Consider the following 72,089-nt stretch of genomic DNA (forward strand, 5'->3'; position numbering starts at 1 on the left):
TCTCCAGATGTAAAAGTTTGCCAATAGGTTGCGTAGCCTATTTCTGAAATGTTATTAAAACCAACTAGGGATGTCCCGATCCGATATTTGGATCGGATCGGCCGCCGATATTAGCAAAAAATGTGGGATCGGCCTGCACGGGAAAATCCCGATCCGGACTCCCGATCCAGTTTGTTTTCAAAACTCCGGTCCGTGTTTTCCAGCGCACCGATGTAGGTAATCCATTCCAGTTTTTTCAGCTTTTCCCCCAAATCCGGTCCGCGTTTTTCAGCACAGTTGTCTGTGCATGTCCCACTAAGAATTTAAAGTTATCAAGCAAACATTTCATGTCACAGTTGAATTAATATAGCCTAATGTTAACCGCGACCGCAAGTGTCCGCGAGACCCTCTTACTATTAGGCTCTTATGCATGTTGCTGCTGACAGCTTTGCCTGTCTAACGAATGTTATCTCCGCGATTTAAGATTGTTTGTGTAATGTATAGGCACAGCACGCACTTTAATTTCCCTATTTTTACAATCGGCTAGCCTAACAAACGCATTTCATTTCAAAAAGCAACCTGGTCAATCGCTAACAACTAAGTGCACCTAGGCCTACAACTCTACACATCCAAAAGGGTAGAAGCCTCCAGTAGGCTATCATAACTTTTTTTACCGTTTAGTCTGTGCATCGGCGCAGCCTACACGATGTGAATTAGTGACAGCTGTTATCGCGGTAAACTTAAGCTCCTGTCTCTAAATAGTGTAGATAGGCCTACGTGCTATGTTGCTTGATTTTCTGTAATAAATGCAGCCTGTAGCCTAGGTTACTTCAGCAAACCCAGACCAGTTGTGGCATCAGTTTCGCTTTTAAAACGCAACAGTGAGAGGCTTTTTAGCGCAGTCTCACTTATCATTGATGAGCACAGGAGCAGGCTGACACCTGAGCATGTTGAAATGATCACCTTTGTGAATAGAAGAAGAATCTCCCCATCATGCTCAGACTGCAGCCAGGGCAAACAGTAGAAATTGAAGGGAGTATGGAGATGGAGCAGTAAAGTGTGGAGGAGATAGTAATACTGTAAAAGGCGTGACAGTTATTTGGGTTGTTATAGCCAATTCAGTGTGTGTGTGGTAATTTGACTATTTTCTACTCAGGTTTTGTGTGTGTTGCTTTTATATATAATTTTATATTGTTTACAATATTGTTTACACTGATGGTTTTTTTAAGCCTTGGTTTACACTCTTGAGCAGAGCACTGATGCCAATTCAGTTTGTGTGGTTAATTGACTATTTATTTTCTACTCAGCTTTTCTGTGTGTTTTGCTTTTTTTATACAGTTTACAATATTGTTTGCACTGATGGCTTTTTAAGCCTTGGTTTACACTCTTGTTGTTCAAGAGCAGAGCACTGATGCCAATTCAGTTTGTGTGGTTAATTGACTATTTATTATTTTGTGTTTATTTAACCCTGTTAAGAATAAACAGGTCAGCTTCTCGTTACCAACCACTGTGGATTATTCAAACTAACCTAATTAAGTTGGCTAGTTGTTCTTAAGAGTAAAACCCTTTTCAACATGAGTATAACAACAAAATAAGTAAATACAGGGATTAAAGTGAAAAAAAATCGTTTGACTGAACTTTTTTCAGGCCATAAGTCATACGTTGTTCTTATCTACCTATAGAGAAAACCTATTGTTTTTTAATGTACAAAAAGATGCAAACAGCAAAGTAAAGGGAGTATTCGCCTTATTCACACGGCGGCCATTTTTTAAACCAAAACGGGGCTACAGGGTACACTTACTATATAATTAATGCCACCTACAGGTGAATGCATAGAACAGTGTTTCCCAAAGACTGGGTCGCAACCCACAGGTGGGTCGCAGGAGATTTTATTTGGGTCGCCAGCACAATTTATGTTGTCTAATAAATTAAATATTGGTGGTTGCATGCAGGTTGCATGTTAGATCTGAAGTGAAATGGGTCGCGATGGTCTGTCATTTTTAAAAAGTGGGTCCCCAGAAAAAAAGTTTGGGAAACACTGGCATAGAACATAACAATCCTATGGTTTGTGTACCCTGTAGCCTTGTTTTAGCCGCCAATGGCCGCCATGTTAATAAGGCGAATTGAAAGTGTTCTTTATTGAGATTGAGTTTTCCTGATGAACAAAAATATATTTTAGTACCATCCCTGACCATTGCTGATTAGCCATTGCTGTTCTTTTCTACTGCAGCAATATTGTAGAAAGGCTTTAACACACTCTTATTTAATTACTTCAGGCCAAAAGTGTTTAAAGGGGAGATTTTTTTCTGGTTAATATGCAATTCAACACCAAGTAAAATCTATAAAATCAAGTTTGCAAGACTTCCCATTTCCTCATCAAAGTAACGAATCAGAACATTCTAGATATTGTTCATTTTTCCATTTGTTGCCTCATCCGCATTTAATGAAAACATGGTAATTTTGAGTTTTACAGACAACTCAGTTTTTCAATGAGCAGCAATACTGTGTGTGCTCATGCAGGAGGTCTGCGCATTTGATAACGACAATCTGGAGACGGTGCTTTGTCTTCAGCAACAGATTGTATAAGGTTGACAAGAGGTTGCGATATGGTGAGGGACAGGTCGTGTTGCGCTATGAAAGAACATGCGTAGCCTACTTTCTAAACGTAAAAACGGTCAGCCATAGATAAACGTAGCCTACCTCTGTCGTGGTGGCTAGTTGCACCAGGTAGGGAAGATGTCCTGAAGTGCACGAACGTTAACCTTATAGCGGTCTTCTGATTGGTGGCGTGCTAAAACGTTTTCCTATTGCATCCATAAACAATTTTCTTGCAGCGAACCGCGCAAAAGCAAACCCCTGGCACTTTAATTTCTTTACACCATGGCTTGTTAGTTCTCCCCCGTTTCCAACAGCTGCCCATCTCCATTTATTTTTTAACTTTTGACACCTGCCTTCCTTTAGCAACAATGCATCCATGACAGCTAGTGGCCTTGCCAAATAGACGCACACAAATCATGACGCTAATATGCAAGGTTCTGGTAGGCCTACTGGTTATGGTTTTGTGCTATAAATTAATAATATTTTATAGCAAAGTTTTAAGTTGACTATTTTAATTGTATGGTTATTTTTTTTCAACATACACTCACAATCTACTGTCGTTAAAAGTGAGGCCTAAGCAAAATAGGCTACAAGGCTGTCTGTGCGTCACAAACAGACTGACCCCCTTACTCAACAGTTCGCGATGATGACAGTGATATTATTATTATTTTTTATGCTAACACGCTCAGTCAAAACCTTCCGTCGCAAATTGTGAAAAACATTGTTGTACATGACAACAGACGGGATAATAAATTGCATAGGCTACGGTTTATATTGCGTCGCTTTACACATAATGTTATAATGTTGCATTGATTAAAAACTAACAATAATAGTAGCCTACATCGGGTGGCATAGAAGGCTATCTGTTCAAGTCATAGGTGACACCCAAAATGAATGACCTCCTCTGACAAGAGTTCGCGATAGTAAGAAATTGTCTACATTGATGCACGGAAAGAACACAGCCTACGCTTCTTCTCCGAATTCGCACATAGAGCTCACAATATCATATCCAAAAAAGTTAAACGGATTGGCCAACCTCGTCAGCTGTATCTAATGTGTCACTATAATCCAACTTTTAGACCGTTATAGTCCTCCATAGCCTACGTGTTCTTTGGAAAAGCAAAGGTGATAGTCCCCCCCCCCCTCCTATTTTTTTTTCTCATCGGATCTGCATCAATCTCAGATATGACATTTCTAAAATCAAATTGACGGAAATCCGTCCTATGACGGAGAACTTTAATCCTTGTAAATATCTTTAATCTTTAATACATGCTTGGATCGGCCGGTATCGGTATCAGCCGATGCTAAAAGCTACAATATCGGTATCGGATCGGAAGTGCAAAAAGCTGGATCGGGACATCCCTAAAACCAACAGTAGACCTAAATGAACTGAATTCCATAGCCTAGATAGGTTAGCAACACACACTTGCAAGGTGTAAGTCAGCAAATCATCTTAACCTATTATTTGTTGCTGTACAGCCACAGCATCACTTTAATTAGCAGCCATGTCTCACTGAACTCATCACATGACCTCTGCCGTTGACAACTGCATGTGTGTGTACGTGAGGAGAAAAGACCCATGGGCTACAGGAAGCACTAGAGGCTTTGTGCGCACTCACATGGGCTACAGGAAGCACTAGAGGCTTTGCGCACACTCACATGGGCTACAGGAAGCACTAGAGGCTTTGCGCACACTCACATGGGCTACAGGAAGCACTACATGGGCTACGGGAAGCACTAGAGGCTTTGCGCACACTCACATGGGCTACAGGAAGCAGTAGAGGCATGCTTTGCGCACACTCACATGACATACGTAGGCCTATCTTACTGCAAAACAACACGGTCATTCTTAAAAGTATCGATACTAGTACGGTAATAATTTTTTATTTTTTTTATTTCAGGGTATTGCAATACTTTTATAGTATCGGTGCACCATGCAACACTAGCAGGCTGCAAATGAAAGTTTGAATTTGAATATCCTGGCTGTACCATTGTTGTCAGTGAAGTCGGTATTTGAAAATAACATGTTTTTTCAATCTCTGATGGCATATAAAGGTAATTTTATGATTTATTACAACAAATGTCCTACATATAGCACTTTTTATTTACTCAAGATGAGTATGGACATTTCATCTGTTGTAAACGAGGGTGCTTCTGGGCTGTGGATGCAGAGGTGACCTTGAGGTGCTTATTTTTAATCTATTTTATTTTATTAATTTATCTGGCTGACACTTTTATCCAAAGCGACTTATATCTACTTTTACAAGGGCCAGTCTCCCCGGAGCGACTCAGGGTAAAGGGCCTTGCTCAACGACACAACCACAACCGCAGCCACGATTTGAACCCACAGCCCAGCTCCTTAACCAATAGGCTACCACTGCCCCCAATAGCCAGTCTTTCATAACCTACAGTATCTTACCTGATAGACCTGGTCCGTGGTGCTGTTCTTACGTACTCGGACCGTGGCTGTCGTTTTGTCCGGCATTGCTATTCTCAGCTCCACATCTGACACACCATTAAAGTTCTGGAGGCAAGAAGAATTGAGACATAACACTTAAGAGACATTCGTATTTGAGGGGTTAAAGTGCGTATGTCAGGTTAAAAAAAAAAATTGACAAATGAAGGGACATGAAGCAAGATAGTAGTGAGTAGTGATTTTTCTTGAAAAAAACAACTTTAAATGCAATAGAACAATATTTACAGTTATTTTTATAACTGAATTTATGAACATTCCAGACACAGTGATGACCTCATAAGAGGGAGTCCAGCAAAGTTTGGCATAGGAGAGAATGGGTTTTAACTGCATTTTCTTTTACACTGATAAGGCCAAAAATGTTCTCTATGACATACCAGTGGTTCATAAGCATGAGCCTGACTGGCAGGGACAAAGTAAAGACGAATAGGCTACAAAAATTAGGTAAATCATGGCCATCAAATCATCAGTGAGAAATTGATTAGGGGTGTGAGTAGGATCGGATCACTATTAGTATGTATCATGGCTTCAAAATGGCAGTTGTGTCATTTGCCATAACATAGGCTTTCATATACAACAAGTTAAGTAGAATCAGTAAGCAAATTATTAGTCTGTCTATAGCTAACATTAGTTGATAAGCAGATGTATATATATAAAGAGCAAATGTGTGGTAGCACATATACACTGATGGTTTTATAGTCAGGTCTCTAAAGAAAAGCATATATGCCCATTGTTGGCTGAACACAGACTAATGAGTTGCTTACTGATTCTACTTAGTTTAGGCTATATAATGGCCTATATGTGATGGCAAGTGACACAACTGGCATTTTCAAACATTGCTACTTACCTGTATCCTCGTCATCACATTTTAAGATCAATAATGGTTGCCAGTAAAGAAAAAAGGTATCAGGATATTTTTGTCAGGCAGGTAGTAGCATGACATACTGGAATGAAGTCATGTTTTTGGCCTCATCAGTGTAAAAAAACCTACTTTATGATCCCTTATCCCATGTGTTTTAATTGACCAACTTTGCTGGACTCCCTCTTATGAGGTCATCATTGTGTCTGGAATGTTTCCTGGAATGTTCATAAATTCAGTTATAAAAATAACTGTAAATATTGTTCTTTTGTATTTAAAGTTTATTTTTTAAGAAAAATCACTACTCACTACTATCTTGCTTCATGTCCCTTCATTTGTCAAAAATGTTTTTTAACCTGACATACGCACTTTAAGGTGGGGAGTTCCCAGCCTGTTCGCATCAGTTTTTCATATCCTTTCATGTTGTTCGAGGAACCATCCGGAGGCAATGAGTGAGTGATGTTTAGACAACCACATATACACAAATGAAATTAGCTCCTTCTGGGGGCATCATGTGAATGAAGAGACATTTCTCCCATTCGGGGAGACTCAGTGTCAAACCAAAACAACCCAGCCACCTTATTTTATTTGCCTCCATCTCATCATCCGAGCGAGCGAGACACCAGCTGCTCTCTGCTCAAAGCAATTGTGCAGCAGGAGAGAGATCACACTGACGTCTGAAGTCTGACCACAGGCATATGAATGTCATATGACATAGACATGTATGCCTTACATGATGTCAATGTGCTTGACCATCCATCACACTGTAATAAGATACTCTTATGAGTAATACTGTCTCTAAACACATACATAATGATAATAGCCATTGTCTTTTCATGCTTTTGGAGGCGTTTTAATATAAACATGAGGTAATTTAATCAGAAAACAGAAAGGGAAATACAGAAAAAGACAGAGGGGAAGGGTGAGGACCCATTAATATGAAGAACCAGCACAAACACCAATACACTTACCTCATCTGATTCAGACAGGAACTCTTGCATTATGTCACTTTCTCCAATCACCCTCACAGAACAGGCTGCAGATAGGACACGGGCAGAAAAAGAGCATGTTTAGAAAGATCCAGGGGCCCGTCATGAAGACACATTTGTGTGATCTCACTTTTCACAGAATGCTTAAGTGCTATAAATAATGACTACAACAACTTGCATTTGCATAGCGCTCCCATAGCTTTCCCATAGCGCTCCCATAGCGCTCCCATAGCTTTCCCATAGCGCTCCCATAGCTTTCCCATAGCGCTCCCATAGCTTTCCCATAGCGCTCCCATAGCGCTCCCATAGCGCTCCCATAGCTTTCCCATAGCGCTCCCATAGCTTTCCCATAGCGCTCCCATAGCGCTCCCATAGCGCTCCCATAGCTTTCCCATAGCTTTCCCATAGCGCTCCCATAGCGCTCCCATAGCGCTCCCATAGCGCTCCCATAGCTTTCCCTTTATGTCCTCTCCCATAGCTTTCCCATAGCGCTCCCATAGCTTTCCCTTTATGTCCTCTCCCATAGCTTTCCCATAGCGCTCCCATAGCTTTCCCTTTATGTCCTCTCCCATAGCTTTCCCATAGCGCTCCCATAGCTTTCCCTCTATGTCCTCTCCTTCCACCCTTCAGCTGACCCACCGTTTGCTGTCTGTCTGTGTGTGTGTTCCGGGTCGTGCCATTCATCTAGGAACTGGCCCTGGTTGGACCCGCGTCCAACTCACCTGACACCTGCGTCACCAAACTGAGTCGGACAACCCAGGATAACCCTTTCAAAACAAACAGCAACCCAAGCTTAACGCTGGGCAAGCTGAACCCTGGCTTGAAAGGGGTACGATTCTAAAGGCCTCCGTAAAGAGGTGGCAACATTAATCTGGTGCACTTCGCTTTCAATGTTTGATAACATTACATTCCATTGTTTCCAATACACCGCACACCACCATCAAACCTCTCCGCCACCAGATTACAATTCAGTTCTATTTTTGTCAGCACTGCTCAATCCATTGTTTATTGAATGCTATCTATGCTATCTTGCCAGCGGTAAGAAAGGTCTCTGCGCCAAGCGCATTGTTCAAAAGGGTTGTTCTTAAGGTTAACGCTTCTTAATTAGTCATGGATGTGTTTTGAGCATAACATCCATTAAACCAATGAGCGTGATATCTGCCATCTAGTTTTGCGCTCCAGTACAAGGAGCGCAAAATCAAACAGCGTGTTGCTATTTTGACGGCGAGTACCGGTAGGCACATTTCAGCAGGGGTCTGCTTGCATGCAAAACCGTATATGGAACAGCAGGATTCCACTAAAGCTTGCTTTGCTAAAACTGTGTCTGTGACAAGCAGAGTATACACGAGTCTGCACTCCCCTAGTATTTCAAGGCAATGACAAAACCAAGGCTTATACTTATAGTTATTTACTTTCACTACCGGATGACAAGGGATTACAATTGAGAAAAAAAGCAAGTGCTAGACAAAACAACACAAAGTGTGATGTCCCCATTTTGGACATAGAGATGTGTTAAAAAACAATACAAGTTGTGTTATTTTCAACACATTTTTTGTAAGAGTGTACACAGTAAACAACACACATTGTGTTGTCCCGATCTGGACATGGAGATGTGTTAAAAACAGCAAGTTGTGTTATTTTCAACACATTCGTTTTTAAGAGTGTATTTGAATGACTGAACAAAAATTAATGGCATTCATCCAAGCACACCAGTCGTGCTGCCTGGGACTTTTTGCTAAGGTCTTGCCTTATGTTACATTTAGTGAAAGTGCCCTTTCAAAATACCTGTAGAACACACACGTCACTTCAGACCAGGTTTGCCTTGGTCAGTGGGGCTATCATTTTCATTGCCGTTAAAATAGTAACTTGCGATCATGCGCCGAACCACAACTATTTTTTTCTTTGATATGCCCGTGGGTGCGCAAGGTTCATTTGACAACTCATGAACTTGTGTGCTTGGCCGAATAATGATCACTGCATTGGGTATAAGCTAGGAACAAGATTTGTGTGCCAGGTATAAGATAAGTCTCGGCGCACTTGTATTGCTAAGTGCGGAAGCCTTAAGTCTGTTCTAGTCTGTATATGAGCTTATCTATCCTCCCCACACCTTTCTCCAGGTACTCCTCTAGGCCTCTGCGCCGTGTGTCCAGCTGCTGCTCGGACAGGGAGAAAGGCCACTTTCCCGGCAGTTTGGAGAAGTTGTAGGTGCTGAACTCCCTCTTTAAGTTCTGGTGCAGGATGGCAAACTCCCGATATCGCTTGGAGCATAGCTGTCGGCCTGCCATGTACACATTGTATACCTGCAGAAAAACAGGCAGTTTATAAATACTACTACAACTGTGAATAATTATAATTACAATAATAATACATTGTTCATTTCTTATAATTATTACCATATACAGCTTTGGAAAAAACTAAGAGACCACTGCACATTTTTCTGATGTCATCTTACGGTTGCTAACATTCGAATGAGTTGACCGTCATATTCAAAATGAATACTGCCTTCATGCCTGCCGCAAACTCGAAGGACTTTAAAAAATCCCAACCTCCAAAAAAGTGTGTTCATGAGATCAGCTCGGAAAAAGAATACAGGAAACACATAAATAAGTTATCAAAACTGCTTACTATAGTTGAGTAAGAAGGATAATGCATTGGGCGCGTGTCTATCTGTACTATTAATTTAGTCATAAATTTAGTCATTTAGCCATACCTTGCCTATTTGTAATGAGAGTGAGATTCGCCTCTTGTGTTGTTGCAAGGGAGGCCGCTGTAGTTGGAGAGCATGACGTACAAGAGTTCCGCACGAGTCTCCCGACTTTGCGTTTAAGTCATTTTTCCTCTATCGGAGGTCCGAATTTCCAAATATCCGATGTGGCATGAATGTGGCAAGAGACCACTGCAAATTTGAATATGACCATCAACTCATTCAAATGTCACTCAGCAACTGTAGGATGACATCAGAAAAATGTGCAGTGGTCTCTTCATTTTTTTCCAGAGCTGTTTGTAACTAATCTGACTCCCTTAAAGTTCCTGTTCTTGCTTATAATCCTAATTATAATACATTGTTTCTTCATTATAACTATATGTAACCAATCTGACCTGCTTAAAAGTTTGTAATAACTTTCCATTGCATTTTTTATTTCAGCTAAATTATCTTTGCATTGCTGTTATCACTGTCTATCCGCTCAGTGTGTGTGTGTGTGTGTGTGTGTGTGTGTGTGTGTGTGTGTGTGTGTGTGTGTGTGTGTGTGTGTTTGTGTCCAAAAACACTGGCGTCCCTGTGCTGAACTGTGTATGTATAGGAAATAAGCATAAACTATTGTCTAACTGTGTATAATCCACAACATTGTTTCAGGAGTAAGGAAGGGAGGGACTGCTGAGCTCTAGCATCAAACCATTCTTCACCAGGAATGAAGACTGTAACTTTAAGAAAATAGTCTTAGAGTTGGTATGCAGGTTTGCCTTATTGATCTATGGTATCAAAATTACCATCAGTATCAATTCTTTATCAATGTGTGTGTGGGTTCCTAAGTGAAATTCTCCTTTGTACACAAAAGCAAGGAACACCCACCACAAACTTCTCCGAGTTCTGCTCTACATGCTTGTAGGTGGGTATGGAGATGGGCACTGCCTGCTTGTCACTGTAGTCATAGCAACACGCCGCAGGGCTTTCGTCGGTCGCCTCGAGGCTGTCCGTCTCGGCCTGGGGCACCGACAGCACGGCCAGCACCAGTTCCCTCTCCCCCGCCCGTATCAGGTCCACCACCTGTTTGTGTGTCGCCCCCTCCACGTTCATCCCATTGCTGCCAGAAAACAGAGATATAGGAGAGAGACCTGTAACGCAACTTCTTCCAACCGAATGACAACAGCAAAACAGCAAAATACGCGTTTTTTATGTATACCTCTTGCGCACGTTCTGACACTGACTTAAGCACCTTCCAGCTACGCGTTCCTGAGGGCTGTATTAAGGTCAAGTGCCACTACAAGGTGAAACAGCATATTGCTCGATGTCAGCAGAATAGGCCTAGTTCTAAATACATATGTTACACAGAACGTTACAAATTAACATTACATTATCAAATTTGGTGCTTAATATGCTGAGACGGCTTTATGTTTTTCCCTATTACAGTGTCACACGGTGACACATTTCCCGACATTACCTTATCCATGAGGCTTCATTACCTTATCCATGAGGCTTCATTACCTTATCCATGAGGCTACATTACCTTATCCATGAGGCTTCATTGATAAATAGGGAAAACCCCGTTATAATCGCTCACTTTGGATATTGGAGCTTATGTGCATCTTCAGTTTTAACTTGACGTGAAGTCATAATCCCATAGCCTACTTTGTTCGAATCTGTCCATTTCTTTCCAACTTGACCGAAGTCATCCATACATTTGCACAGACGTCTGCGCTATTGTAAAGCAGCATAGTTTATATTCTCCTGTCTCTTGATTTGTTTGTAATGGAGGTTTGCATTGTTATGCCAGTCTCTCTACTGTATTCGACGCTGCAGGAGTCCCATTATCGTTAGCATAGATAAATTGATTTTATGAGACAAAGCTGTCATTGAAACGTTCTTTCTCGACACTGAGTTTTTAAATTATGAATCTACACACTTCAAGCACGTCTTGACTTTTTATAAACTAACCTCAAAGCAAAAGGGAAATTTTGTGAAGTCAATTCTTTGTTAGGCTATGTGATGACACACCATTTTGTAGGCCTGTAGCTTCCGTAGGAAACAGTCAAAATAACTGTGTGATGTACACACACAGAGTTACAGAGGCTAGAATATCGTTTTTTCTTTCTGCCGGATTACAAGCATATCTGAACTGACCACATTTCAGCCCTCTAGGTCACTTGATATCACTTAGAAACACAACTGAGCCCTAGCACCAGGTCTTGTGAAGCTGTGTGCAAAAGTAGATCAATATAGAATGAAAATATGAGTGCTTTAGACCATAATTTTCCAAGGCATGCGTTTTGTAAAATGCCTATGGAAACTCCCCATAGGACTTTTTGTTATCCAAAATGCATACTGACAATCAAAAGCTTACTGCACATGAACCTAGTCTCAAATGAAAGGTAACACTTTGAGGTTTCTTGTGGACTATTTAGATTGTATTTCAGGTGTTCTGATATAGACTGACAACACAAAATATGGAATAATTACAAAAAATTCTCTATTTTTGGATTTACTTTGTTGGTTCAATGAGTGTGTATAAGATAGACTATACATCTCTACAACTAATATTGGATAATACAACATGAAGATTCAATTTCTATGGATTCTTGTGAATATTTCAGTACCCAATATGTTGCATCTACTTATTGTGCTGCAGCTACACTGCAGCCAGAAGTCAGGGAAGCACCAAAAGCGGAGGAGGAGGAGTGGGAGGGTGGCATTTTGGATCAAATTTAATTGAGACATAATAAGATTAATCTGAGAATGTAAAGCACTATACAGCTTTTACATGAAAAAAGTTGTCATTTTTGGATTCCCAAGAGTCAAAGCTTTGAAATAGTGTATAACATTATTATGCTACATAGCAATATGGTGCATACAATTGATTTAGAATGTTGGGGGGAGGTGGGGGAGGGGGGTAACCGTCCCGCCGGCGGGACACTGAAGATTACGATGCATCTCTATACACTGTATAAACGGGCTTATGCATTGCCAATACCACTATAAACGCGTGGTTGACTTGTTATATTGAACAAAAGCTCAGTCTACCAACGATATCTGTGCAACTTGAGTGGTTTCAATTTATTTTGCGAAGACGCGCACACACACTGAATGAACGCCCATACCACTACCACTTTATTGATTGCCTCTATGTTTGATGACGCCAAATTAGCAAGTATTTCCTGATTGGGGAAAAGTTCCACACATAGCTGAAATGGTCAGGAGTGGTGATCTCCGTGGGTGCATGCTTCTGCCATATTTAGATTGTGCATTAGACGTGACAAAAGCATTTAGTTCACATATTCGCTAAAGTTAGCCAACACATAAAAAAAACTCCCCAAAACACCACATTCCAATAGTAGAAATTCGTTCCAACAGCCCTAATACACAGAGCTACAGTCACATAGATTTTCAAGTAGCTACTAGCTACCCCACATGCCATTTTAATCCTACGAAAATTACTGAAAAGCAGAACCTTGGAGAGCTCAAACATTGCCACAACATTAATAAGGTAGAGTATGTAAAGAAAAAAAATAATGATTGATAACAATCAAAAACAAGTTTACTGCCCTTAATGTCAGTCTTTTTGCACGTTTTACCAAATATAGGGCCTTTTAGAAAATCAATGAGCACACTATACAAACTTGTAATGGTTCAGTCATATTGAGAACATGTTTGTCTTCCACCCTGCTTGTGAAGTTTGGGCTGCCTGCAAATAATACTTTTCATTATATTAATGCCCAAACATTGCTTCCCAGATAATGTGATTTTCAGGCTGTAAAATCTAAGTAATTTCAAGGGCAGAAAATAATATGAAGACATAGGATTTGAACAGAAATATTTTTACAGGCCTTGGTTTTGGAACCCATTCTTGATTAGTGTTGCACGGTGTATCGATACTAAAAAGGTATCGCGATGCCTTCACGCAAAAAACGATACGATTTCAGACGTTTTTAGAATCGATACTTTATTAAAATAATAACGTTCTGTGTCTGTGTCAACTGCTGCTCCCACTGCTCCTTGCACGCATCTAGGCAAGTGGGCGTGTCAAGCAGGCAGCTCTGAGTGAGTAAGTGTGCAGCCAACGTCAACATAGTTCTTTGCCGACAGTTCTAGGCCTTGTGGATAAAACAAAAGGTGTGCTATTTCTATTTCGGATACATCGCGTGAAGGCAAGCCATCAGGTACACAAAGTCATTTAAAAGCAGTAGGCTACGCATGGAACTTGGCTAAACACCTCGCAGATATATCCCAACATTTTTAAAGAGTTCAAAGAACGACAGGTTAACTGAATATGCTATAGAAAACACGACTACATGGTTAGTGCCAAGTTCTTCTCTTATGTTTTAGTCTAGCCTAAGTGAAACGAGTATGGTTCTCTGGGATAAAGCGAACCTTCCTTCATCAATTAATTTTGACGAGACAGAGCTGTAATCATTTTGACGAGACATAACGAGCTGTAATCAAGGGTGCTAACGCGATGAAAGCGCAATGTTCACGCCAGAATAACATTACCATAACTTGTAAACGATCTATTTCATGTTCGGTCAGTAGCAGCCTACTACTGGTAATATTTGTCATGGCATGTAGACTGCAATTTGTTCAATAATTATTGCCCAGATGTAGGATGTAGGATAGGCTACCCGAAATGCGCTAATTAAAGCCCACATCATAACACCACCAAAGCGTGTTGAGTCCTAATAATAATAGCGGCTTATTGTTACAGTACGTGGTAGCAAATCATGTTATCAAAGAAATAGACGTAATGTAGGAATGCACACAGATATATTGCAACAGGTAATGGTGTAGGCCTATCTGACGAAGACCTGAGTGGTTGGAATGTCGTACTTGTACACTGGGCACAAAGAAGGCTATCCTCACATTTTCCCCTTTGCAACTGTCAAAGAAATCCCATGAACACGGGAAGGCCTAGGGTAGCCTATACTGTACATCAGATGGCCTAAAGATTAGGCCCCTCTGCATAGCATTCAGTGATTTGCATGCAGTAATTTTAACACTGACCTTGATCTAGCCTAGTTTGGCTATTTAAAGCTACTTTATTGCCACAACACAATGTAAATGAACTATAACAAACAATAAAGGACTTAATCACACAAAGTAGGCCTACTATTTTACTGACTATAAAAAAATAATAATTATGTAGGAAGTTTAGAACCCAGAATTGACCTACACACTACAAAAGTGCACCAAATTCAACACAAATGACTCAATACACTTGGAGGAGGTATGAGTCCTTTCTTCTCCAGATATCTTAGGATTTCGCCGTAGTATCGTTTTAGTATCGAGCATCGTGATATTTATGGCAGGTATCGTATCGAAGTCATAATTTTGGTATCGTGACAACACTATTCTTGATATGGCCAAGTTTTGAACAAAATCTGAGACGGTGCAACAACAACCGTATCTGATTTGACACGGAATGGCCCTCATGTTGTTTTTACCAGCCTATTTGGGAGCTATTTCAGGGCCATGTTTATTGATGTTTACACTTCCTTACCATGATTCTACCAAAACACTTCCCAAATAGCACAAATGTAGCACAACATATGCACAGAGGAGACACATTTTATATATTTTTACTGTTTATTAAGCCTATTTGTTAATTTGTTTGACCCAAATTTGTTTGTCATGCCTGTCTGTGATAGTTTTGGGTATGCTGGCGAGTGATGCCGCTCTGTCCAGCATCGTGTTTTTATTTGTTTTAATTTACTTTTTTAAATTGATAATATGTTTGTTATGTCATAAAGTTACCATCATATTCCTCATTCATATTGTTATCACCACTGTGTGATGTCATGTGTGTTTTATGTTGGCCTATATGCTGATTGCTTAGTAACAGGTATGCTAGCATCTTTCGCTGCTCCGTCTGGCATGCTGTTTGAGCGCTTTGAGGTGCACTCTGTTGCATGAAAAATACGCTATATAAATAAACATTTACTTACTTACTTACATTAAACATGTTACATAGACGTAATGACACACACACACACACACACACACACACACATATCTGACTTTCTCCAACTTTTGCACATCTCCATAGAACTTTTTATTTATTATTTTTGATTTCTCCTCCATCTACCCATGTCCTTGATTGCCTAGCCTTTCTGCCCCCCCCACCATCCCCCCCACCCCACCCCCATCCCCAACACACACACAAAAAACACACTTACATCATCACTGTCATCACCTCACATACATACAGCACACTGCTTGCTACAGTAAACCTCCTCTACATACTTGCTGCACACTGCCCCCCCCCCCCCCCCCCTACATACACAGCACATTGTCTTCAGGATCTTCTCCAACACACATCCTCTACATACTTACAGCACACTGCCCCCACCTACCCACACACACACAGTCACTGCTCCACTCCCCTCCCGCCCACACACACATCTTCACTGTCATCACTCACATACATCATACATACAGTACTCTGCTTGCAATAGTAAGTCCCTTCACCATACTTGCAGTACACCATACTTGCAGTACCCCCCTCTCCCCTACATACACAGCACATTATTTCATCAGGAAGCTTCTCCAACACACATCCCCAACATACTTACAGCACACTGCCCCCCCCCCCCCCCCCCCCCCCCCCCCCCAATACACAGCACATTGTCTCATGAGGAAGCTTCTCCAACACACATACAGTATTGCACGCTGCCCTCTCCCCACATACACAGCACACTATCCCATCTCCCCTGTCATCCCCCCAACACACACACCAAGACCCCTTGCAGTTGGGTTAGCCCCTCGAGCCGTGGATCTGCCCAAGGTTTCTTCCTTGGTAAGGGAGTTTTTCCTTGCCCCTGTTGCTCTTGGGTGCTCCTTGTTGGTGCCCCCCACCCAATCCCAATCCTCCCCCACCTTTCTTATGCAGCCCTGGCCACTCAATCTACTTAACCCCTCTTCTACTGCACTTTTTACCCCCCCCCCCCCCCCATTAATGCACAAATAGGCTGACACCAGACATAATTTCACTGCATTTCTTACTTCCAGTAACTATATGCATGTGACAATAAACTTCCTTGTATCCTTGATAGTGTCATACAAGCTGACACTGAGCATATCTATGACTATGACACTGTCAGGCATGACATTTAAAATTATGCATTCATCACCTTGGTGATGAGACCTCCTTTTGCAACTGACATAACGGAGACAGTCAGTTCTCCATAGCAACACATCTCACCATTACTGGGGTGCTTCTATGCATACCAACAGTGAGCGGGTGAGTGACAGGGAGTGGAAGCCAAGGCATGCAATTTTACACTAGCCTACATTTTACAACTAAATGCTTCAATTGAAGTTATCAGCTAGGTAAACATATGACACAACCGTATAATGTCAGAGCTACCAATGATTCTTGATTAGTCTATGGCTCCGCTTCAACCTTCTCAGTAGCAACTGGTGCATGTCAACAATTCTTCAGAGACAGAGGCTCCAACATGCTTCCTCAGCTAACGTTATTATAATCCACAGCAATCCATAAAGCCCCCAAAAATACCTATGCTAAATTCTAAACCTGAGTTTGCCACTGGAATACGACTTCCCACACTTGGTCTTTAAATAAAATGATATGCACTGTTATTCTACTCAACGGCTTGGCTTAACATATTAACATCAACATCAGCAACCATCCAGCTAGCTGTCAAAGTGGTGGCGTAACGTAACGGCTTCCTACGGTTTAGGAATACAACAAACCAAGTCAACCCCTAGCTAACTGACCGATTGTAGGTGATTGGCTCATTTAGGCTAGTTATAATGTTTGATAGCACATTTTTTATTAGGATGATGAGCCACACGTCAGGCTCGCATTGCCTTATAAACCAATTATCTTGACTGGTTTGTTTGACAAGTTTGACAGACGTGATCAAAGTGTGAAGTGTTTCCAAGTCAACACAGGGTAGTGGGAATCACATTTTTCTGCTTGAGCACCAGAGCACAACGTGAGTTATGGATCTCGTACTATAATGTTACCGTATAAACTTAATCTAGCTAACGTTAGGTTAGCCGGGACAACTTACACTTCGAGAATGCGGTCACCCTTTGAGATACCCGCTCTATCTGCCGCACCTCCAGGCAAAACAGCGCTGACATGCTGGAGAGGAGCGTACAATTCCCCATGTATGCTTCGGAGCTGTCCTCCCTCGCTGACTTGTCCTCGCACATTAAAGCCATAGCCCGAATCTGACTTCACAATCCGGACTAGCCGAGGGCCTGTAGTTACAGTGGTGGCTGTGGGTCCGCTCTCGTTACCGGTTGCAGAATCCACGCTAGTCCCATTACGAGAGGACGAATGCAGCAGTGATGGGACAGCAGAATGAATCCCATATTCCTCCGCAACATCCGCCATTTTTTAAACAAATCTCCTTTTCTCCCCCTTCGTTACTCTCTTCTGCGAAACATTACCGAGGGTTAATTTGTCTCTTCGGCTAGCTTGCTAGCAGAGAATCCGTACAGTAGCAGATGTGTTCGAGACCGCCCTCTTCAGTCTCCATCATGACATAACAAATTAAAGCATTATGGGACTTGTAGTGTAGCCTAGTAGGGATGGTTGTGGTCAGAGATATATGGCTCTTATTGGTTTTGGTACAGTCAGGGTAGCCTAGAAATCTAGACGCACCCTAGCGGCAGCAAAGGCCATACATTTATGAAATAAAACATTTCACTGACTCCACCTTCAACACATAGCCTACTTGTTTGAAATTCTTGCAAATATTTTAAACATTGCAATTCAGAAGTCTTCACAGATTAAACAAATATAATTTGCAAATATTTTATCAAATCTTTGGCTACACAGCATATCAAATGAAAATTACAAATTTGACTTTTTCAAGGAAGATATGTTCATTTTGAATTTGATGCCAGTCTCAAAATGGTTGGGACAGGCATGTTTACCACTGTGTTAAACCATTAAACATAATGATTAGAAACTGAGGAGACCAGTTGCTGCGTTTTGATAATGAAATGTGGCCCCTTTCCTGCCCAATACAGGATTTCGGCTGCTCTGCAGTATGTGGGCTTAATCATGTTTCTTATTCCATGATGCACCCAATTAGACAGGTCTGGACTGCAGACAAGCCATTTTAGCCCCTGGACTCTTCCATATGGAAAAATACAGTTTAAATATGAGCAGAATTCATTTTGGCATTGTTGCCCTGAAATATTTGAGGTCTTCCTGATAAGTAGGGCTGGGATAAACAATTATTTTTTAAACGATTAATCTAGCAACTATTTTTTCGATGCATCGATTAATCTAACGATTCATTTTTTCAGTCCGATTCGATTTCGATTCGATTATCGATTATCTCCCCATTAATTCACTAATAGCAACTTATACATGTTTATTTACACATCTGAATGAAAAAAACATGAATTCTTTAACATTGCAATATATGTTTATTAGAGTGCATGAAAATGCAATCTACTGTTATCCGATTTCTTCTTATTACAGTGCATGAAAATGCACTGTACTGTTCTTCCAAGGCTTTTTAGAGTGCATGAAAATGCACTCTACTGTTCTTCCTAGGCTTCTTCTTCTTCTTCTTCTTCTTATTAGAGTGCATGAAAATGCACTCTACTGTTCTTCCTAGGCTTCTTCTTCTTCTTCTTCTTCTTCTTATTCTTCTTCTTCTAACGCAGTTAATGCAGCTTCAACCGTTTAATGTAGAAACTTCATTCAAACTGCGTTGCGTAGGTCTTACTTATGACATGTGGGCTTTGTATTTTTCATCTTTGTAACTTTTATACTTTTTAAACTATGAATTAAAAACTGCTCAAAATTTCCCCATAGACTTAACATGGGCTGATGACATCACAATGGACTAATTAACTTGATTTGCACCTGGTATCATCTTCCAGCTGCTCATCTAGGCCCCATCAAAGAATCAGTTCAACTGATTGCACCTGTATCAACTGCTTTCTACTGAACTAGACCAACTCTTTCTGTGTCTCTCCATTCTACAAGGATATAAGACACATTTCATCCAACTTTCTATCCATTCATCCTCTTCAAACCATTCACTCATCCACCCATTAAACTATCCATCAACATCCATTAAACAATCTGCCTATCAACATCCATTCAACTTTCTGTCTATCAACATCCATTACACTATCTACATTTAACTTTTAAACTATATACTCTGTCTCAGGCTTTAAGCATACAATATGGCTCTATTAAGACTGCCGTTAAGCAATTAGAATCCTATGGCAGGTGTTCGGGCCAGCTGCATCAACTGCCAGTCTCAGGCTTTAAGCATACAAACTGGCCCTATTAAGACTACACATCCTGTTCAACTGCTTCCTCTGCCAAAAACTGTTTCAAAATAAAAGTCCTCACTACAATATTTCACTGTTAAACAATTTAACCCTTTAACCCTTAGAACCCTAAGCTGTTTTTAGGGCATTTTCACTACCTTTATTCATAAGGATTTATTCTGGTCATTGTAAGTGCCACACACATATATTATATATTGTTTTTTTCAGGAGAGTTTAGGCTATTCAGATCTGCCATCATTTCATGTATTAATACTAGCATTGATTTTATTTTGATTTTTAAAGAATTAAAATATAAAAAGTGTATTATAAAAATTCTTATATTTCGACATGTATCTCACCACTGCAAGCTCACAGCTCTACATGCATTTCATGTGTGTGTAGGGCAGACTGTCCTGAATCGGGCAATATAATTGCCATGTTGGAGGGATACTCTGGGGCTGAGCAATTTACAGAAATATTTGCTGTGTGATTTACGGAAATAAATGCCATTTTTTATTTAGTGATGAAAAATGACCTTTCTGCGCTCCATATCTGTGACACGAACTGATCTGACCTGACTTGACCCGAGGTTGCGTGTTAGCCTGCGTGCCTGTGTGTATGCAGTCATAATAATTCTCAACTCTTTACTGCATTGCCATGAACAAAGTAAAGGCAAAAAAGGTGTTTATTTGTTGAACAAATTGGGATGCAATGTGAGCCTTGAATTGGATGCCATGCAGGAATTTGCTAGGATCTCAAAACCGGAATATGAACATGCTTTGCCATAGAGAAACACATGATAGCATTGGATTATAAACATGCTTTGCCACAAGAACAGACACAAACGTGGGGTAAGTCCAGCTATATGAAGTTATTATTTTGCTGTCACTTCGTCTGTTTTATAACCCAGAAGGATGTACTTGGTATCAAATGATAGCTCTGAGTCTCCTCTTTCATCTGACATGCGTGGCATAGCCTATCTATGCGATCACGGGTCCGCGAGTAATTCAAACGAGAGTAATGAGTGTTGGTTTGTGTACATGACGTTATTATTTTGCAGTCACTTCGTCTGGTTTTATAAGCCAGAAGGATCGATAAACATGGTACCAATGGATAGCCCTGTGCCCCCTCTTTCATCTGATATGCTTGCCATATCGATGCGATCACGGGTTCGCGAGTAATTCAAACTAGAGTAATGTGTGTGCAGGTGAACGCAGAGAAGTATAGACTGTAAATATGATGCAATTTGATTTAATTTCATGATTTTTTTTAATTTTCATACTTGATCGTACAGACAAGTGTGTAGTCTCGTTGGAAAGCCCCACTTCTGCTCTGTCGTGCAATAAAGGTTTCATCTCGCTGCGATGAACCGTTCCGGAGCAATGTAACAGAGAAGAAAGGGTGTGTTTTTTGACGCACTTTGCGTCAATCGGGTTCTAAGGGTTAAACTACTGAACTTTTTAACTGTTCAGCCAGTGTAACTGTTACTTGTCATCAACTATGACTCCTACCCACTGTAGCTAGTTAGCATGGTTAGCATGCTAGCATGTTAGCATACTAGCATGTTAGCATGTTAGTTAGCATTTTTAACAAAATTGCTAAAAATGATTAGCTAAGTTAGCTAAGTCATATGGTTAGTGTCACTCCCCGATGTGAGTCGCTACCTGATGTGAGTCACGCATGCTCAGATTGATAGGTTTTACGGCATAAGCCAAGGGATCCGACTGAAATCCATAAAACAATTCACTTTTCTGTTTCAAAAACGTTTTAGCTATCTAAGATTGTTTGATTGCTAACGTTAGCAAACGCCATTCAAGTGACAGCCTTTGTTGTGTTTGATTGCTTACTTACTTGCCAGCAGTGAACAAACTTCTATGTAGGTCAATTTTTATTGATATTACAGAAGTCTCTTGCTAGCAGGCTACTTCAGCCTCTAATCTAGAACTGACATTAGAGATCATGCCGTGAAAATGTGATGCCTTACGCTAAATAATACATTACTGCTGTGTAGGCTAATGTCATTATTCTGTGGCTAACAGCACAGGTAGTCGCAAAGTAGCAAAGTGACGCATGCGCGACTTACATCCGGTAGCGACTCACATCGGGGAGTGACAGTTAGCATAGTTAGCATGCTAACATGTTAGCATGCTAGTTAGCATTTTTTGCAAAACTGCTAAAAATGATTAGCTAAGTTAGCTAAGTCTCATGGTTAGCATAGTTAGCATGCTAACATGTTAGCATGCTAGTTAGCATTTTTTACAAAACTGCTAAAAATGATTAACTAAGTTAGCTAAGTCACATGGTTAGCATAGTTAGCATGCTAACATGTTAGCAATGCTAGTTAGCATTTTTTGCAAAACTGCTAAAAATGATTAGCTAAGTTAGCTAAGTCTCATATTTAGCATAGTTAGCATGCTAACATTTTAGCATGCTAGTTAGCATTTTTTATAAAACTGCTAAAAATGATTAACTAAGTTAGCTAAGTCACATGGTTAGCATAGTTAGCATGCTAACATGTTAGCAATGCTAGTTAGCATTTTTTGCAAAACTGCTAAAAATGATTAGCTAAGTTAGCTAAGTCTCATATTTAGCATAGTTAGCATGCTAACATTTTAGCATGCTAGTTAGCATTTTTTACAAAACTGCTAAAAATGATTAACTAAGTTAGCTAAGTCACATGGTTAGCATAGTTAGCATGCTAACATGTTAGCATGCTAGTTAGCATTTTTTGCAAAACTGCTAAAAATGATTAGCTAAGTTAGCTAAGTATCATGGTTAGCATAGTTAGCATGCTAACATGTTAGCATGCTAGTTAGCATTTTTTGCAAAACTGCTAAAAATGATTAGCTAAGTCACATGGTTAGCATATTTAGCATGTTAGCATGCTAATTAGCATAGTTATCATAACTAATAAAAATGATTAGCTAGGTTAGCTAAGTCATATGGTTAGCATAGTTAACATTTTAACATTGTTAGCATGCTAGTTAGCATAGTAACTTGGTTAGCATTATTATCTTTATTAACATAGTTAGCATAACTACTAGCAAACATTGAAGCCATTCCAACTGTTAGTTATCGTCAACTATCTGCCTAAATAATTTAACCATTTCAATTATTAACCTATTTAACTGTTCAGTCATTCCAACTATATTAAACCTTATCTACCAAGCAAATAATTTAACCATATGAACTCATCATATTTTTGCATTTTCATGCACTATATTTCCTTCAGGAAATGCTTTTCTAGTTATTCTTCTTCTTCTAACGCAGTTAATGCAGCTTCAACCGTTTAACGTAGAAACTTCATTCAAACTGCGTTGCGTAGGTCTTACTTATGACATGTGGGCTTTGTATTTTTCATCTTTGTAACTTTTATACTTTTTAAACTATTAATTAAAAACTACTCAAAATTTCCCCATAGACTTAACATGGGCTGATGACATCACAATGGACTAATTAACTTGATTTGCACCTGGTATCATCTTCCAGCTGCTCATCTAGGCCCCATCAAAGAATCAGTTCAACTGATTGCACCTGTATCAACTGCTTTCTACTGAACTAGACCAACTCTCTCTGTCTCTCCATTGTACAAGGATATAAGACACATTTCCTCCAACTTTCTATCTATTCATCCTCTTCAAACCATTCACTCATCCACCCATTAAACTATCCATCAACATCCATTAAACAATTTGCCTATCAACATCCATTCAACTTTCTGTCTATCAACATCCATTACACTATCTACATTTAACTTTTAAACTATATACTCTGTCTCAGGCTTTAAGCATACAATATGGCTCTATTAAGACTGCCGTTAAGCAATTAGATTCCTATGGCAGGTGTTCGGGCCAGCTGCATCAACTGCCAGTCTCAGGCTTTAAGCATACAAACTGGCCCTATTGAGACTACACATCCTGTCCAACTGCTTCCTCTGCCAAAAACTGTTTCAAAATAAAAGTCCTCACTACAATATTTCACTGTTAAACAATTTAACCCTTTAAACTACTGAACTTTTTAACTGTTTAGCCATTGTAACTGTTACTTGTCATCAACTATGACTCCTACCCACTGTAGCTAGTTAGCATGGTTAACATAGTTAGCATGCTAGCATGTTAGCATGCTAGTTAGCATTTTTAGCAAAACTGCTAAAAACGATTAGCTAAGTTAGCTAAGTCACATGGTTAGCATAATTAGCATGCTAGCATGTTAGCATGCTAGTTAGCATTTTAGCAAAACTGCTAAAAATGATTAGCTAAGTTAGCTAAGTCACATGGTTAGCATAGTTAGCATGCTAGCATGTTAACATGCTAGTTAGCATTTTTAGCAAAACTGCTAAAAATGATTAGCTAAGTTAGCTAAGTCACATAGTTAGCATAGTTAGCATGCTAGCATGTTAACATGCTAGTTAACATTTTTAGCAAAACTATTAAAAATGATTAGCTAAGTTAGCTAAGTAAAATGGTTAGCATGCTAGCATGTTAGCATGCTAGTTAGCATAGTTAGCAAAACTGCTAAAAATGATTAGCTAGGTTAGCTAAGTCACATGGTTAACATAGTTAGCATTGCTAACATGCTAGTTAGCATAACTACTAAAAATGAAAAAATTAGCTAAGTTAACTAAGTTAAGCATTATCCACCTATTTAACCGTTCAATCATTCCAACTATATTAAACCTTATCTACCAAGCAAATCATTTAACCATATAAACTATCCACCTATTTAACTGTTCAGTCACTCCAACTATATTAAACCTCATCTACCTAGCAATTAATATAGTTTGTTTTTACTCTGTATGATATTTTACATCATATTTTTTGCATTTTCATGCACTGTATTTCCTTCAGGAAATGCTTTTCTAGTTCTTCTTCTTCTTCTAACGCATTTAATGCAGCTTCAACCGTTTAACGTAGAAACTTCATTCAAACTATGTTACGTAGGTCTTACTTAGGACATGGGTGCTATGTATTTTTCAGCTTTGTAACTTTTATACTTTTTTTTTTTTATACTAAACTATTAATTAAAAACTGTTCAAAATGTCCCCATAGACTTAACATGGGCTGATGACATCACAATAGAGCCGTTAAGCAATTAGAATCCTATGGCAGGTGTTCGGGCCACCTGGATCTCAACTGCCAGTCTCAGGCTTTAAGCATACAAACTGGCCTTATTAAGACTACACATCCTGTTCAACTGCTTCCTCTGCCAAAAACTGTTTCAAAATAAAAGTCCTCACTACAATATTTCACTGGTAAACAATTTAACCCTTTAAACTACTGAACTTTTTAACTGTTCAGCCATTGTAACTGTTACTTGTCATCAACTATGACTCTTACCCACTGTAGCTAGTTAGCATGGTTAACATAGTTAGCATGTTAGCATGGTAGTTAGCATTTTTAGCAAAACTACTAAAAATGATTAGCTAAGTTAGCTAAGTAACATGGTTAGCATCGTTACCATGCTATCATGTTAGCATGCTAGTTAGCATTTTTACCAAAACTACTAAAAATGATTAGCTAAGTAACATGGTTAGCATAGTTAGCATGCTAGCGTGTTAACATGCTAGTTAGCATTTTTATCAAAACTGTTAAAAATGATTAGCTAAGTTAGCTAAGTAACATGATTAGCATAGTTACCATGCTAGCATGTTAACATGCTAGTTAGCATTTTTAGCAAAACTACTAAAAATGATTAGCTAAGTTAGCTAAGTAACATGGTTAGCATAGTTAGCATGCTAGCATGTTAACATGTTAGTTAGCATTTTTAGCAAAACTACTAAAAATGATTAGCTAAGTTAGCTAAGTAACATGGTTAGCATAGTTAGCATGCTAGCATGCTAGTTAGCATTTTTAGCAAAACTGTTAAAAATGATTACCTAAGTTAGCTAAGTCACATGATTAGCATAGTTAGCATGTTAATTAGCATTTTTAACAAAACTGCTAAACATGATTAGCTAAGTTAGCTAAGTCACATGGTTAGCATAGTTAGCATTTTAACATTGTTAGTATGCTAGGTAGCATAGTAACTTGGTTAACATTATTATCTTTGTTAACATAGTTAGCATAACTGCTAGCAAACATTAGAGCCATTCCAACTGTCAGTTATTGTCAACTATCTACCTAAATAATTTAACCATTTAAAATATCCACCTATTTAACTGTTCAGTCATTCCAACTATATTAAACCTCATCTACTTAGCAACCAATATAGTTTGTTTTTACTCTGTATGATATTTTACATCATATTTTTGCATTTTCATGCACTGTATTTCCTTCAGGAAATGCTTTTCTAGTTATAGTGCATGAAAATGCACTATACTGTTATTCCAAAAGTCTTCTTATTACAGTGCATGAAAATGCACTGTACTGTTATTCCAAGGCATTTTATTACAGTGCATGAAAATGCACTGTACTGTTCTTCCTAGGCTTCTTCTTATTCTTCTTCTTCTTCTAACGCATTTAATGCAGCTTCAACCGTTTAACGTAGAAACTTCATTCAAACTTTGTTACGTAGGTCTTACTTGGGATAAGAGTGCTATGTATTTTTCATCTTTGTAACTTTTATACTTTTTAAACTATTAATTAAAAACTATCAAAATTTCCCCATTGACTTAACATTGCCCTTTATGACATCACAGCAATTAGAATCCTGTGGCAGGTGTTCGGGCCACCTGGATCAACTGCCACTTTCAGGCTTTAAGCATACAAACTGGCCCTATTAAGACTACACATCCTGTTCAACTGCTTCCTCTGCCAAAAACTGTTTCAAAATAAAAGTCCTCACTACAATATTTCACTGTTAAACAATTTAACCCTTTAAACTACTGAACTTTTTAACTGTTCAGCGTTTGTAACTGTTACTTGTCATCAACTATGACTCCTACCCACTGTAGCTAGTTAGCATGGTTAACATAGTTAGCATGTTAGCATGCTAGCACGCTAGCATGTTAGCATGCTAATTAGCATTTTTAGCAAAACTGCTAAAAATGATTAGCTAAGTTAGCTAAGTCACATGGTTAGCATAGTTAGCATGCTAACATGTTAGCATGCTAGTTAGCATTTTTAGCAAAACTGCTAAAAATGATTAGCTAAGTTAGCTAAGTCACATGGTTAGCATAGTTAGCATGCTAACATGTTAGCATGCTAGTTAGCATTTTTTGCAAAACTGCTAAAAATGATTAGCTAAGTTAGCTAAGTCACATGGTTAGCATAGTTAACATGCTAGCATGTTAGCATGCTAGTTAGCATTTTTTGCAAAACTGCTAAAAATGATTAGCTAAGTTAGCTAAGTCACATGGTTAACATAGTTAGCATGCTAACATGCTAGTTAGCATTTTTAACAAAACTGCTAAAAATGATTAGCTAAGTTAGCTAAGTCACATGGTTAACATAGTTAGCATGTTAGCATTGCTAACATGCTAGTTAGCATAACTACTAAAAATGAAAACATTAGCTAAGTTAACTAAGTTAAGTATTATCCACCTATTTAACCGTTCAATCATTTCAACTATATTAAACCTTATCTACCAAGCAAATCATTTAACCATATAAACTATCCACCTATTTAACTGTTCAGTCACTCCAACTATATTAAACCTCATCTACCTAGCAACCAATATAGTTTGTTTTTACTCTGTATGATATTTTACATAATATTTTTTGCATTTTCATGCACTGTATTTCCTTCAGGAAATGCTTTTCTAGTTATTATTCTTCTTCTAACGCACTTAATGCAGCTTCAACCGTTTAACGTAGAAACTTCATTCAAACTATGTTACGTAGGTCTTACTTAGGACATGGGTGCTATGTATTTTTCATCTTTGTAACTTTTATACTTTTTAAACTATTAATTAAAAACTAATCAAAATTTCCCCATAGACTTAACATGGGCTGATGACATCACAATAGAGCCGTTAAGCAATTAGAATCCTATGGCAGGTGTTCGGGCCACCTGCATCAACTGCCAGTCTCAGGCTTTAAAGCATACAAACTGGCCCTATTAAGACTACACATCCTGTTCAACTGCTTCCTCTGCCAAAAACTGTTTCAAAATAAAAGTCCTCACTACAATATTTCACTGTTAAACAATTTAACCCTTTAAACTACTGAACTTTTTAACTGTTCAGCCATTGTAACTGTTACTTGTCATCAACTATGACTCCTACCCACTGTAGCTAGTTAACTAAGTTAGCTAAGTAACATGGTTAGCATAGTTAGCATGCTAGCATGCTAGTTAGCATGCTAGTTAGCATTTTTAGCAAAACTGCTAAAAATGATTAGCTAAGTTAGCTAAGTCACATGGTTAGCATAGTTAGCATGCTAACATGTTAGCATGCTAGTTAGCATTTTTTGTAAAACTGCTAAAAATGATTAGCTAAGTTAGCTAAGTCACATGGTTAGCATAGTTAGCATGCTAACATGTTAGCATGCTAGTTAGCATGTTTTGCAAAACTGCTAGAAATGATTAGCTAAGTTAGCTAAGTCACATGGTTAGCATAGTTAGCATGCTAACATTTTAGCATGCTAGTTAGCATTTTTTGCAAAACTGCTAAAAATAATTAGCTAAGTTAGCTAAGTCACATGGTTAGCATAGTTAGCATGTTAGCATGTTATCATGCTAGTTAGCATAACTGTTAAAAATGTTTAGTGAAGTTAGCTAAGTCACATGGTTAATATAATTAGCATGTTAGCATGCTAATTAACATAGTTATCATAACTAATAACAATGATTAGCTAGGTTAGCTAAGTCATATGGTTAGCATAGTTAACATTTTAACATTGTTAGCATGCTAGTTAGCATGGTTACTTGGTTAACATTATTATCTTTGTTAACATAGTTAGCATAACTACTAGCAAACATTGGAGCCATTCCAACTGTTAGTTATCGTCAACTATCTGCCTAAATAATTTAACCATTTCAATTATCAACCTATTTAACTGTTCAGTCATTCCAACTATAGTAAACCTTATCTACCAAGCAAATAATTTAACCATATGAACTCATCATATTTTTGCGTTTTCATGCACTGTATTTCCTTCAGGAAATGCTTTTCTAGTTATTATTCTTCTTCTAACGCAGTTAATGCAGCTTCAACCGTTTAACGTAGAAACTTCATTCAAACTATGTTACGTAGGTCTTACTTAGGACATGTGAGCTTTGTATTTTTCAGCTTTGTAACTTTTATACTTTTTAAACTATTAATTAAAAACTATTACAATTTCCCCATAGACTTAACACTGGCCTTTATGACATCACAGCAATTAGAATCTTCTGCCAGGTGGCCAGGCCACCTGTTCAACTGTCAGTTTCTCAGGCTTTAAGCATACAGTCTCATTCTATTAAGACTACACATTCTGTTCAACTGTTTCCTCTTTCCACAACTGTTTCAAAATAAAAGTCCTCGCTACAATAATTCCCTATTAAATAATTTAACCATTTAAACTATCCACCTATTTAACTGTTCAGTCAATTCAACTATATTAAACCTCATCTACCTAGCAAATAATTTAACCATTTAAACTATCCACCAATTTAACTGACCTTTCATTCCAACTATATTAAACCTCATCTACCTAGCAAACAACTTAAACTTTTAAATTATCCACCTATTTAACTGTTCAGTCATTCCAACTATATTAAACCTCATCTACCTAGTTCAGTCATTCCAACTATATTAAACCTCATCTACCTAGCAAATAATCTAACCTTTTAAACTATCCACCTATTTAACTGCCCTTTCAATCCAACTATATTAAACCTCATCTACCTAGCAAACAACTTAAACTTTTAAATTATCCACCTATTTAACTGTTCAGTCATTCCAACTATATTAAACCTCATCTACCTAGTTCAGTCATTCCAACTATATTAAACCTCATCTACCTAGCAAATAATCTAACCTTTTAAACTATCCACCTATTTAACTGTTCAGTCATTCCAACTATATTAAACCTCATCTACCTAGTTCAGTCATTCCAACTACATTAAACCTCATCTACCTAGCAAATAATTTAACCATTTAAACTTTCCACCTATTTAACTGTTCAGCCATTCCAACTATATTAAACCTCATCTACCTAGTTCAGTCATTCCAACTATATTAAACCTCATCTACAGAGCAACCAATATAGTTTGTTTTTACTCTGTATGATATTTTACATCATATTTTTGCATTTTCATGCACTGTATTTCCTTCAGGAAATGCTTTTCTAGTTATTATTCTTCTTCTAACGCTTTTTCTGCGTCTAATGCGGCTTCAACCGTTTAATGTAGAAACTTCATTCAAACTGCGTTACATAGGTCTTAGGACAGGTGTGGAATATATTTTTCATATTTGTAACTTTTATACTTTTTGAATTATTAATTAAAAACTATAAAAAATTTCCCCATAGACTTAACATTGGCGATTATGGCATCACAATAGAGCACTTAGAATCCTATGCCAAGTGTTCCGGCCAGAGCCATATGGTTCCGGCCACCTCAGGCAACTATCTGTCTCAGGCTTTAACCCTTAAGAACGTAGGTTTTATTTAAACCAACGTACTCCACTGGGTGAGTTATATGGGCTGCGTCACTAGCGTTCTACACTGACATTCTATAGTCATTATTAGGTGGCCTACAATCTATACAGTGCAGCATGGCTTGATCTGTTTTATTTCACGTGAATATTGCAAAGTAGGCTACCACACACACACATGCTTTCATCATGTGATCACATCATAGCTGTCAACCCTCCCGTTTTTTCCGGGTTTCTCACGTATTTTAACTTTTTTCCCGCTGTCTTCCCGTTTTAATATTTTCCCGTAAATATCCCGTATTTTAACAATCTCATAACATAGCTCTACCATCGGACTTGTCAGTCTCTGTACTGTTGTCCTGTTGCTAAACCCTGCCCTTCTAACAAAACAGATGTTTTCAAAGCATCGTTTTGCTTGCTTGAAGGCGACAGTGAGACTATTTAAGATGCACAAGAGCACGATTCAGTGGCACCTGCATAGTGTAGGCTATGGCCGAACGCTGTGTGTATCGGCCTACCACTCAGCTACGAGTAGAGAAAGAATTCCCCTGTTTGTATATTCACTCCAAGTTGGCCTACCATAACTTCCCAACTCTGCACTAAAGCCCATAAACTGCATGACAGGCTATTTATATTTTCTCTCTAAAATAACCAAATGCATTTGTTGAACTTTATGAAGAAGAATTACGCACTATAGGCTAGAACGCACACATTTTGTTTGCGCAGGAGAGAGAATGACAGCGCACAGGGCCATCGATTAGGCTACAGAACTTTAGCCTTGCTAGGGCTGTATAAAGTTGACCAAATTAATATAGGCTGTTGTTAGGCGTAAATAAAGTAGGCTACTTTGTTGTATTGTTTAGCTGACCAATGCACGAGCTTGCAATTATGAAACGGACTAATACTGTGCCCTTCCAACGTTGGGGGTCGAATGTTGACATTTTCCCGTATTCTGCGTGAGAAACCCGGGATATCTCCCTGATGTCCACATCAGAGTCGTCATTAGATGTAAAAATAACCCTGATCTCTTCATCAGTAAGCTGACGCCTTTTCAAATGTGCCATGACTAATATTATCGATGAAATTGTATAGCGTCTGTAAATACTACGATTGTTTTCTGAATGAATGAACTTCGAGATGCCGGTCGCTGTAATGTTTTGCATTGACGGACTTGATGGATGCACTGCTATTGCGCAAATAAAGCTGTGATTATAATGGGACAAGATAAAGATGTATGCGCATTTCTTGTGCGAGTTTTAATGTCATGAATGTAGCAAACCATGTTTCCTGAGCCGCGTGCGTTACTCAAAGCTACATAGCTCGTGAATGAACGATGTTTGTTTCCAGCATTCCGTACATTTCGTCATTTTGATTTTCATCTTATCAGTGGCCATGAGATTTGACTAAACACTGAATAACATCATCATTTATTTTTTTAAAAAGCACTAATTTTGCTTGTTTTATTGTGCTTGGTGTAATGACTGACATTCAGAAATATGGCAATAAATGGCAGTGAAGCTAGCAACATTTGTAGCCTCCTGTAAGTAAACGTCTTCCCAATACTTGCCACTTCCGTTGATTTTGTCATGTATAGCCCGACCACACAATCATAATATAAACTAGATCTGCAAAATGTGGACATAACAAAATGGTAGTGGCAAAGTGATTTGCGAGAGATCTTTGACTTTGAGAATGTACAATGTCAGCCCATGTTAGCCAACAAGTGGTAGCCCATTGTTAAGCAGCAATTAGAATACTTATGTAGCAACATTCCAAACACAAAAGTGTGACGGTACGCTTTTACGGATAGTTAACGGCCGTCACACCAGTGTGACGGTACGTTCTTAAGGGTTAAGCACACAATCTGGCTCTCTTAAGACTACAGATCCTGTTCAACTGTTTCCTCTGCCCACAACTGTTTCAAAATAAAAGTCTCCACTACAATAATTCCCTATTAAATAATTTAACCATTAAAACTATCCAACTATTTAACTGTTCAACTATTCCAACTGTCAGTTATCATTAACTATGCCTCTAGCCTACTATTTTAAACCACCACCTACCTAGCAACCATTGAAATTAAGCATCTATGTCAGTTTCCATAGCAACCAAGATGATTATACTAGCAAACCACTGTAGTAACTCTTTTATTTCTGATAGTAGCCACCATGGACACCCTAGCAACAACCTAGCAATGACTTCAAGTACCCTAGCAACAGCCTAGCAACCACATTCACAGTTAAAACCAAGCAACCAGCATAGCAACCACCATAACTACTCTAGCAACAGTCAGTTGTCATCAACTTTGACTCCCATCAACTGTTTCCTCTCCCCACAACTGTTTCAAAATAAAAGTCTTCACTGCTATAATCCCCTATTACATTATTTAACCATTTAAACTATCCAACATTTTAACTGTTCAACTATTCCAACTGTCAGTTGTCATCAACTATGACTCCCGTCAACTGTTTCCTCTGCCCAAAGCTGTCAAAATAAAAGTCCTCACTACAATAATTCCCTATGAAATATTTGAACCAATCCAACTGTCAGTTGTCATCAGCTATGACTCCCGCCAATTGTGTCCTCTGCCCACAACTGTTTGGCAGCCTGGGCTTTTCAGTCAACTAGTGTGATCAACTCCCAATCTATATTCAACTTTTAAACTGTCTACTTTTAAACTATCAACTTTTATTAAGCTGTGCAACCACCATGTCTGTCCTAGCGTCATTGTCATGCACTCGTAATTCCCTGGAATTACATTCTCTAGTTGCTCTTAAGATTCCAAAATAAAAGACTATACAAGTGCAAAGTAATGCATTCTTAGTCAGAGGTAGCAGTCAATAAAGTTCAGTAGTGTATGTCTAATTGAGTGCCTGTCATTTTAAAACGTTTGTGTGGGAATCCTTGCAATTAACATTAACACAGTTAAAAGGCCGCTGATGTGTGGATGCAATTCATAACGTAGTTAGTTCAAATAACGGTTTGACTTCTCCTTTGGACAAGCACTTTTGAGTCTTGGAAAACACTATTCCATTTACATCGGGATTTTGCAAACATTCAGTCAATAAAATGAGCCCTGCATTAGTAACGAATAAGCAGCTGCAAGTAAGCATGCTAAACTTGACACCCAAACAGTATTCTAACGTTAGCTTTGAGATACTGCTTGATTGCATACTGTAACTTAACTTAGTTTAGTCTCCTCAATGTACTATGTTGTGATAAGACCTTAGCAGAGTTTACTTTAACTTTAATGCAGCAGTTTTAATGCTGCAAATTTACGCAGCATGGTCACGATGCTAAGCGGATTTAATAGCAATTTAGCCCACTGTGTTCTATGCAGTGCTTCTATGTGGCAACAACAATCCTTCAACAATCGTGAATATTTTGTTAAATGCACATGCAGGAGGAGCAGCGGGCTCGTTACGAGAGAGAGCGGGCGGGGCGACGAAAGGCTGTGTGAGTAAAAAGTGCAGCTCAATGAAATTATTTTATCTTATCTTTAATTTAAATAGTAGGCCTACAACATAGAACATCAATATGTGGTGGCCGGTTTTGATTTCGTGGTGCCCAGCCACAGATTAGTCAACGTATGGAAAACACTGAAGGTGTAAAATTAAAAATATTTAGCAGCACACGTTATGCTTGACAAATCGACGCTCATATTTTGCGTCGACGTATTTTTTGCGTCGATGTCATCGATTACGTCGACGCGTTGTCCCAGCCCTACTGATAAGACATTGTCTGAATGACAGTATATGTTGCTCAAAACCTGAATACTGTACATCATTGATTGTGCCTTGCTAGATGTGCAAAACACCCATGCAGGCACTAATGCACCTCCATATTGTCATGGATGCTGTGTTGCCAGATGTGCAAAACACCTATGCAGGCACTAATGCACCTCCATATTGTCATGGATGCTGGCTTGCCAGATGTGCAAAACACCCATGCAGTCACTAATGCACCTCCATATTGTCATGGATGCTGGCTTGCCAGATGTGCAAAACACCCATGCAGGCACTAATTCACCTCCATATTGTCATGGATGCTGGGTTGACAATGACACCCTCTGAATGCATGCTGAGTTTCGTGGAATTCCATTCATATGGTGGCCATACAATACATAAATTAATGTGTACATTTAATGACTATACACACATCGGCCTGCAGATGGGATGGTGGTGTTGAGCGAAGGGTTCCCGGATTCAATCAATCAATTTGAAATGTATACACACACACACAGACACACACACACACACACACACACACAGAAGCACACATACACAAAAGCAAAGACACACACATGCACACACTCATTTACATACACAAAAGTTACAAGAGTAGGGGATTGAGTAAGAGATACTTTATATATAAGAGATAATTTATACATTTAGTGGCTGTATCGTGACTGTACACCCATTGGCCTGTATACGGTGGTCAAAACTAAGCAAAACTATAGATGTACCGCATAGCGGTACAAAATATGACTGCCGCTCAGTCGTGTAAATGATGCTTGTCAATTTGTCTCCATCTCCTACTCCATCCCCTACTCTTGCAACTTATATGTATGCTTGTTTGTGTGTGCCTGTGTGTATTTATGTGTGTGTTTGTGTCTGTGCGTGTGGATACTGTATGTGTGTGTGTGTCTGTGTGTATGGATGTGTGTGTGTGTGCGAGTGTATGTTAATATATGCGTGTGTGTGTGTGTGTCAGTCCTGCCTTATAACCCCTGGGGACCAAGTCTAGTGGGGCTACAGTACATGCCCACAGTTTCATGTGCCCTGTTGAAAAATGAAATAATATGATTAACTTAAAGTTACTTTTCTCAAGAACCGTTACCACAGCAACTAGCGGCTAACATTGTTTAAAAGCTAAAAAAAACACTCTTTTATTTGATGTGATACGTGTGATATCTGTGATGTCTATGTGATGAGTAGGCAGGCTACTACGAGTAGTTCAACAGAGAAGAATTTTGTGGCTAAATAGCTTCATAGTGTTCCATGAAGATGTCACGGCGGATTAAAATAGTGGTAGTATGCAGCCGGGTCCCAATCTGTTGGCAAACTAGATGTACCGCATAGCGGTACAAAATATGATCGCTGCTCCTGTACATCCTCTCCACCAAAATAAATCATGCTTGTCAATTTGTCATCTTCTACTTCATCCCCTACTCTTGCAACTTTTGTGTATGTGTAACAGAGGTCGTAATTCGTCCGCCGCTCACGGCCCTCGAATCCACCACCTCAACATTCACCGGTATGGGAGTCAAATGCTCTAACCACTGAGCTTCCAACTCAGCGGTTTGCAGCGTTCTTAAGTTTAGGGGTGTGAGGATTTACACGTGCAACTAGCGTGCTAGCTCAGTTCGCCTCTGTTACATATGCTTGTATGGACCTCTGAAGTTCGCCTACAAAAAAATCTACCATCTTTGCCCATATAAGGAGATCTGGTATCTTGAGATTTTTCCTGTGGAAATATAACATGGGGATTTGGAATTACACCTGTTAGACTCTGGCAGGGACGACGAAATCGGAAATGCAAACGTTTTGCTCTACATACTTTTGTCCTCTGCCTTTGAGTGGCACATAATGATTTTTGCTACCACAGAGCTTTGCGGTGCAACTTGCCATTAAGTTAGTTAGCAAGTAAGCTCTGTGTGCGTGTGTGTAGCTCTGCGTGCGTGTGTGTATGTATGTGAGTGTGTGCGTGCCTGTGAGTGTTTGTGTGTGTGCGTGTGTGTGTGTCTGTGCGTGTGGATGTGTGTGTGTGTGTGCATGCGTGTGTGTGTGTGTATGCGTGCATGTGTATTTACACGTGTGTGTTTATATGGGTGATTCCTGTTTTGGATCAAATTTCCATGTCCCAATGATTTCCTTACTTAAATTCTTTAATAAAATCGGACAAATAATTCAGTCAATGTTATTATGTGGTGTTTAGGTGTTTTCTATTGCTTTAACATAGATAAATTACTTTTTTTTTTTTTTTTTTGTCTCTTTAAGACACCTTTTTCTGTGGTAGGCTATTTCTGTGGTCAATAAATGTAAACTATAAAATAAACTAAAACTAACTAACTAAAAACTTCAACTTATTCTTTATTGCTTTGATAGGGTACACTTCCTTTAGTCATGGAAGTAAATCTGGTGAAACTACATTTGTTTTCTGTAGTTATATAATATATTATATGTCCCTGCAGGCCTTTTCTAGCTAAATGTTGCGCACTCAAAGAGCTAGAGCTAACTAGCTAAAGAGGGCTGTGTCTCGCATAGTTGCTAAGATGCTAACGCAAAGTAGGTGGCTGGCAGATAGATCATACATGAGCTCAGATGTATTTTCTGGTTACAAAACCTGAGTTTTTAGATTTAATAGTGCTTATTTCAATTTTGGCCCGCCTTGCTTGTGGCATAGCAACCACTTGTTGCTGTGAAACGGCCACTCCCATTGTCTCTAGCTAGGCTACTTGAATGTGACCAGGATTACAGTGAGGAAGTATGGCAAGTTTGATAAAGAGATCCTTCACATCTCTAGAGATATTTGATATCATGATATGCTGAGATATGATTTGGACCAATATTGATGTCATTGTGTTTCATTGAGATATCTGTTATTATTTGTCCATTACGGATTGGCATTGTAGGCACAAAAAATCACTCACTCTCACTCATAGCCTATAGGATGCCTGCAATTTGGCGGTCGGGGTAGATGATACTTTTAAACTGTTTTCCTCCACAAGGTGGTGCTGCTCTCTGTAGTGTCAGCAGTTCCCAAACTTTTTCCCTGCGTACCACCACATAGATCCTGACTCTGCTCGCGTACCCCCACCATCCGACACATAAAAATGTAACACATTCCAGGCATCATGTTTAATTAGCCGCCCTATGATAACAAATAACAAAATCAAAATGTACAACTGGTCTATGAACTCTCACACTAAAAAAACAGGGTGGAGAACAACACTATGAAACACAAAGAACAAAGAGAACATAGGCTTAAGATATTTAAAAAAAAACATTTTTAACACCTTTCCGACTGCCTTTTTCATCTCGCGTACCCCCTAGTGGAAGCTCGCGTACACAGTATGGGAATCCCTGCTCCAGGTCTATCGCTTCCTCTCCTGACCCCTGACCTTCTCATCCCTCTCCCTCCTCCTCCCACTGCAAGGTTGCCTTCGAAAAAGGAACAAAGAACAGCCGGGCACTTTGGAACCAAGTTTAACTGTTTATTTCAAATATGTTTTACATGTATGTATTCCACTGCAAGCCAAGATAAGTTCATGGTTTTGTGAGGGTGTGTAAGATACAGTTTGAATGTTTTTTTGGAGCTATTTTTTAATTAATCAAACCCTTACAATTAAACACTGCAGCCCTCTGGCACTCTGGACAGGGTGATGGTGAGACCCTGTGTGTGTGTTTGTGTGTGTGTGTGTGTGTGTTTGTGTATGAATGGGCCTCTTCCTCTTATCATTTTGAGCTTTGCAGCATGGAAGTTATAACAGCCACCATGGTTATGAACTCTGTGAAGTCCACCGTGCCATCTGCATTGGAATCAAGGTCTTTGAATATTTTGTCCAAGGCAGGCTTGTCTTTTGCAGCCTGTTGGAAAAGAGTGTTGGGGTTTACAATCACTTTTCACAACCTTGCTAAAGCAGCTCTCTTTAGACAACAGGGAATCAATATTTGTGAGAGTGTGGTGACATTATAATAGTCATTGTCCTCGTGTATACAATTAAAACAAAAATGTATTTGATTGCTAGCAAGCATTAGTATTTTGTGAGAACATGATGCATACAAGTGAAATACTGTGTCTCAATATTAATCAATATTCAATATTAAAAGTTGTTCATTTCAAAGACACAGTTTATGTCTTGAAAAAACATGACCTTGATGACTCATTAACTTGATTGCAAATAGAAACAAGAAGAATACCTTTAACTTAGGAACTTAGGAGTTGTATAAACCACCCGGCACACTGGAACTACAGTATATAGTTCTTATATAGTTATAGTATCTTGAGTTTCCACTTGGGGATCAATAACGTCTATCTATCTATCTATCTATCTATCTATCTAGTTTTTTTGCTGTAGTAATACTGTAAAACATGTTAGAAATCTCACCTCAAGTTTCATGCCCAATTCTTTACTCAAAAGAGTCTTCAGTTCCCCTTTGCTTAGGGTTTTAGCATCTCCTTCTTGACCTGCGTATTCCTGGAAAATATCAATGAGGGTGCCCATGGCGTTTAGGAGACGGGTCATGGTGGCTCTGAAAAAGAAGGATGGAATTGAATACTGGTGCTGAACGTTTACATTTACAACACAAAGCACACAGATGGCTAAACATCTAAGAAGGCTAAAACATGGCTTATGGCATGTTTTTTTTTTTTTTTTGGCATGATGCCAAAAATTTATATTGCCACTCCTTACTCCTTCTACTCTGTGATGTATATATTCTCTCTGCATGCACGCACATGCACACACACACACACACACACACATTGTGACACACCCTGGTAACACACAAGTCCCTCTACACTTCACATGCACACACACACACACACACACATTGTGACACACCCTGGTAACACACAAGTCCCTCTACACTTCACATGCACACACACACACACACACACATTGTGACACACCCTGGTAACACACAAGTCCCTCTACACTTCACATGCACACACACACACACACACACACTCACCAAAGGGAGGGAAATAGAAGAAGAGGAGGGGAGAGGGAGAGAGAGAGAGAGAGAGAGAGAGGGAGAGAGAGAGAGAGAGAGAGGGAGAGAGAGAGGGAGGGAGAGAGAGAGAGAGGGGGGGGAGAGAGGGAGGGAGAGAGAGAGAGAGAGAGAGAGAGAGAGAGAGAGAGGGAGAGAGAGAGAGAGAGAGAGGTGAAGAGAGAGGGAGGGAGAGAGAGAGAGAGAGAGAGAGAGAGAGGGAGAGAGAGAGAGGGAGAGAGAGAGAGAGAGGGGGGGGGGAGAGAGGGAGGGAGAGAGAGAGAGGGGGCAGAGCATTGCCAACGCCCTACCAGGCCCCTCTCTAACATGAGAGAAACAGAGAGAGGGGGTAAGAGAAAGAGTGAGAGAGAGAGAGAAGGGGATATGAGCGATACAGACGAAGAGATAAACTTTAGTGACTCCGTACACAGACTTCGCTCTGTCTTGCACCACAGAATATGTGTAGGAGTTCACTCACTTTATTCTCTTAAACAGCAGAGCATACGGTATTTATTTTCCAGTGTGCACAGAATGCCTTTCTGAATTGCTGGAACAATCAGCCATCTACTTGTTATTTGAATGCAATGCAAACTTTATGAGCTGCAGTTGAATGCAATGCAAACTGTACTAGCTGCAGTTGTTCGGCCTGGCTGCGTCGTGGTGCCAGGCTAGCCGCTCAACATGATGGAAGGACAGAGAGGCCAATCGGGTGAGGACCAGAAGGAGGGAGAGGTTATGCCAGGACAAAGAGAGTGGGAGGAGCAGTCAGAGTGGGAATGCTGGAAGAGAGAGAGAGAGAGAGAGAGAGAGAGAGAGAGAGAGAGAGAGAGAGAGAGAGAGAGAAAAGAATGATGGATGTTGCATGAGACAGAGGGAAATAGAAAGAGAGGATGTGATGACAGAGGAGCAGAGTTTTAAGAAGCCTTTACTGAACCATCATGTGAACACCTCGCCCCAGGCCTCTACAAAACCAGCACAGTCAGAGCGCATATATATATATATATATATATATATATATATATATATATATATATATATATATATATATAAAATAGAGCACACATCAGCAAATAAATGCAAGATCACCATCGGCTGAAATGAGGGAAATACCTTTGTCTGAAGATGTAAGTGGAAGACCCCAAAAGAGAAGTAGTCACACAATAAAAGAGAGCCATGTCTGCCTTTAAATGAAGAGTTCAGATGCAAAACCCTCTAAACGCCACCTCCATCAAAAATGAGATAACGGTGGTGAGTGAATGCTCAAAATAATCAGATAATTTAGCTTCAAAATCCACTAAATACCACTCTCTTCCTGGTCTGAAATATTGATTTGTAGCAAAACCTATAGAAGCCTGACAAAAAAAATTGCTTACTAAAAAGAAAAGTGGTCTGACGGATTTAGAGGGATTTGTATCTGAACTGAACTGGCAAGTTTGTTTGCTCACAGCCAGGCTTATGCCATTGCACAGAGTTTCACTGCAGTGCATGCAATCTCACAACTGCACATCACATCAACAACAAAAGACTTCTGCAAAAAGTTGAACTCACCGGAAAGTATGATCCAGAGGACTTTACAGTGAGATGAGAATCAGGGTGTGAGGGATATGGCGATGGACTGAGGTGGCTGGTCAGTTTTATCCTGAAGTTGCCACACCTTCTCTAAGTCCACCTCTCTTTCTCTCTCACTCTTTCTCTCTCTCTCACTCTCTTTTTCTCTCACTCTCTCATTCAGCTGTTTATCAGAACCACATGGAAATAGTAACATGATCTGTTAATTAATTTCTGCTCTTTCTATCCCTCTCTTTCTTTTTCACACGCACACACACACACACACACACAGACACACACACATACACACACACACACTCTCTCACTCACACTAATACTATGTTTGTACAAATATCTAAAAGAATGTGGTACAGTGGCAAGGCCGGATGTGTGTCAGCTGATGATATGGAGGTTTGGCGTTACACTAAACATACCTAATGCCATGTTACATGTCTGATGTCTGGAAGATGTGGCATCCTCTCTGTCGTATCTGGGTATCTCTTAAAACATTTGTGTAATAATAACATCAATATACTACTGGATTGTTGCTTGTACACACACACACACACACACACACACACACCCTCTGGTATCTGCGCTTGTGTCTGAAGAACGCTATCAGGCCCATGGGACTTTTACACAGTGTTATTAAGGACTTAAGGACCTGGGGCGTATCTGAGTAGCACCGTTGCCAGCTCATTACAGAGTCTCTCTGCCTGATGCCTCCAGTAGCTCAGCTCTTACCAACGCAGAGCTTCCTTTGTCTACCTGCAATTAGGTTTATTACCCACACACACTCACACACAAGCGCAAACACCCACTCACATACACAGACGGAAACACACACACAGACACATACACACACATGCGTGCTCACACACACACACACACACACAAACACATACACACACACACACACACACATATCAGGGGTACACATCAGTGGTAAAACAGTATATATATCTATTGTGGAAAAGTTCTCAAATGAAGAATGTTCATAGGTCTTAGGTACACACAGGTGTGCTGTACACACACACACACACACACACACACACAGTCACACACACACACAGAAAAAGAGAGAAGTGGAGTTGGGGGGTGTTCTACTTGAAACTAGTGAGTCAGAGTCAGCCATGTTGCTGTGGTGATCACCCAGTTTATTACTGTATAGCAATGAGAGGAGTGGTCTAACATAGTCTCTATGGTGACAGTGTTTTGATGTTCTTTTGGCATGTTTGTGGCCTGTCCCCACACTGTAGTATGTGATGGCAGTGTTTTGATGTTCTTTTGGCATGTGTGTGGCCTGTCCCCACACTGTAGTATGTGTGTGAGATTATTAGGGGGGTAGAAAGTAAGATTGATGTTAAATTTTGCAACTTTATATCTGCGGGATCCAGTCCATATGAATGTTTCAATACTCTTGTCTATATGGTAAATACTTTGATTCAGTTGAGGTGAAGGCAGAAGCGATCAAATAGTGGAGAGCTGGCATCTTCCACCAGAAAGAGCAGGAGAAAACCTCTGGGGGAATAAACGGAAGCATAGTCGACTCAATTACTGCTCCTGACATTACATAACAGACTGACTCATGGGACGGGAATCCTTAGTGTGTGTCATTCAATGCTTGTGTGCGTGTGTGTGAGAGATAGAGAATGTGTGTATCTAATGAAAATGTGCAGATGATTGTGTGTGAGGATTTCTATGTATACACATGTAGTTTGAGTCAGTGTGTATGTGTATTTGTGAATATTGTGAATGTGTTAAGAGTGAGTTTGTGTGTGTGTGTGTCTACGTGTGTGTGTGTGTGTGTGTGTGTGTGTGTGTGTGTGTGAGACAGAAAGACACAGAGGATTTGTGTGTGTTTGTCGCACATGTCTCAGAGCATTTGCCCACCTCATGATTTCGTGCACAATTGCAGTATTTATCAAACCAGCCAAGTAGCAGCTTGTGATTTGATTTTGGCGGCTGTGGTTTAGATTCTCATGGTGACTCACTCCCCAGAAACATCCCCAAGCACAGAGGCACCTCCCTTCTGCCATTTTGGTTCCATTCTTTTTTCCCCACCACCACTACCCCAACCACTCTTCTGAGGACTTTTTTCCCCACCACCACTACCCCAACCACTCTTCTGAGGACTTTTTTCCCCACCACCACTACCCCAACCACTCTTCTGAGGACTTTTTTCCCCACCACCACTACCCCAACCACTCTTCTGAGGACTTTTTCAAATGCAGTCAAGTGAAGTTGCTCTGCAACAATGCTAGTACTGTGGTAATACACGTGCCATTATTTTGATTCTTAATGGGGGTCTCTCTCACTGTCCTGACTAAGACTATCAAACATTCATACACTATTTTTAGACCTACACACTAAGAAAAACAAGTACTGTTGTGTTCCTAATGGTCTGTGTGTTATGTATGCATGAATACGGGTACTTTTTCATACCCTAGTCATCTTCTGAAGAACAGTTATGTACCCATGAATGCGAGTACTTTTTCATACCCTAGTCATCTGTAATGAGGCACACTTCGGTACCTGCAATGTCTGAGAGTAAGAAGAAACAACATTCTTAACACATCTCTATGTCCCGACAGTAACAACAAAGTTTGTGTTGTTTATAACATTCGTTTTAAGAGTAAACAGTTGTGTTTGTGGTGTGTATGTCAAATGGAATGACATAAAAGCAAACTACAAAATCCCACCTAAAAAACATCTCACGATAATATTAATAACAGTAAAAACCTGTGTCACATTGCTTTAAGGTTGTATAGTACAGTAGTCTACTGTAAATTGAAGCTATGACTAGAATGGCGTTTGACTAAAGTGCAATTAACTCCTGACCACAGGAATGTTGATCCTATGGTTAAAATACTCAGACATCTGACAAGAAGCATGTGTTCTTTTTGTGTTTGTGTGCGTGAGACAGATGAAGGGATGTAAAAGAGAAAGAGAGAGGGAGTGACAGAGAGACAGTGAGAGAGAGAAAGAGGGAGAGAGAGAGAGAGAGCTATAGAGAATGCCAGCATATCAACAAATGCCAAATGAGATGTTTTAATTGGAGACATATTTGTGCATGGTATCACAGTCAACAAAACAGACCCCTTTTTTGCTATTTCGCAATTGTTAAAACACTCTTTCTCTCTCTCTCTCACACACACACACACATTTTTTCTCTCCAAAAGACCAGTACCCAACTGTGTGGGCTTTATAAACCAAGCACAGCATCTTATTTCCTACTGAGGACTGTTCTGAGAAAGAAGTTCTGATTTGACCATAAGGGCAAATTTGAAAATCAAATAAGTCAAAGAATGTTTTTCAGGGACTAGGGTGTGGGTGTTTCAGGTAGAGATTTTTATGAGAGGTAAATAAAAAAATATAGATATTAAATATCAAGACCTATATGTATAGGTATATATATATATTCCTTGTGAACCTGTCCCATAATTATATTTAGTTAGCCTCCACTTCTCATTTCAATCTTTTAGCCAATATGTTCTTAAATGCATCTTGAAAATTTGATTTAGTCTGTTAGTGATATTTGTATTTTTTGTTTTCATTTAGGCTATATGACTTTAAACTATTTTAATGTTAATGTACTGTTTATTGATGTCATTGTATGTCTCTTTGGACAAAAGTGTCTGCTAATGCTAAGGCATGAACATAAGCTTTTCCAAACAGCACAGTGCATGTCTTAAGAGTACTTTAATTTCTTTGCTGCTCCATTTTTTGATAATGTCCTTCTCCTTTTCCTGGTCTGACTAATGCTTCGGTTTCTCCACTTCTCCTCCACAGATGCAGACACCGGATTGGGTGTTGTCGTGCCATGAGCCACCAAATAGGCGCAGTCCTGTGACATCCTGTTATGGCCACCCTAAAGAACAAAGTCCAGAGAATTCCCCACCATAGTTACTTTGCACAATCTAGTGCTGTGAGCAGTAAGCGTGCGTAAACTGCCTTTTTCACTAAGTTGTCCCGGTTACTGTAGGCTATATGTGACCGAGGGAGGTGTACAGTATTTGTTAGAGGATTTGTGTCAATGAACAGAGCTCAGATTACATGTCAGTCATCAGGGGTAGCAGAGCTGATCCTAGATTTGTTTGCTTATAGGGTGGGGGCAAAAGAGACAGAGTGTGTTTGTCTCTCTCTCTCTCTCTCTCTCTCTCCATGCATGTGCGTGTTTTAAGTGCTTTTATCTGTGTATGCAGGGACCATGCTGTGGTTATAGGCCAGGCTGCGTGAGTCATGTCAGGGTACTGCCTTAGCCAAAATGGAGGGCAAGTTTCCAGTGCAAGAGTGAGACTAAGAGAATGAGAGTGAACGAGAGAGAGAGAAAGAGAAAAAGAAAGAGAGGGAATGTGTGTGTGTGTGTGCTTCATGCACGGTTTTGAATGTTTGCAAGTGCTATGCAAGTCATAACCTCAGAGTGGAAAATTACTACAACTCTACAAGTTTCCCTCCTCCTTCCTCCATTTTGTGCCAAAAAAAGGGTGTACCGTTAAAGAAAGAGAGAAGGATATCCTTCGGCAATCTTTGCACCCATTGCACATTTCTGTCTCTCTTCCTTTTCCGATTTCTCTCTCTATCCTTCTATTTTGTTGCTGTGCTCTTGTAGCACAATTTATCTGTTTAACTTCATGGTGTTTTCCATGCGAAACACTTTATCTTTTCACTTTATTTGTCTTCCTTTATGGGATGCTGCAAATATGACACTAGACTGAGATGGGTAAAAGTCCTGCTCCTTCCTCAGTTTTAAAAGGTATTGCCTTTGCCCACCCGCACCTCTCCATGCCTCTTCTCTTCTTCTCTCCTGCTTTTCTCTTTTGTCCTCCCATGCCTCCATCTTCTCTCATTTGATGGTTGTTCTTTTTTTTTGCCACACCCACAGAGAGACAAAATGGCTTCAGAGGGAGGGAAGCATACACACACACAATTAAAGATGACTGAGGAACTGAGTCACTGTATAATGAGAGAATGTTTTTAAGAGCATACTGTAGATGTACAACAATTTCCAAAACGTTTAAGTTAATTTCATTAAGTAACCTTCATTGCAGTTGAAGTATAAGTTTAAAGTTTACTTTATGTATAAGTAAAGTATAAGTATACATGTACTTTGGTTACTTGTAAATGTACTATTTTAATACTTCTTCTGACTAAATTGGTCCACTTTTCACTTGTAAATATATTTTATTATTAAGTGTGAGGTAACAGTTTTAATAGACTATAGACGAGTCACTTCTGTTAACAGTGTCTCTAACTCACTTATGTGTTATATGTGTTAAATCAAATCAAAATAAAGGGACGCAGGGGCAGGGAGACTTGCCAAGGCATGGCTGATGGCCTTAGAGGTGTTTGCTGAAGGCGATGATGACATTTGTTGCGGTCTTGCAGCTCTAGTAGCAAGGTGCAAACTGGTTAAACAAGACACTCTGGATAAAACCTGCTAAACAACGTTAAATGTCAAGCAATGCAGTATAGTTAACATTTTGTTTGTATGTCTTTTTTGGGGGTGGGGGGGTGGGGTAGAGTTTAGATTCTCTGCCCGAGCCCGAGCCCGAACTTGACCCGACCCGACCCGCGGGCCGGGTCGGGCCGATATTTCCAGCCACTATCCTCGGGCCGGGCCGGGCCGGGTCCTCAAGCTTGCTTTTTTTCTTCTTCTAATCATTAGCCTACTTGGGTGGGGAGCTAAAGCTATGCCATAGTCAGACTCAGAAATATTTTATATTTATCAAAGTAGGCCTAAGTAACAAGTGTATACAAAGTTATACAAGTTAGGCTCAGAGTTACAAAATGTCAATTGGGTCATTCCACGTCAACTCAGCCACCCATGTACATGACACCTCTCAGATTTTGCTGAAAAGTGGTGGAAATATGCCTTATGTTACCAAACTGAGGAATCTGAAGTTTCAGGTCAATATCTTAAACGGTTTGCCCGTGGCGTCCATTTGAAATTCGGGTGCCACGGCCCTAATTGACACATTGGAATTTCACATTTCATCCTTTGCCATTTTTGGAAGCCCATAATGTCTGTTCTAATAGTGGTAGAAGGCTGGAAACTGGTGTGGTAGTTCATTGTAGCCTGTACTACACAATTCTGGAGGCAGAATCAACATTCCTTACTGTTTGGAGGAGAGGTGGGTCACCAAAGTCCTAAAAAATGTTGACAGCATGTGTGATTTTTCACTTTTTGGGTGGCCGTAGCACCACGATTAATGATCATATTTATTGTAAACAGGATTATTTGTTATATTTGGGAACTTTGCTCTTGCCAAAATTAATTTGAGGGTTATGGTACCACTGATGGGGGTTTTATGGGGGTCCAAAAACCCTCTCCGGCAAATGTGACTTTTTTGGAACCCCATATTTGGACCCCCAAATGACCATGTGGGCACTTGATGATCCTAATGGGATTTATACCAGATAAAGATACATATTTGTTCTTTCTTTTAATGAAATAACATTTTTGACTATGAAGCTCCATAATATGAATTTTATTCTTCATAATGCACCATTTTGGACATTGTTTCCAGAATTCTGGAATGTAGATCAGGGAGAATTTAGTGATGATAAAGCATGAAAAATAGTGGAAATAACTTAGTATTATGTTCAGTGATGGCAAACAATTAAATACTGAATCTGTCACAGATTAACCCCTTATCCCCCATGAAAGAGACCCCGTCGGCATCTACTTTCAAACTAAGTGAGTGAGTTTTTCCTTGCCCCTGTCCTCAATAACCATGACAAAATGATGCCACTGCTTCCACAATTTCTTGGATAATACTTAAAGACACTATTCCATTTAATTTTCAATTTAATTTTATTTGGAGTGACAGGGGCAAGGAAAAACTCACTCACTTAGTTTGAAAGTTTGATGACGGGTCTCTTTCATGGGGGATAAGGGGTTAATCTGTGACAGTCACAGTATTTAATTGTTTGCCGTCACTGAACATAATACTAAGTTATTTCCACTATTTTCATGCTTTATCATCACTAAATTCTCCCTGATCTACATTCCAGAATTCTGGAAACAATGTCCAAAATGGTGCATTATGAAGAATAAAATTCATATTATGGAGCTTCATAGTCAACATTTTTATTTCATTAAAAGAAAGAACGAATGTGTATCTTTATCTGGTATAAATCCCATTAGGATCATCAAGTGCCCACATGGTCATTTGGGGGTCCAAATATGGGGTTCCAAAAAAGTCACATTTGCCGGAGAGGGTTTTTGGACCCCCATAAAACCCCCACCAGTGGTACCATAACCCTCAAATTTAATTTTGGAAAGAGCAAAGTTCCCAAACATAACAAATAATCCTGTTTAGAATAAATATGATCATTAATCGTGGTGCTACGGCCACCCAAAAAGTGAAAAATCACACATGCCGTCAACATTTTTTAGGACTTTGGTGACCCACCTCTCACCTAAACAGTAAAGAATGTTGATTCTGCCTCCAGAATTGTGTAGTACAGGCTACAATGAACTACCACACCAGTTTCCAGCCTTCTACCACTATTAGAACAGACGTTATGGGCTTCCAAAAATGGCAAAGGATGAAATGTGAAATTCCAATGTGTCAATTAGGGCCGTGGCACCCGAATTTCAAATGGACGGCACAGGCAAACCGTTTGAGATATTGACCTGAAACTTCAGATTCCTCAGTTTGGTAACATAAGGGATATTTTCACTGCTTTTCAGCCAAATCTGAGAGGTACCATGTACATGATACCCCGATTTTGGCTGTTTTCACTTGGAATGACCCAATTGTAATGTCATCTGCGCAACACGTGTCATGCGCAGCTTCTCCACTCGCACACATCACACCGGGCCTGCTGTGCTGTATTGTGTAGCTTAAGTGCAACGTGAAGCTTGAAGATGTAAAGAAAAAAAATGAAAACAGGAGAAATAACTTAGAGGAAGTTTGGAGAAAAGTCGGAGGTATGCATTTGTCAGGTATGCTTTGTTGCGTGCATTAAGTGCGCACGATGTTCACCTATGACAGCAAAAATACTTTAAGATGAACATGAAGCAGGCTTGCCATGGCAGAAATAATGATAGCCGGCCCTCACATTCTCCTCTTCTATTTCCCTCCCTTTGGTGAAGTGTAGAGGGACTTGTGTGTTACCAGGGTGTGTCACAATGTGTGTGTGTGTGTGTGCATGTGCGTGCATGCAGAGAGAATGTATATATCATAGAGTATACGCACACAATATATACACACACATGTAGCATGCCAAAAAAAAAAAAAAAACGATAAGCCATGTTTTAGCCTTCTTAGTTTTTTAGCCATCTGTGTGCTTTGTGTTGTAAATGTAAACGTTCAGCACCAGTATTCAATTCCATCCTTCTTTTTCAGAGCCACCATGACCCGTCTCCTAAACGCCATGGGCACCCTCATTGATATTTTCCAGGAATACGCAGGTAAAGAAGGAGATGCTAAAACCCTAAGCAAAGGGGAAGTGAAGACTCTTTTGAGTAAAGAATTGGGCATGAAACTTGAGGTGAGATTTCTAACATGCAGTGTTTTACAGTATTACTACAGCAAAAAAACTAGATAGATAGATAGATAGATAGATAGATAGATACTTTATTGATCCCCAAGGGGAAATTCAAGATACTATAACTATATAAGAACTATATACTGTAGTTCCAGTGTGCTGAGTGGTTTATACAACTCCTAAGTTCCTAAGTTAAAGGTATTCTTCTTGTTTCTATTTGCAATCAAGTTAATGAGTCATCAAGGTCATGTTTTTTCAAGACATAAACTGTGTCTTTGAAATTAACAACTTTTAATATTGAATATTGATGACCTACTTTCTACACCTACTTTTCCCACTGCTTCCCAGAACTTTGAAACCCCTTGGAGACACAGAATTTCACTTGTATGCATCATGTTCTCACAAAATACTAATGCTTGCTAGCAATCAAATTAATCAATGTCCTCTTTTGTCCTCTCAATGTCCTCTAAACGGATTTCTGTAGCTCAAATAGCTCGGAATTGTAGTTGGGAACGTCAGTTATAATGGCCCACGTATTTAAAAAATGTCGGGTTTAAATCGGGCTCGGGCTCATAATTACAGTTAACGTGTCGGGCCGGGTCGGGCTCGGGCACAATGTGCACGGGCTCGGGTAGGGTCGGGCTTGATTTTTTGGGCCCGATCTAAGCTCTAGGGTGGGGGGTGAAATTCTATGTTGAATACATATAATTTAAACGTATGCACAGCATTGTAATACCTCCCCAGATACTAGTGACCAGAGAGCCTGAGAGTTTTTCTCTGAAAGTCTATTTTTATTGAGGACAGCTACCGTATTCCAAGAGATTGTTGCACACATTAGCAGTTAGAGTTTAGGGACATAATCAGTTAGAAATGTTCTTCCATAAACTTAGATGATCCTTTGGGATTAGCTTGTTAATCAGTGACCCCGTAACACTGTGACACCCCTATAGGAAACTCTGTAGGATACCAGCTGAGGCAGCAGCTGAACCAAAGCAAGAGGAACCAAAAGCTGGCGACACGGTGAAGGCAGCAGCTGAACCAAAGCAAGAGGAACCAAAAGCTGGTGACACAGAGAAGGCAGCCCCAGAAGCACCCAAGTGAAGATGAGTAAGTGTATTGCCCCTGAAGTGACAAAGAGAGTCTCAGCCCAGGTGTATCCTAGGTGTGTGGAGGTCTCTGCTTGAATAGTTGTCAAGGGATAGGCTAACTTGAATGTCCGGCTTGTCCACCTCTCACAGTATAACCATTGGCAAGTGTCTACATACACACACACACACACACACACACACACACACACACACACACACCTCTAAAGACACTATATCCTGGTGATTTTCTCTTGCTGTGCTAATGTAAACCACAGTGGCTTCAAGGTAAAATGCGTGTGAAATGAGGTGTAAAAACCTACTTTATTTTCTAATTATTTTAATTACTTCCAATATTTATATTTATTTATATTTTGTTATTGCCATACCAGTTTATACCATCAGCCAAAGATGACTATTCCAGTCCTGTACCTCTGTGATTTTGTATGTGCGCCATAGACTGTATAGAACTATATAATATAATATAATATAATATATACAGTATATAGACTGTATATATAATATATATAGAACTATATATATAATACTCTCTATGGTGTGCGCAGTCAGCCAATTGTAAACTGCTGTTATCAATGGGAGGTTGGAATGGAGTATTAGGACATCCTAAGAGTTAGAAGAGGGTCATTCCACATCAATTCAACCAGGGCCCAAGCACTTAGGTCTCAAAAAATTCTGAAAAAATACCAGGTGTAAGGAAAATAAATTAAGAGCCTATGTTGAGTACAAATATGTCTTCTGAAGGCCTAAACAGAGCCCAGCCAAAAACTCCAATACAATTTTAATCAACAACGCGTGGAATGACCCAACATGAAGTATTATCATTTTGTACTACAGTAAAAAGTTAAGAGTAGGTTTGTAGTAAAAACTATAAAGCATGTTACATTCATAGGCGGAATAAGTTATGGCAGCTAGGCTACTAGTGTTACTAGCGCTCATGTGATAAGTTATGGCAGCTAGGCTGTAGCAGCCCTCGGAACCGAAATGAAGAGGAGTCACGAAAACGGGTGCAATGACGTTTATTGTCGCTCTTCCAGCACCGTGAAACTAAAGTATGATACACACAAGAGCAAGTAAATAAAAATACACAGAGTGCATAGTTTTATGCAATTATTAACTGGATACTCAAAATGATAAATGAAGAATATGCTCGTGTAAATGCAATAGGCCACAATAAAGCCAACTTTCACGTTAAATTCACCCGTGTGGACAACTCATAACTCAAGAAAACACTGCAAATATAATTTAACACTTTACGTTACAAGGTTCACTTGGATAACTGAACATTATACTTAAAGATTTCATACCTCGCTCCACTTTCCAAGGGTGCAAACTAGCAGTTCATTTAGCTGTCCATTAGCTCCTTGCAGGTAGTTCACAAAACAGACTTAACACGAACATAATATGCTAAAATGTAATCCGAAACGGTGATGTGCACGTAAATCTTCAAGTAAAACAAAGAGAAAAAGTGTTCCTGTGCGTATGTAGTGTATGTTCACGCAAGAGAGAAAAAATGTCTGACTTGTCTAACAAGGCTTGCCGCGCGCTGAATCTCCTTACCCGTCCTGTGTAATTTCAAAATAAAAGTCTCTTAAACTATGGTCACTTACACTCCCACCAAATCATGTTATGATGAATGAGGTAAATGAACAATGAATCAGTCATGATTTCTAGGCCACATTAGTACACACGCACAACAACACAAAACTAAAAAAACATTCCACATGTGACCTAAACATGTCTGAGGTAAGTGGTTTGTGTTGGAAATCATTTACTGAGCTTCCACTAGCAAGACTAATTTTTGGATAGGTCTTTCTATAATTGAAGTTTTAAAAGTATAGTGTCCCTTTCCTGTCAAATTCCGATCTCCTACTAGTACCTTTACACGACGAACTAACCCATCACTTCCTTCTGTGACATCAATCACTCGTCCAAGACGCCACTCATTCCTTGCGAGCATATCATCCTTGATGATGACTAGGTCATTTACCTTTAGATTTCGCCGAGGTAAGTGCCACTTTTGTCTTATGGAAATATTCAGGAGGTATTCTCTTTTCCACCTGCTCCAGAACTGCTCAACAAGGTATTGTACCCTGCGCCACCTTTTTACAGCATACAAATCCTCCCTGACAAACTTCCCAGGCGGTGGCAAGGCGACTTTGGATTTCATCAAGACGAGGTGATTTGGAGTTAAGGGCTCTAATGAGTGAGGGTCATTGATTCCTTCCACATTTAATGGACGACTGTTGACAATGGCCATTGCTTCATAGAATAGTGTTCTGAGAGAAGAGTCATCTAGTCTACCTGGACACTGCGCAACAGTAGCATTCAACACATTCCGAATGGTTCGGATTTGTCGCTCCCAGATGCCTCCTGCATGACTGGCGGAAGGAGCATTGAAGATGAACTCACATTGTTTGTCTGCCAGGAAGGCTTCCAGTGCCTTTGTATCACATTGCTTAAGGGTTTCCTTGAGCTCATTTCTAGCTCCGACGAAATTTGTGCCCTGGTCACAGCGGAGTTGACTGACTGCTCCTCTCAGACTGACAAAACATTTTATGGCATTGATAAGACAGTCCGTAGACATATCTTCAAGCATTTCAATGTGGACTGCTCGTGAATACAAACATGTGAAGATAAGCCCATATCGCTTGTAATCTTTACGACCTTTCTTAACAACAAATGGACCGAAGCAGTCCATCCCACAGAATGTAAAGGGGTCTGAAGCTTGGCAGCGTTCCTTTGGAAGGTCGGACATTTTTTGCTCCTCTGTAGGTCGTCTAAGCTTTCGGCATTTTATACATCTGTGAACAAACTTGGCAATAGTTTTACTCCCACCATGGATCCAAAAACCATTGGCTCGTAGCTCCATCAATGTTTGATTTCGTCCCTGATGACAGATCTGGGCATGGTAATGAGCTATAACTAACTCCGTGATGTGGCTGTCCCTTGGGAGGATAATGGGGTGCTTTAGTTCTTCACTGAGGGCTGACTCTTTCAGTCTCCCACCAACACGAAGCAGTCCTTCATCTAGCATGGGGTCCAGGCAAAGAAGGGGACTTGAACTTGGGAGACACTTGCCCTTGTGACTTGTTTGAAGTACCTTTATCTCTTCAGAGAAGGCTTGTTGTTGGACCAGCTTAATCACAACCTCAGCAGCTCTCTTACGTTCACCAATGGACACACATTCAACATTTTGTGAGGTTTTCTTAGATCCAACTCTCTTGATTCTTGCAACCACCTTCACAAGCTTTGTCCAGGAGGAAAACCGGTTCAAGCGGCTTAGGATATCACTCGTTTCACTGACTTGGGTTGCAAATATTCGAGCTGCCTTGACTTCTGGATCTCCAACAAGCAATTCAGTCGAGGGTTTAGGTGGCAAGAGCACTTCTTGTTCCCACAGAAATCTGGGCCCAGATAACCAATTAGATGAGGAGATTTCTTCTGCGTTAATACCTCTTGAAGCGTGGTCAGCCGGGTTTTGTGTAGTGTCAACATAGTGCCATTGGTTGGGATCTGTACTTCCTCTTATCAGTTGGATACGGTTGGCCACAAACACGTGGAACCTTCGTGCTTCATTGCAGATGTATGCTAGCACCACCTGAGAGTCAGTCCAAAAAAATTCTTCATCAATTTTCATCTGAAGTTCCGTCTTTAACATGACGCTCATTCTGGCTGCGGTGACAGCAGCCGAGAGTTCCAATCTTGGGATACTTAAGATCTTTGATGGAGCTACTCTGGACTTTGCCATTACGAGACTGCAATGGATCTCACCTTTGTTGTTTCTGTACCTTAGGTAGGAACACGCTCCATATCCTGTACTGCTGGCATCCGCAAAGTGGTGTAGTTCAATCCTGACAATGTTACCGAGGTTGTGAGGAACATTACATCGGGGTATAGTGATCTCCTTTAACCTTCTGAGACCATCCTTCCACTCCTCCCACCGTGACTGAAGGCTTACAGGAATGGGATCATCCCATCCAACACCTCGGTGACACAGCTCTTGCAGGATACATTTCCCTCTCAGGGTGAATGGAGCCACGAACCCGAGTGGATCATAGAGGGAGGCGACAGCTGACAGGATACCACGACGAGTTGGAGGCCGGTCTTTGGCATCAATATTGAAAGAAAAGGTGTCAGTTTCCATGGACCACTGAATGCCAAGTATGTGTCCTTCTGGTAAGGTGCCCGGATTGAGATTGAGAGGGTCAGTAGTTGCTGCTCTTTCTGATGGAGCTACGCAGGTAAGAACCTCTCTTCGGTTTGAGTTAAACTTATGCAAGCGCAAGCCTGCACTTTTTCAAAGTTGCTGTGCTCCGATGATTAGCTCTTTAGCCCCTTCCTCCGTTGGAACACTGATTAACCCATCGTCCACGTAGAAATTATTCTCTACAAAGGCTGATGCTAGGGGATGGTCAGTCTTATGTTGTTGTGCCAGGTACCTGAGTCCAAAATTGGCACATCCTGGGGAGGAGGCAGCGCCGAAGAGGTGGACTGTCATTCTATATTCTTGAGGTTCTGCTTCCAACTGACCTCCCTCCCACCAAAGGAACTTCAGGTAATTACGGCATTCGGGTAAAACGGAGAACTGATGAAACATTTTTTCAATGTCGCAGATCACAGCAACAGCTTCTCTTCTAAACCGTAGAAGAACTCCCACCAAAGAGTTGATCAAATCAGGGCCAGTTAGTAGTGTGTCATTCAAAGACATCCCATTAAACTTGGCAGAGCAATCAAAAACAACTCTAAGTTTATCTGGCTTTCTGTGGTGGTATACCCCATGATGTGGAATGTACCACACGGTCTCTCTCTCAGAAGCTGCTGGGGCTGGTTCCGCATCACCTCTGTCTATGATGTCTTTCATGAAGGCCATGTAGTGGTCATAATACTGTTTGTTTGACTTCAACCTTTTCTTCAGGTGTTGCAGCCTAACAGTGGCCAGCTTTTTGTTATTTGGAAGAACTGGTAAACCAGTGCCTTTAAAGCGAAGTGGCATTTCGTAATGTCCATTGTCCTTTTGCTTAATGTTGTCACTCAGAAACTGAATGAATCGAACATCATCCTGAGACACGTATTTATCCTCATAGGTCTTTTCGCTGAAGTCCGATTCTAAAATCTTTAACACATCTGGAGCAGATGGCACTGGGATTTCTTTCACAGAGATTCGATGAACAAAGCTTTGATTTCCCTGCCTGTCCATATGGGGATTGGCTGACCCTATGATACTCCAGCCTAATGCAGTCCTTTGCGCAAAGGGCTCATTTTCACTACCTGAAATGACCTCTAGGGGGGCCAGTGCTGACGGACAGTCGTAACCAATCAGTAGTCCCACCTCACAGTCTTGTAATGGTGGCATCTTGTTTCTTAAGTGGTTCAAATGAGGCCACTGGAGTGCTGTGCTCTTAGTGGGAATGTGTGACTTATCGACTGGAATGAAGTCTCGAGTGTAGGCCTGTTTTACTGTGATGTATGTTTCCGAGTTCAGTCCTCTAACCTGTAGACCACTAACAGTCTTACTTGCTATTACTGTATTGGCAGCAGTCATGGTGCTTAACTTGAGTTGTACTGAAAACGTGGTCACACTGAGTCCTGCAGCTAGATCCTCCAATATGAAAGTAGTCACTCTGTGTGTCAAGCAATGCATAAGTGAGAATTTCCTTTTCTGGTGCTGTCGTCGAAGACACAAGAACTGGGACAATGCTGGAGGTGGTTGAGGCATGTTGTGTCAAAGCAAATGATGTAACCTTGTGTGTTCCCTCATTCCTATGTTCTCCTACAGCTCCAGAGTCCTTTGTGGCTTTTTCATTTGAGTTTATATTTCCTTCTATGTGCAGGCATGTAGGATGACGTCGACCACATGTGCTGCAGGTGTGTCGCCTTTTACACTCTTTGGTAACGTGCCCCTTTCTTAGGCAACCGAAGCAAAGATGATGTTCATAAATGAAAGCCCTTTTATCATCTATGGATTTTGCAGCAAAAGTTGGACATTTAGAAATACCATGAGTTTCATCCTGACAACATAAGCAAGGTGGCCATGCCCTTGACTGTTCTACTGTCTCAGTGGGAGAGTCTTTCGTTTGAGTGACTGTGCTTAGGGTTTTGGCTCGCTGTGGAACCCTCTCTTCCGTCGTTTTAATGTTCAGCCGAAGTGGTGAAGCAATGGGGTTGCATGCAATTCTGGCTTCCCTTACCAGGAACTCTGTAAAGCGCGCAAAGCTGGGATAATTTCCACTTTGATCTAATTCTTCCACGACAATACGACTCCACCTACGGACCAACCACTCAGGAAGCCTTTTAAGAAGTTTGTGATTCTCCTCACAGTCATCGAGAATGCTCAGTCCCTTAACATGGGGAATGGCCTCAGCACACCCTTTAAGAAAATCAGCGAAGTCTCTAAGTGCAATTGGGTCATTTGCAGAAATCTTCGGCCACTTTGCAAGCTTATCTCTAAAGGCCTTTTGAACAATGAATGGATTCCCATACCTATCTTGAAGGACTGCCCAAGCACCCTGATATGCATCATCTGCGTTCCGATAGAAAAATCCCTCCACAGCCTTGCGTGCTTCTCCTGCAAGATAACTCTTTAAATAGAGCATTTTTTCAGCGACTGGAAGGGGCTTCTGATCAATTAATGCGTTGAAGGATAATTGCCAATCGATAAACTTCAAGGGGTCACCAGTGAATGTTGTAGGTTCTGGGACAGGTAGACGACTTAGAGTGAATGAACTAGCAATTTCTCGAGCTAGATTGACTTCTGACTGATTTGACGACGCTCCTTGTGATGTTTGATAAGGCTGGAACGGTGTGGCTTGTACATTTAATGGAGTTTTGACAGTGATTTGGTGGTCTGGTGGGATCTGGATGTGTGTTTCTTCACCAACATGAATGAAGCTATCACAGTCATTGTAAGCTTTCACGCGCGCTGCTGCTACCTTTACATCACTCTCTGCTTGTAGCTGTTGTAACTTTATTTTCTCTCTCCCTATTTTTAATTTCATTTCAGCCTCCATGGCTTTCCATTCACTCTCAAGTTCATCAAGCCTTGACTGTTGAGCATGTAGTTCCTGCATGGCCTTTGCTTGTTCTAACCTGGCAGCAAGCTCAGCCTCAGCTTTGGCACGTTTGCTAGATGCCGCGGAGTTGGCATTAGAGATCTTATCAAATTCTTCAGGTGACTCAGAGAACACAGTTTCAGTGTTTGTTTTACCGAAGACCGACCCGTACTCATTCTTATTTAAAGTCATCCTCACTCTTTCCTTTTCAAGTTGACCGTTAAAAACTTCATGAGTATTTTTTAGTCGTCTGGTGGCTAGTTCACAGATCTCTGCTGTTATAGTGCCACATGCATCCATTCGACTTACAATGTCTGAAGTAGTAGGCTACTATGGTTTCGCTGCATAGCTTGATAATGTTGAGCAACTGTGTTGAGCTTAGATTCAATGTTGACTTTACATGATCTAAGCTCTTCATCTGAGCAGCACGACTTTAGCTGTGTTCTTATTTCCCTTGCTGTCTGTCGCCACACTTCAAAAGTCTTGTTGAATGCTTTCTCATTTTTCTTTGCTTCTTGTTCATGTAATTCTTGGCCCTTTTCTGTTAGATTGCGCTCACGAGAGCTAGACCTGTCTGACTTGTCTGCTTCTTCAGTGGGTTCTAATATTTTGTCTACCTCTTTAGAGGGTTCAGGGCCCACTTCCCCGATAACGACGGAGGGTTTTCTACGATTCATCTTACGATCGTTCGTTTGGTTTTTCCGACTGTTTCCCGAACATGCTCGTAGCGTGAACGCGCGTGCACTGCTCTTAAGATGCTCTTAAGGGGAGCTGTCCACGTGAATAGTTCTGAAATATCCTCTGATTTGACGGTGATGATGTCAGGTGACTGCACGTCACACCTATAGGCCTACCATTTAAACTTCGGATCTACACATTAATTCACATCAATACGAAAATAGAAACACTTTGACATCTGCATGTAAGCATCCCAAGTAGGTTATATACCACACAGAGACATAAATAATTGTAATTATTTTAAGATTAGATGGTTGCACCATGCAATAATTTTTCGCAGTGCCACTTAAGAACACGTTTGAAGATAAGAAAGAAGTCGAGTAAGAAAGAGAGGAAATGTGCTTAGATTTTGATGCAGTAGGCTACAGACTAAACCACATGTTGCTTTCTCTGCTTTTTACCTCATAGGCCTAATAACATATTCACTTAGCAAAGATAATGTCAAACTATTCTGGCAACGTCTCGTTTCATAACTTTATTGCATTTTTGTCCGCTTTTCATCACATTATTATGCCCATTAAATGTAGGCTATTTTGCACGCTAAAATCTGATTCATCACAGGTAAACACAACAAAGAATGGGAACGTAAATTGGATTATGTATTCTAAGTTGTAATTCCTCTGTATGTCCTGTTGGTGACCTCAGTGAGAAGTACTGTTAAGACGCTCTTAGCCGGTAACGAGTACTCTGGAGCACTCGTAGATCTACGAGTGTTTTCACGACGCTCTTAAGCTACGATGGTTTCGGGAAACAGTCGGCAAATCTTAAGACGTTCGTAAGAGGGACTTTACGATGCTCTTAGGCTTAAGATGCTTTCGGGGAAGTGGGCCCTGACATCTTGTTTATCTATGTGTCTGTTAATGTTACAAGCATGTAAGTGTAGTATGTCTGTACTCAAATCTAACTAAATCTTAAACTATATAACCACTCACTTCAGACATTTACCCATCAAGGATATGCTAAGATAAGCAAAGAACAACAAAACTATATCAGACAGTATTACTGATGATGTACAATCAAGCAATACACTCCTTTTCAAACTCAATCAGGTTAACACAATAAACAGTGAAATGCATTCACCTTGCTTATTTGGAGTGTCTATTTTCATCTTTCAGGTCACAAAATGTACGTGAAATTACTCAATCACCTTGTAGGCCTAGGCTAATACACAAATTCCATAAACCATGTTCAATGTATCAAAATGTCCAATGTTGACGGTCACTTAAATTTGACCTGTACTCTGTCAGTCTCTGATTGTGGACTTATCTGTAGACCATGGACATTTTGACGTCTTGCAAGCTGATCCTGGCAGAGCGTGGTAGATGACTCAGCGTAGTGACGAGTTTCACTGTAGCAGCCCTCGGAACCGAAATGAAGAGGAGTCACGAAAACGGGTGCAATGACGTTTATTGTCGCTCTTCCAGCACCGTGAAACTAAAGTATGATACACACAAGAGCAAGTAAATAAAAATACACAGAGTGCATAGTTTTATGCAATTATTAACTGGATACTCAAAATGATAAATGAAGAATATGCTCTTGTAAATGCAATAGGCCACAATAAAGCCAACTTTCACGTTAAATTCACCCGTGTGGACAACTCACACAATTCACCCGTGTGGACAACTCATAACTCAAGAAAACAAGAAAAAACTGGCAGGAAGCATGCATAAGGATGTAGGAATGCACTAATATTTTGTTCGTAGTCCAGTTTGCAACAATTATTAGTTATTACTAAGTTGTAAACACTTCGGAAAAAAATAAAACTGGATATAAGAAAAAACGTTGATGTAATCGCTTCCTGCAAGGACTTTTACAGGCTTTTCCCAAATCACGGAAGAAACGTTGACGCAGCGGTATAGTAGCAGATAATCAGGCAAGTCTTATTTAAATAAACTCCTGGTGCACTTACAAACTTTCTAATGCCTCGTTATTGGACTAAATGTCGTAGTTGTACTACTGCAGAAGTTTCGTACCATTCAGGGCATTATTAGTGGGGTAATTTACGAGATAAAAGTTGGTTCCATCATGACTGCAGAACGTCATTCGTTTCTGACGGCGCTACTCGACCTGGGATCGACCAAGGGAAAAAAGGTTCTGGGAGGGTGTTTGGCTCGGGGTCATGGTGCAAAGAACCCTAGGTTAAAATTACTCCGAACCATCGCTTTAAGGCACATTGTAGCCTACATACTGTGCTGGCGACAAAGTGCTGTCTAGCTAGACATCCCAAGTCTCCCGAAGTTTTGGGAGTCTCCCACATATTGATAGCGCCTTCCTGACGCCCGCAAATTACATAAAATCTCCCGGTACCTAGAGCGAACAAGAGCACGCAAACCAGACCGGACTTCAGATCGCGTGTGCATGAGTTTAACGCGCACGGAGAGGGAGAGTGAGAGGAGTGGTGCGTTTGTGCCTGAAGCGCATCCAAGACAAAGAGCATCCTGGTCTGTTTTTGCTAAATCAACCAATCCGTTTTTTAGTGTTTAAGTGTGCTTTAATCTCTTTTCTCATAAACTTAATTAATCAGTTCAGTCAGTGCATCTAGGAACAGGAGCGTCATGGCAGCGTCAGTGCCCCTCAAAAAGGAAGATTTAAGACCCATTTCACATCAGACTACACAAAAGTATACCCAATTGTCTCATAAGATTAAAATATAATGATAGTCTTGCACACTGCACTGTTTGTAACAGCGACTTTAGCATTGCTCACGGCGGGTAAATTGATTGCAAAAGACTTGTTGAGGTGAGTTTAACAAGTGTAATTTCATTTGCATATTACTCAGGCCTATACATGATGGCTAGTTGCCAAGGCTACATGAAAAAACAAACAAATCTACATATTTTACTATAACAATTTCTATCAATAGGCCTTCCTTATTTGGTGTACTTAGACATTATTGAACAAACATCTGAATTTCAGTATCTAAGTAGGCTACTGTAGGTTATGGGATGTCTGCTATACATTGCTGACATTACTGTTAAAATGCACTTCCAGTATAGTGAGTATTGGCAAAACCGGCATTTTTATGTTAAGGCGGTGGGGGTGTTGTTGGCAGCTGCTGAAAGTAACTAATAAAGTAACTTGTAATCTAACTTAGTTACTTTTAAAATCAAGTAATCAGTAAAGTAACTAAGTTACTTTTTAAAGGAGTAATCAGTAATCCGTAATCAGATTACTTTTTCAAGGTAACTGTGGCAACACTGTTTCTATCCCCCGTCTCTTGTGTTGGATTTCTTAAAACAACAAGCCTCTAAATTACTGAACAATTTGACAATAGGTAATATTTGTGCCATGAGATAATATCCTTCACAACATTATCCATCCTATATAACATTGATATAGCTTCATTTTCAATGCAGGTTAACTAACTGCATCTCCACTGAATTTCAACATAGGCCTACATATTCATTATTTAGCATCTCATTGGTAGCCCCAGAGCAATATAAAGGTAGAGTTGCGACAACTCCATTGACGCTAATGTAATAACAATGGCAGCTAATGGAAGCCTCAAATAGTTCCCGGAAGTTAACAATTAATAACAGCAGTGCAGTTACAGCAGTATAGACTGTTTGTAGCCAACATTTCAGACTCAGATTTACATTCCTTTGCCTTTGTTTGCAGCAGTGAAGCTGAGTTTGTTGTTAACATTGTTGGTAACTGTCAGGGAATTTAACCCCAACATATAGATACAAGAACCACAACATGTATAGTAGTATGGCTTTGCCCACAAACTCTGGTACCAAGAGGAGAGCCTGCTAATGTAAGGAAGAATTCCTCACACCATCAGTCTCTGACTCTGCAGCCCAAAAGCTGTGTCTTTTATTGTACAGATGCACACAGAAAATAGGAAGCAAGACATAGCGACTTCATTGTGACATACTCTTATCTCACCCACACACACACACAGACAGGGTGCAGTTCCTGTCTGTCTGGGTGCACACTTAACTTGTATTCTCTGTTCTTAGAACTCAGCACAACAACATTTAACTTGAACTCTCTGTTCTTAGAACTCAGCACAACAATATTTCTGCTTACACAAATGGTTACAATGATAATTTAAAGGGTTCGCAAGTCTCACGCAATGGGCATTTCAACAAGTTCAACAAGTTCACACGCTCACACGCCACACCTTGCATTTCTCACGCAGAAATATTACTAGGGATGTCAAGGTATCTGCATAATTAGTAGCCTAGAGCAGGGGTTCTCCAACTTTTGTGGGCCGGGGACCCCTCATGGAGTGAAAAATTCTCCAAGGACCCCTCATAATCACAACACATAAAACTTAAGTTAGGGACCGTTCGTTATTTATAAACGGGATCACCGGAGGGATTTTGAGTGCTTCGATCAAAAGTTGCATGACCCTCCCCTATCTGCAATATAATTTTCAACGACCCTCCAGCAGCATTTTCAAAAATGACATGACCCTCCCCGGTCAATTGTCGATGTCTTCCTCCCACGCTCTTACGCGCTATGATAACACATAGACATGTGCTACCGTCCTAAAATCAACCTCTGCTTTCTGATCTTACACATCACACTTCACCAAGATGGTGGCCATTTCAGTAGATTTACTCCCTAACATTGTTGTGGAAACACAATAAGCATGGAAACTAAATGCACACTTCCTGCAACTGCATTAACCTACTTGAAAAGTTACTCCTCTAGTAAGTATTCACATGAAATAAAACAATAAAACATTGAGACCATTCAACAAAGCACACTGGGTAATAACAAATTCAACACATGAACTTGTTGCTATGGACTCGTCTCTAGGCTTCCTCAGTCATTGTAAAGTTGCCGAAGCTGAACATTATCCAAAACTCAATTTCTCAGAAGAGCGTCAATTTGGGAGCTTGCTACACTCCTTCCTTCTCAAATGACTTGAAAAGGCCGTTTGCACAATTTCACAAATAATCACAGGGACCGAAAAATACCTAACATGCCAACTTTTTCCGGGTTTATCATTTTAACGTTTCCCTGCTGTCTTGCCGTTTTAATATTTTCCCGTAGAATATCCCATATTACTGTAATACTCATAACATTAGTCCTGCATTCTGGCCTGTCTGTGTTGTCCTGTTGTTACCCCTTGCCCTTCCAGTGAAACAGATGTATTCAAATCATCGTTTTGCTTGCTTGAATGCGAACTCAGAGTGATGTTAACCTAGGCCTATTTAAGTTAACGACGTGGTTGTCGTGAGAGCAAGATTCATTAGCGCTTGCGGTATTCGGCCGTAGGCTATGCCTACGTGCGCACCTGCCAGGCTACTCAGCTAGACAAAGAATTCCCCCTGTATATTCACTCCAAGTTGGCCTACCATAACTTACCAACTACACTGTAGACCATAAACTGGCTATTTATATGACCAAATGTATTTGTTCAACTTTATGAAGCAGAATTACGCACTGCTACTTGGAACGTAGGCCTAACACATTTTTGTTGGCAGGAGAGAGAATGACAGCGATTAAGAAATTGCTCTTGTTGCTGGTTACCAATAAATACTATATATTTTTTTGCAAACAACAAAAACAGAAAGGATGGAGACAGCAAAGCTAGAGATGGGCAGGAACAAGGTAAATTGGTAGAAATGCTTGTCAAAACGTTAGGAGCTGGATGTGTGGATGAATGAAGCACAAGTATGCTTTGTGTTAAGCATGCACACTGTTTAAAGTTAGGCTACACGGTAAACTACAAGTAAACCAAAGTTAAATTTAGCTTTTTTAGGGCTGGATAAAGTTGACCAAATGGATATAGGCTGTGACGAATGTTTTCCTTTTTTTGCGTGAGAAACCCGGGAAATCTCCCTCATTTTCATTGTTCAATGTTGACAGAGCTATGGAACGAAAGAGAACGTTATATGGCGACAGAAATCAACAATCAAACAAGCCACTTTGATTTTTTGCTGTTTTCATTAATACAAAAGATGGGTGACCCTCCCTCCTAGACAAAAAAAAGTTAGGTGACCCTCCCCTCAACAAAGAATAAAAAGACATGACCCTCCCCTATTTTCCTCCGGTGACCCCGTTTATAAATAACGAACGGTCCTTTAATCATGTAGCTGTATAGCCTTTTTTTCTGTTAGATGCTTATGTTATATGTATTTTAAAAACATAGTGCTAATACCACAATAGTCATCAGTGTTTCCCACAGAATTGAATTCTATTTGTGGTGGTAGGTTTGCAGAATTAACTTCAATACAACAGTTTTTAACACATTAGCGCAGCGTGGTTATGATGCTAACCAAATTTAAGCCCAATTTAGTACAAGCTGGAAAATCATTGTGTGGTGATCAATGTTGTAGGAATTTTTTAAAGGACTGTTGTTTCTTTGTCAAATGTAGGCCTATTGTGTTGAACACATAGTGTTTGCTTCACATAACTTTCATTTTGTTGGCGGTTAATTAATAGTAAAGTGCTTTGACATATTGATGTAACGTATCAGCAGATCAATTGGGCAAATACTGATACTGTAGCATTTTTCACCATATAAGAAAATTTCATATTTTGTAGCAAACTTTGTCAGGGACCCCCTGACCATGTGCTGCGGACCTCTGGGGGTCCCCGGACCCCACTTTGAGAACCAATGGCCTAGAGGAGACGCAGGGATACAAGAGGATTTCTCGCAGGGTTCAGAACTAGCGCACCACAACACAACATCCAATCAAAAAATAGGCTATTCGTTGTATCCGGGTAAAATTCCAAAATAGCACATTCTAGCCTAATAAATAAAATACACATTCTAGCCTAATAAATAAAATATTTGTCTCACTCAGTACATATACATCTCCTAAATTGGTAAGCCACAGAATATCCCAGCGTCACGATTATTATATTTCAAGATTCCAATCTATCCCACGTAAATATGAAAAGTTATTTCTACTGACATGCTTCCTGGTGACATAAAAACACAAATGGTTTCTCTTGATAAGGCTGACATAAGAGACATATAGGCTATGCATTATACTTTCCCAGATGGGTACAAATCCCTGACTGTCCTGAAAAATAAACAAAAACAAGATATAGGATGTATAGATTACAATGACAAATGCAAGGTCTCAAAGGGTTAATGCTTCTTTCCATTTTTTTTTTAATTAGTGAGTGAGTGCCCCCCCCAAATCTCACTCCAAGCTGAGCTTCAAAACTTGAGAACCCTGGATAATAATAATTTCCTTACAGTAACGTAAACATTTCTTCAGGAGCAGTAGCTCACTGTTTTTTTTTTATGTTGCATTCATTTTCATTGGCAAAAGCTAGCCTAATATGCATGAGAACCTATATAGATTTGAGGGAGCTGCAGCTGTTAACCCATACATAGTTTCAAAGAAAAATATTACTACTCGAGGGAAATCAGTGTGGTGTCCATTAAGATGCGAAAAAAATAGGCATAAATCTAGCGTACACATTTTCACGAATCACGGATGTGTTGATGACATACATTAGGAAATATTAGATGACTTAAGGAGACGTGATGTTGAATTGCATGCCGATGCCATTTAACCCAAATGCCCCAGCGGCAGCAAGGGAGAGAATAGATTAACTGACAGAAGATATGCATTGTCTATAGAGAGGTAATGTTAGATTACACTGTACATAGCAAATATATGACCATGCATTCATAATCTCGTGATTCAGTGAGAGTGATCCCAAAACATCGGAAAGTATGTCTTTGTGACAATTCTGTATTACATTTTGTCAAGAGGAAAAATCAATAGCTGACCGTTCCTAACTGAACAATGTGGAATGTGAGATGTAGCCCTGATTGGTTTATTGCATGTTACGCCCAAACCACACCTATGATTAATGTAGCTACTTCAGACCACCCCATTTTAGATTTGCGTCGGGCGCAACAGTCAAATATCCCGCCGGTAAAATAGCATCAGCGCCCAAGATCCGCCCACAAAGTGACTTGCGTTTTGCGCAAAGACACTTCCGTTTCAGAGCGTTAAAATATAGCCCTTAGACTAATTGTGTTACAGTTTCTCGTTGCAAAATTAAAATCTCCATGCGCTTTTGTAGGCTACACGCAGTCTCAAAAACACTGTTTACAGCTCTTGAGTCACATACTAGGTAATTTTTTTTATAACGGTAATTTAGATAGGACTAGGCTACACTTATGGGGTGGGTGCTATTGCGTTTTCTAAATAATCTCCCGTCTTGGTTTTGTACAGAAACTAATAGACCTCTCCGGAATAAGTCCCGCCTCCGTAACTTCCGTATCCATCCAACTTCCGGGCGTCGAATGTCTATGGGAAATAACATGGCGTTTCGAAATATCATACCGGTAAAACATATGTAGGTGGAGAAGTAGAAAAAAATGGTGGGCCGATTGGCCAACACACTTCTGCCATCTAGTTTCCACTGGGTTTTTTAATTGTCGGTGCCATTAAAGTAGAAATATATCAGTAAGAAGCACTAAGCTAACGCATGCTTCAGACGCCGCGACTCCCCCAGTCAAGGTTGCATAACAACGGCAATGTTTCATAGTTTGTCTTCACCGAAATAGAGTTTGTGACACCAGAGCCTGTCTACGGAGGTGGCCCTAACCCTGCATGAAATCATCAGGTTTGATATGTTGTTAATACATTCTGAAAACGTTACTGTTCTCAGGCGCGCCTGCAGGTGTACGTCCGTACGCACTGTGCGTACCATCAGGCTACTCAACAGCGAGAGAAAATTTCCCGTGTGTGTGTGTATTCACACCAAATTGGCCTACCATACCTTCCCAACTATGCACAGTCAGTATCCCATTAGCTGCATGCCATCAGGCTATTTACCATTTTCTATTACGTAAAGTTAGTGAACACATTATCAAAATTAACGTGCACACATTTTGTTTGAGCAGGAGAGAGAATACGCACGCAGGCACGCAATAGGCTACTTGTCGTTTTCTTTTACTCGGCTATCTATGGTTATCAGCACACAATGTTGAGCTAATTCACTAACTCAATACTCATCATGGATATCACAAGTTTAAACAACGAAAACAGAAAGGATGGAGGCAGCAAAGCTAGGAGTTATTCCAGATGGACAAGAACAAGGTAGGCAATTGGTGTGCTTGTCAGAACGTTAGACTGCACTAATGCCAGACGTCACGTTACGCTAGAACAGAACTAAAGGTAACTTTAGCCTGTATAGGGCTGTATCAAGTTGTCCAAATGAATAGGTCATTGATGTTGTCGTTGTATTATTGCATGTGGATGTTATGCTATGTAGGCTTTTTTGCTGACCAATGCACGGACCTAAAACGGACAAATATTGTTCACGAGTGAAAAAAAAAAATTGTGGGGGGGGGGGTATGGGTGTGCGTAGCCTACCATAGCATTAATTCCTGCAGGCGCCCCTGACTGTTCTGATCAAGGTCATGCAAAATAATAACCTGACATTAGCCAGATGAATTTCGTTCCGCTTAGCTCCGCCTAGCTTCACTCACATCTGGGACCTCTTCCATTGAGAGCAGGCGCGCGGGAACCTATTTTTGACCAGGGGTGCTGAATAACAAAAATAATGGATGTCCGACGATTTCTCCCCTCCTGGACATGTTTCGGATTTTGACTGCTAAATACGTCATTTTAGCGCGATAGAGAGAAGTTTTAGAAAAGTCCTGGGCAGCCACAAATTCCAATGTTCCGCGACAGCAATCCGAAGCCACCTCGCCCACCCTAACCCCACAGCGCACTTGACATCAATTAGCCTATTTCAGTATAGCTAAGGAAAATTACTTTTCTGATCGTCAAAACCACACCAGAGATGTTTGGCTTTAAATATAGGCTAATAATCAGGCTGCAATGATCTCGCAAATAATTTCTGAATAGCCTAAAGTTCGTCGTCTCCACAGCAAGTGTCCTAATAATTTCTATCTTAGCGACTAGGATAGTGAAATGATTTCACTAGCTATACATTTATTAATTTTGCAAAACTGTAAAACACAATTAAAGTTTCTTTCAGCTTATCCATGCTTTGTTGAACGTGTAAATCGCATAGAATATAGGCTACATGGATTTCTATGGAACGTCACAAAAACATGCGTGCGCAACCAAGAGGCAGAAAGCACCATAGAACAGCATAGAGCAATGCAAAAGAGCAAAAGAATAAAATGAGTTTTTGTGCTGAAAACTGCACCAATTCGAAATCACGATGGTTAGAGAATGTTAAATATGTTCAATATCCCTAACGGAATGCATGTCTTCGCCAAAAATGACAAAATACGATGTTATATTAATAATCCAAATGAACGTCAAACTTTGAAAAATAGTCTGAAATGAGATGTTATTATCATTGAGACAACAGGGGTATACAAAAAAATCCGATTGTAGCTTACAGCAGCCGACTATTTAGGTTAAGTTTATAACATTGTGGACGGCCACCAAGCGTCTTCTGCCTCACGGCTGCGCGCGCATCTAGTTTTGTTGGTAAACGGGAAACCCGTGTATGTAGACCTATATCAACCGTAGATCGCTATCACATAGGCCTAGCTGAAACCACGCTACGGTTCTTACAGTAACTGACTCACGTTCACATTGATCTCTATAACTGTTCATTTTTAGTAGCCTATATTCAAACCTATCCATAACCCTTTTTTGTTATTTGACTCATCATTTCACATACAAAAATATAAATAATGTCAGACAGCGAATTAGTAATTATTTAAACATGTATATAATATTTTTTACAAATCTATCTCCTGCCAGCAGGGGGTGCTGCAGCACCCTCAGCACCCCCCTTCCCGCGCCCTTGATTGAGAGTGATTTCTGCAACCGACTTTATGGTTCAGCCAATCTGAACGCAGGGCGGGAGTTTCATAGATGTGACATAGCGTAGAAGCGACTGTGAGACTGTTATTAGCGTCACGGGTTGGCTTCGATGTGAGTGGTTGAAGTAGCACGTCCATAGATGACGGACAAGTGGCTTATTCAATCATATGCAAGCATTTTTTGATTAGGCCCAGTCTTCTGAAGCAACACTTCAATGGATCGGTTCCAGATGGATGAGTGGAGCTAGGCGGAGCGAAATTCATCTGGCTAGGTTCAGGTTAGCAAAATAAAGCTATCGACTCAATACGATTCAGCCTCTGATTCCTAGTCTGCTTATCATTATCTGTTATTTGTGAAAAAAAATCTCATCTCGTCATGTCTTTAGTGTCTTCGTCAGCAATTTCTTTCTTTTTCAAATATCTCAATAACAGCCAACAAACTCGCAGTCAAACCAAAGTTAAGTCATGTTGAAAAGAGGCTGAACCTTGCAAACGATTTACATTTATAGACCACTGAAACCACGCATGAATCACACGTGAAAATTACCATCATGTTAGGTTGTGACTGGTTGGTTGTGAGCAAGATCTAACGCCCTCCTCCGCCCGCGTACATCGGAACTAGCTCCCGGTTAGCATTAATAATCGTTTACTACTTAAACGGCACCGACAATCAAAAAATCTAGTGGAAACTAGATGGCAGAAGTGTGAAGGCCAATCGGCCCACCAGCTTTTTCTACTTTGTCACCTACAGAGTTTGACAGGTACGATCTTTCGAAACGCCATGTTATTTCCCATAGACATTTGATGACCGGAAGTTGGATGGATACGGAAGTTACGGAGGCGGGACTTATTCTGGAGAGGTCTATTTTAAGTGACACATACGTAAAAGGGAGAAGAAAAGGTCACCTTCCGATATTTAGCAGGCTACGGTCTGGAATTTAATTTAATATTGTTGTAATGGTAGGATAACTACACAGTTTACACAATAATTACACTGTGTTATAAATATTGTATATCAATGCATTTATTGTCTGTCAATTACCCAAAATTGTGGCTCTGTCTCTCTTTGTTCAGGTCAGGTGAATTAAGATTAGCCTACTGGCAGAAATTAACAAGACGTCAAGTTTATTTTGAAGTTTATTTTTAAACTATGTGAGCTGCGTTGCGTTCATTAATTAGTTTAGGACACACTCCGCGATAGCCGACTCGACTTTTGTTGTGACATGTCAGAGGTAGGCTATCACGTGACGGTCCGTTGATGCAAAAGATAATTGTCTCGTCAGCTAGGCATATTTGTAGCCTACTTAATAAATGAAACGAAACGATAAAAATACCGAGGACAGGACCTCGGTGTCCTCTATGGTAGCTACGGCCATGTTCACTATTTAGTAGAGATGTCCGATTATATCGGCCCACCGATATTATCGGCCCGATATTAGCATAAAAATGTAATATCTGTTAATATCGTTATCGGATTTTTTTTGCCTTAAAACCGATAAAATAATGCTTGCGTTCCTGAAGCGTTTACCGGCGCACAGATGATGACCTCATCAAGCTGCGTCTTGAAGCATACAAACAAGCGTGGATGGCTGCAGTAACAAACTTGCTCGCTCTGTTTCAACATTATGTCTGTGGTTTGGAATTGGCCATGGCCGTCGTAGCCCCTTGAGTTGGCCGTGACGCCCCTTTGAAAATCAGAGGTTTACAGGCCACGGTGGCCTTGGTGCCCCCTTCTTTAAATATTCTGCTTTGCGTCCTACTAATAGCGATATATATTTAGCCTATGGCCAAATTACGCAGTGGAGAAAGTGACAGCGCAAGAAAGTGCGTCCAAATTAACCCATTCTTCTCAGTTGAACTACTCGCGAAGTATCCTACTCATCACACAGACATCACAAGTATCACATGAAAGAGCTTTTTCTCAGCTTTTAAACGATGTTAGCCGCTAATTGCTGTGGTGAACGGTCCGCGAGAAAAGTAAATAATATCATTCAATCATAAATTCTACTGAAGGTTTTGCGTCCATCTCCCTACCCATTCATCTCGGTGGAATACTTCAGAACCCTTCGTTTAACATGACAAACCATATATCAGAATAAACAGCAGACCTTACCGAACAGAAAGGTGTAAATCAGTCCCCTGTACAGTTAGCCGTTCCAGACTAATCCCGTTTTGAATTTGCAGTAAATTTCAACATACATGGATGTCTCCAAATTTGGGATTTAAGTTTTACACTGTGTTTAAATTGTTCCACATTATTTCATAACGGGCCAAATACAAAACAAATATTACAAATGTCGCCTAGATATCGGTAAATCAGAGGATAGCTGACTGTAAGAGTTTGTGAAAGTAGCCTTAATGATCACAAAATGCTAAGCATGCATCTAGGCTATTTGAGTTTCTTAAAGCTGAGCTGTGCTTAAATTGTTCAATACATGATTTCATAACAGGCCAAATATAAAATAAATGTTAAATATAGCCTAGATATCTGAAAATATTAGATGATCAGATGATTTACAGTTATATGTAATATGTCATGTTTTATGTTTTTGTATACAGTGATGCAGGTCTACTGCAGTGAATACAACTTTGATCATTTTTATAGCCTACTACTGTATAGTTAACTTTGGCCTTGGTGCCCTGAAATGTGGCCTTTGTGCCCCCCACCAAATATGCCCAACTGAAGGCCAAGTGGCCTTGCCCCTAAAATGGTGAAATTCCAAGCCTGATTGTGGGTATGGCCCGTTATGTACTTCACCTCAAGCCTGAAGTATTTTTTGTAGCTCAAACAAATGTTTTCAAAATTGTGCAGTATAGTTGCTTGCCACAGTGTAATTGACTCATATTTGTGCATTCATTCAATTAAGGTGATTGAGTTTTAGTTAAAGAAACAGTTCATGAAGCATCCTACAAATGCAGGCTCATTTAACACAGAAAAAGGGTAGCCTGTCATACACTATGCCTGTTATTTTAGTTGGCTTTACATTCTGCTATGTTGCACATAGTTGTTCAGGTACAATGTTTTATCATTTGTGAAGAAGTCAAATTTGCCCTATTTGTTGTGGGCATTGTCAAGATTATCTCAGGGAGAGTGTAATCCAAACTGTTGTTTGAGACAATTAAAAAATAAAAAATAAACATGGCACTTTTTCCCTAAATTAAGTTGAAGTATTTTTCTTATTTTGCACAGACAATGTTAACATTTGGAAAGCCTTGTTGCATTCAAGAATGCATCCAGTGGGGCATCACAATAACATTAAGCATGTTGTGTTAATTCCACAACAGGAGATATGTG

At 40.1% G+C, this 72,089-nt stretch overlaps 2 protein-coding genes across 3 annotated transcripts in view; both read right to left on the reverse strand.

Annotated features, from left to right (window-relative positions):
- Positions 1–18,084, reverse strand: part of snx27b (sorting nexin 27b) — a 37,368-nt gene extending 19,284 nt beyond the window's left edge. For both annotated transcript variants that reach the window (XM_076279768.1, XM_076279769.1), the window contains exons 1-5: positions 17,642–18,084; positions 10,470–10,701; positions 9,006–9,198; positions 6,881–6,945; positions 4,997–5,101 (exon numbers count right to left, since the gene is read on the reverse strand). In XM_076279768.1, the coding sequence (XP_076135883.1) occupies positions 4,997–5,101; positions 6,881–6,945; positions 9,006–9,198; positions 10,470–10,701; positions 17,642–17,970 (924 nt within the window). In that variant the 5' untranslated portion in view covers positions 17,971–18,084. The remainder of the gene's footprint in view (positions 1–4,996; positions 5,102–6,880; positions 6,946–9,005; positions 9,199–10,469; positions 10,702–17,641) is intronic.
- Positions 18,085–37,596: 19,512 nt separating this feature from the next.
- Positions 37,597–40,804, reverse strand: LOC143118704 (protein S100-P-like). The gene is made up of 3 exons (XM_076279770.1): positions 40,656–40,804; positions 38,504–38,648; positions 37,597–37,982 (listed from the first exon to the last, which is right to left on the reverse strand). Exons 2-3 carry the CDS (start codon positions 38,639–38,641, stop codon positions 37,851–37,853), a joined length of 270 nt encoding a protein of 89 aa, XP_076135885.1. The 5' UTR covers positions 38,642–38,648; positions 40,656–40,804; the 3' UTR covers positions 37,597–37,850.
- Between the last annotated feature and the right edge of the window lie 31,285 nt (positions 40,805–72,089).

Source organism: Alosa pseudoharengus, unplaced genomic scaffold, assembly GCF_046254945.1.
Source record: "Alosa pseudoharengus isolate Yale_2024_CS ecotype anadromous, Long Island Sound unplaced genomic scaffold, YU_APseudo_1.1 YU_APseudo_1.1_scf_12, whole genome shotgun sequence".
In the NCBI taxonomy this organism is placed as follows: Eukaryota; Metazoa; Chordata; class Actinopteri; order Clupeiformes; family Clupeidae; genus Alosa; species Alosa pseudoharengus.

Bases quoted from the DNA above. Each gene is read 5' to 3' on its own strand.
- LOC143118704 (XM_076279770.1), bottom strand. From the start codon at position 38,641: ATGACCCGTCTCCTAAACGCCATGGGCACCCTCATTGATATTTTCCAG. The intron at 37,983-38,503 runs GTGAGATTTCTA...CTTTTCCAACAG, and splicing joins AATTGGGCATGAAACTTGAG to GCTGCAAAAGACAAGCCTGC.